Genomic DNA, 72,089 nt, shown 5'->3' with positions numbered 1-72,089 from the left:
CGCTCGCACTATCCCTCTTTCACTCCATTTTTTCTTACTTTCTCTCCCTCCTTTCTGTGTTTCTTCCACTCTCTCTCTCTCCACTCTCTCTATCTTTGCATTTCACTCTCTCCCTGGCTTTTCCTCTGTGTATTTATTTTACTTTCTCATTCATGCCTCAACCTCAACTCTTTCCCTATCCCTATCTATCGGTCTGTCTGTCTTTCTGTGTCTGTTGTGTCTATCTCCCCCTCCACGCACTTTGTCTCCATCTCTACTCTCTCTTTCACTCCCGTTCTGAATATCTCTCTATCTCCCCCTATTGACTTTCTCTCTCACTGTCTTCCTGTCCCCCTCTCTGCTCTCTCTCTCTCTCTCCCTTTGTCTCTCCCTCCATGTGTCTCTCTCTCCCCCTCTCTTTTTGATTCTGTTGAATATTACAGAGTTGTTTCCTCACTTCGCACCGTCTCTCTTTGACTCGGTCTCTCCCCCTTTGACAGTGATTCTGTTACACTCTCTCTGACTCTCTTTGTATGTGTCTGCGCCTCTCCCTGTCACTCTCGCTGTCTGTGACTTTCTCTCTGTTTATTTCTGTGCCTCGATAACTCCTCTCCCTTTCCGGATCTCTCTCTGTCTCTCTCTCTCTTGCTTTCTGTATCTCTCTTTCTCAAACTCACTCTCTGTCTCCATCTCTCTTTCTCTGTCTCTGTCTCTCTCCCTGTCTCTTCACCTTGTCTTTCTATCTGCCCTGAACAATCCTCTGACCCCTCTCTGCTTTGTGTATCGCTCTCCGTCTCTCTTTCTCTCGCTATCTATCTCCCTCTGTGTGTGTGTGTGTGTGTGTGTGTGTGTGTGTGTTTCTCTCTCTCTTTCTTTCACTCTCTCTTTTTATTTCTGTTGATCATTACAGATTTTTTCCTCCCTCACTGTCTCTCTCTCTCTCTGCCCCTCTGTATTTGTTTCTGTCTCTCTCTTTCTCTCTTTCTGTCCCACTCCTTGTCTCTCTCCCTGCGTCTCACTCCCTCTGTCTCTCTCTCTGTCAGGCTCCCTCTCTCTCTGTCTCGCTCTGTTTCTCTAGATCTCCCTCTCTCTCTCTCACTCTCTTGTTTTCCCTTTCCCGCTATCTCCCTCTCCGGCCTCTCTCTATCTGTCTCTCTATATTTCGCTCTCTGTCTATCACTCTCTCTCTCACGGTTTCTCTCGGTCCCTTTTTCTCTGACTCTCTCCCTCTCCCTCTTTGTATCTGTTTTTCTCTCTCTCTGTCTGTCTGTCTCTCGCTCTCTGCCTCCACATCTCTCGGTCTCCCTCTGTCTCTTTCTCTCTCTCTGACGCCGTTTGTGTGCGTATCTTTCTCTCCCCCTCTTTCTTACTCACCCTCTCTCTCCCAGATAAGTGCCAGGCAATGACCATCTCCAACAAGAGAGAGTCTAACCACCACCCCTTGACATTCAACGGCATCACCATCGCCGAATCCCCCACCATCAACATCCTGGGGGTCACCATTGACCAGAAACTTAACTGGACCAGCCATATAAATACTGTGGCGACGAGAGAAGGTCAGAGGCTGGGTATTCTGCGGCGAGTGACTCACCTCCTGACTCCCCAAAGCCTTTCCCCCATCGACAAGGCACAAGTCAGGAGTGTGATGGAATACTCTCCACTTGCCTGGATGAGTGCAGCTCCAACAACACTCAAGAAGCTCGACACCATCCAGGATAAAGCAGCCCGCTTGATTGGCACCCCATCCACCACCCAAAACATTCACTCCCTTCACCACCGGCGCACAGTGGCTGCAGAGTGCACCATCCACAGGATCCACTGCAGCAACTCGCCAAGGCTTCTTCGACAGCACCTCCCAAACCCGCGACCACTACCACCTAGAAGGACAAGGGCAGCAGGCGCATGGGAACAACACCACCTGCACGTTCCCCTCCAAGTCACACACCATCCCGACTTGGAAATATATCGCCGTTCCTTCATTGTCGCTGGGTCAAAATCCTGGAACTCCCTTCCTAACAGCACTGTGGGAGAACCGTCACCACACGGACTGCAGCGGTTCAAGAAGGCGGCTCACCACCACCTTCTCAAGGGCAATTAGGGATGGGCAATAAATGCCGGCCTTGCCAGCGACGCCCACATCCCGTGAACGAATAAAAAATAAAAAAAAACTCTCTCCCTCCTGTCTCTCTCTCTTTCTCTCTGTCTCCCCATCTCTCTGTCTCTCTCTATCTGACTCCTTGTATGTGTGTGTGTGGGTCTTTCTCTCTCTGTCCCTTTCTCACCCTCTATCTCCCTCTCTCTCCCCCTGCAATCTGTCTCTCTCACTGTCTCTCTATCTCTCGCTCACTGTGTTTCATTCACTCTCTCTGTCTTTCTCTCCCTTTCACTCTCTCTTTCTCCCTCTCCCCATCTCTCGAAATATCTCCCTAACTGTTCCTCTCTCCGTTAGTCTCTCTCTCTCTCTATCTGCCTCTCTCTCTCCCTCTCACCCTCACTCTCCCTCTCTCCCCCCTCGATCTCTCTGTCACTCCTGGTCAGCAGGGTCCCCTGCTGGAAGGTGCAGTAGGTGCTGACACGCAGCGTTCATTCTCTCACAGGAGATAAGGCCCTTGGGGTGACGTGCCAATGAGGCACCCTGTCATTGTGGAGCCCGTCCCTCAAGGACAGTCAGTACCTGTGGGGGTGGGAGGAGGGAGAAAGGAAAGTTCAAAATCCTGTGAATCACTAATGTTACCAGAGTTCGTGTTAAATATGGAGGGTTAAAGTTAGCTGGATTTCACCAACAGACCTCTGGGGGGAGCGGGAATGTTTTAGACAAAGGTGACATCCTCTGGTAGCAGAAAGTATTCCACCTCAGCGTTCGTTGAATCTTCCGTCACAGGAGAGGGCCACTCGGCACTTCCTGCTGGTGCTGGCTCTTTGAAAGTGCAATCCAATTAGTCCGACTCCACTTTTCTTTCCCCATAGCACGGCAAATTTTAGCCCTTCAAGTATTTATCTAATTCCAGTTGAAAAGTCACAATTGAATCTGTTTCCTCCACCTTTTCATGCAGTGTTTTCCAGATCAGAACAACTCGCCAATAAACGAGAATTCTCCTCATCTCCCCACTCTGGTTCTTTGGTTAATTATCTTAAATCTGTCTCCTCTGGTTACCGACCTTCTTGCCACTTGAAGTCCCCTATCCCTGGATCTATTCTCGACAATCGCTCCTTATGCCTTTCTGCTCCAAGGAGAACAATTCTCGATTCTCCAGTCCACCCACGTAACTGAACTCCCTCATCCCTGGACCTGTACCAGTAAATCTCCTCTGCATCCTCTCGAAGGCCTTCCTAATTTGCAGTGCCCAAGCATTGGACACAATGCTCCAGCCGAGGCCTAACCCAGCGATTTATAAAGGTGTTGCCTAACATTGTTTTACAACCATATCCAGTTCACTGTGGAGGATCCAACAAAAAGCCAAAGTCCTGGATTCAGAATGTGAGCAGCAAGAAAGTCTCCTTTTCAGTATGCCCTGTCCGTGAATCCAATATTGACAGTGTTTGAAATGTAGAGACAACTTCTGTTAGGAACGTTCAGCGGAAGACCAGCTCTCTCTGCTGGATGAGGACAGACCGAAGCCTGGGATCACCTCTCTTCGTTTCGAAGGATTATAGGAACAGGATTAGGCCTTTTACCCCCTCCAGCCTTTTCCGTCATTAAATGAAATCATGGCTGACCTGTGACCTAATTCCATATACTCGCCTTAGCCCCAAATCACTTAATAACTTTGGTTAACAAAAATCGATCAATCTCAGATTTAAAATCAACAATTGAACAAACATCAACTGCCGTTTGCTAAAGAGAGTTCCATACTTATACCACTCTTTGCGTGTAGAAGTGTTTCCTTAACTTCACTCTTGAATGTCCTGGCTCTAATTTTTAGGCTCTGTCCCCAAGTCCCAGATTCCCAACCAGCGGAAATAGTTCCTCTCTATCTATCCTATCAGTTACCCTTAACATCTTGAAAACTTCGATCAAATCACGCCGTAATTTTCGAAATTCCAAGGAATTCAACCCTAGTTTGTATAATCTCTACTCGTAATTTAACCCTTCGAGTCCAGTTATCATTCTAGTAATTCTACGCTGCACTCCCTCCGAGGCCATTATATCCTTCCTAAGGTGAGGTGTCCAGCACTGAAGACAGATCTCCAGCTGTAGTCTAATCAGGGCTTTGTATAGCTGCAGCATAACTTGTACCCCCTGTATTCTAGTCCTCTAGAATCAAGGCTGGCATTCCATTAGCCTTTCTGATTACTTTCCAGACCTTCCCATGACATTTTAATGATCTATGTACATGGACCCTTAAGTCTCTTTGGACCTCCACTCGTTCGAGCTTTCCACCATATAGAAAGTACTTTGATCTATCCTTTTAAGTCCAAAATGGATGAACTCACAGTAACTTATATTGCGATCCATTTGCCACAGTTTTGCCCATTTACTTAATTTATTAATATTTCTCTGTAATTCTATGCTTCTATCTACACTTTTAAAATGCTGCCTATCATTATGTCATCGACAAATTTGCCTATGTGGCTCCCTACCCCGACATCTAAGTCGTTAATAAACACAGTGAATATTTGTGGTCCGACCTCAGATCCCTGTGGGACACCACCATTCATATCCTGCCAATGTGAGTACCTGGCCATTATCCCAAGTATATGAAGTGGAGAGAATCGGGAGATATTCCCGTGAGAGACTGTTGAACAAGTTCGGAGGAAAGATCACACGCAGTCTTCAGGCAACAGAAGGAAAGAACTTGCGTTTATCTCGCGCCATTCAGGGCCTCGGGAAGTCCCAAAGCGCTTCACAGCCAATGAATATAGTCACTGTTCTAATGTAGGAAACGTGGCAGCCAATTTGCGCACAGCAAGGTCAAATAAACAGCAATAGGAGAATGATCAGGTAATCTGTTTTTAGTGATGTTAGTTGAGGGATAAATGTTGGCCAGGACGCCGCGAAGAACTCCCATGCTCTTCTTCCAACAGTGGCCGTGGGATCATTTACATCCACCTGTGAGGGCAGAAGGGGCCTCAGTTTAACGTCTCATCCGAAAGACGGCACCGACGACAGTGCAGCACCCCCTCGGCATTGGCGACCTAGATTGTTGGCTTAAGCATCTGGAGTGGAGAACGAATCCACGACCCACTGACTCAGAGGCGATGGAGCGACCAACTGAGCTCGGTGAAAGAGCAGGATATAATTGGAGGGAGTGAAGAATAAATGTCCATTTTAAAAACATCCATTATCTCCTTACTCCCATTGAACTGGTCAGTGTCCCGCTACCTTGAACGTGGGCATAGAAAGAATAAGAAACACTGGAACAAGTGATTTCAAATGAGATGATAGATATCGATTGCCACAAGCTGGTTTAAATTATCAATATCGTGTATAAAAATGGCTGCTTTCGATCACAAGAATGTCACTTTAAATAAGTAAAAACTGCTTCAATAAATACATGGTTTTAAATGATTCATCCACTGCTTGAAGTTATATTTGTTCTCTGAAATTTTAGATAAGCGATTTTAATTTATAGACATTTTGCACTAAATTACACATAGATAAGTCAGGTAAATGCGTGGCTGGAGCAATGGTGCTGGAGGGATGGCGTCAGGTTCCTGGGACATTGAGATCAGTTCTGGGGCAGGAGAGATCTGAACAAGCTGGACGGTTTGCGCCTCGATAGAGCTAGAAAAGGTTTCCTTGCGTGGAGTTTAACTGGTGCTGTCGGGGAGGGTTTTAAATAATTTGGCAGTGGGTGGGCACCAGAACGAAACATTGGCGAGGAGAAACAAGATGCACAGAGGAATGGGAGAGACAAATATCAGTAGAGTAAAGAGTAGTACAGAAATAGGAGGAATCAAGCAGTGAGCCAAAGTGATGAGGCAGTCTACGATGTGTTTGGAGTGAGTGTGTGTAATTACTGGTAGCGTGGAAAATAAGGTTGGTGAACTCCATGCACATGTTGCCTCATGGACTATGATACAGTGGTAATCGCAGAAACCTGGCTCAAGGACGAGTAGGATTAAGTACTTAATATTCTGGGCTACACGCTATTCTGGAAATATAGGGAAGGAAAGAAAGGATGGAGTCAGTGGCAGTTTTGATCAAATAAAGTATTTTAGCACTGGAAAGGGATGATGTAGTGCGGGTTCAAAGAAAGAATCTGTTTGTTTCGAATTAAGGGACAAAAGAGGAGCTATTTCACTCATGGGTATATATTGCAGGCTAACAAATAGCGGGAAGGAGGTAGAGGAGCAAATGGGCAGGCTAATAACTTAAAGATGGAAGAACTATAGAGTAGTGATAATGCAGTTCTTGAATTATCCCAAATATAGTCTGAGACAGTAACAGTTTAAAGGGCAAACAGGGGAGGAATTCCTGAAATGTATACAATTTCTTGATCAGTTTGTTTCCAGCCTAATGAGGAAGGAAGCAGTCGTGGACCTAGTTCTGCGGAATGAAGTAGGCAGGTGGAGCATGTATCATTGGGGGAGCATCTGGGGAACAATGATCACAATATTATTATGTTTACAATCGTTATTGAATAGGATATGGATCAACCAAGCATAAAAATACTTAACTGGAGGATGGCTAATTTCATTCAGTTAAAAAGAGACCTTGCCTTATAGAATTTTATAATGGTTTCAGCAGAGGACGGGTCATTTGGCCAATCTAACCTGTACCTGCTCTAATAAGCGGAGTCCAGTTAGTTCCATTCCCCCGCTCTTTCCCTGTAGCCCTAAATATTTTCCATTTAAGTATTTATCCAATTCCTTTTTGAAAATCCTTGGTGAATTGGAATCATGAATTGGGAGGCAAAGCAGCAATTGAACAATGGGAGGCCTTCAGCGATTAGATAGTTCAGGTACAGTGTTGACACATTCCCACGGGGAAAGGAAGGGCATCGAAAGCGAGAGCTCTCTGGAAGAATAAAGATGTGGTGATTAAAATGAAACAGATAAAGGAGGTTTATGACACGTGTACGGTTCATAACACAGTGGAGAACCAAACTAAATATGAAAAGTAGAATAAGTGGAGCAAAGAAAGAATGTGATAATAGATTATTGGCGATATTAAAAATGAATACAAACGTATTTTATGAACTTATTAATAGTGAAAGGATAGGCAATGGAAGGGTGGGGCCGATTAGAGAAAAAAATGAGGTTTTCCTGTGTGGGCAGAAGGTATGTCTGAGGTAATAAATGAATTCTTCGCATCGGTCTTCACTGGATAAGAGGATGCTGCCAATGTAGCAGTGAAGCAGGAGGTAGGAATGATATTGCACAGCCTAAAAATAGATGAAGAGGAGGTAATTAAAAGGATGGCAGTACTCAAAGTAGAACAGTCACCCGGTCCAGATGGAATGCATCCCAATTTACTGATGGAAGTCAGGGTAGAAATTGCGGAGCCTCTGGCGACAATATTCAAATCCTCCTTAGATATGGGGGCGGTGCCAGAGGAATGGAGAATTGGAAACGTTACACGCCTGTTCAAAAAATTGAATACAATAACCCTGGAAAGCATTAATTGGCATTGGAAAAGTAAGCACTGATTTGTTAAAGGTGTTCAAAGTGATGAAAGTTTTTGATAGAATAAATAAGCGGAAATTGTTTGCAGTGACAGAAGGATTTGAAACCAGAGGATACAGATTTAAATTAATTGACAAAAGAAACAGAGGCGACATGAGGAAACTTTATTAAAGCAGAGAGTTGTTATGGCATGGAATGCTTTGGCTGAACGATTGGTGGGAGCAGATTCAATCGAATATTTCTCAAGGAAATTGGAAAATAATTGATGGGGAAAAATACAGTGCTACGGGGAAAGACCAGCGGAATGGGACTAATTGGATAGCACTTTCAAAGAGCCGGCACAGGTAGGATGGGCTGAATGGCCTCCTTCTGTGCTGTGACATAAAATGATACTACTTTGATACGCAGCGAGTTGTCATGATCTGGAATGCGCTGCCTGAAAGGGTGGTGGAAACAGATTCAATAATAACTTTCAAAAGATAATTGGATAAATACTTAAAAGGAAAAAAAAATCAGGGCTATGGGGAAAGAGCAGGGAATGGGACGAATTGGAAAGCTCTTTCATAGAGCCGGCACAGGCACGATGGGCCGAATGGCCTCCTCCTGTCATTTAAATACTATAATAATATGACACGATGAAGGTGCCAGTGTTCAATGCGTTAATTACGCGAGGGTTAGAGGATATCCCGGGACTGTAGATGCCGGTGACCAGTGTGTTAATGGGGCTTGAGGTCGAGGAGTTCCCGAGACTGCAGGTACCGGTGACCAATGTGAAGATCTGAAGGCTTTCGAAGAGCAGAGTCAGTCCTGTGTCATAGAGTGTCTGATCCTCTCTCCATCAGGCCGCGGTGCTGCAAAGACTGTGTCTCCAGCAATCAATGAAACATTTATAACCTGATGCTATCTATGAACTCAATTTACAGCGTTTGTGAATGTTTGCATCTCATGCAGTTATAAGTTGTAAAATAATATGAGGCTACTAATTGCACCAAATGTTTGATCATATTGGAGAAAGTACAAGGAAATAAAATAAACAAGGAAATAAAATAAATGAAGTGCCGGTGACCAGTGTGTTGATGGAGCGTGAGGTAGAGGAGAGCCCAGGATTGTAAGTGCCGGTGACCAGTGTGTTAATCGGGCGGGAGGTAGAGGAGGGCCCAGGATTGTAAGTGCCGGTGACCAGTGTGTTAATGGGGCGGGAGGTAAAGGGGATACCGGGACTGTTGGTGCAGGTGACCAAAGTGTTAATGGGGCGGGAGGTAAAGGCGATCCCGGGACTGTTGGTGCAGGTGACCAGTGTGTTAATGGGGCGTCAGGTGGGGGAGATCCCAGGACTGTAGGTGCCGGTGACCAGTGTGTCAATGGGGCGGGAGCAAGAGTAGGTCCAAGGTTTGTCGGCGCCGGATGGTTCCTGGGAATGTAAATGTTTACAGGGTGCCCCTGAGAATGTGTTTACCAGATGGTACCTGGAAACTTAAGTGTTTACCGGAATGTGCATGAGAATTTGAGTGTTTACGGGTGGTCCCTGGGAAATGTCATTTTTTTTTTACCGAATGGTCCCTAGGAATGTAAATATTTACCAGACGGTGACTAGGAATGTAAGTGTTTACCGGACGGTCCCTCGGAATATAAGTGTTGACCGGGTGGTCCATGGGAATGGCAGTGTTTACGGGATGGCCGCTGGGAATGTAAGTGCTGACCGGATGGTGGCTGGGAATCCAAGTTTTTACTGGATGGTCCCTTGGATGTTAAGTGTTTACTGGCTGGCCCCTCGTAATGTAAGTGTTTACCGATGGCCCCTTGGAATGTTCGTGTTTACCGGAAGGTTTTGTGAATCCTAAATCTTTACACTATGCCTTTTGGAAATGTAAGTGATGCACGGATGGTCCCTGGAAATGTAAATGTTTGCAGGATGGTCCCCGGGAAGGTAATTGATTATGGGATGGTCCCTTAGAATGTAAGAGTTCGCCGGCTGGTCCCTGGAAATTTAAATGTTTAACGGATCGTCCTTGGGAATGAAAGTGTTTCTGGGATGGTCCCGTGGAATTTAGGTGTTTGCCGGCTTGTCCCTCGGATCATAACTGTTTATTCCATGGTCCCTGGAAATGTAATTATTTACCGTATGGTCTCTGGGAAGGAATGTGTTTACCGTATGGTCTCTGGGAATGGATGTGTTTACCGAATGGCCTCTAGGAAGGGATGTGTTTACCGTATGGTCTCTGGGAATGGATCTGTTTACCGTATGGCCTCTGGGAAGGAATGTGTTTACCGTATGGTCTCTGGGAAGGAATGTGTTTACCGTATGGTCTCTGGGAATGGATGTGTTTACCATATGGTCTCTGGGAATGGATGTGTTTACCGTATGGTCTCTGGGAATGGATGTGTTTACCGTATGGCCTCTGGGAAGGAATGTGTTTACCGTATGGTCTCTGGGAATGGATGTGTTTACCGAACGGCCTCTGGGAAGGGATGTGTTTACCGAATGATCTCTGGGAAGGAATGTGTTTACCGAATGGTCTCTGGGAATTTAAGTGTTAACCGGATGATCAACGGGAATGCAATTGTTTACTGGATGGTCGCTCGTAATCTAAATGTTTACAGGATGGTCCTTGGGAATGTAAGTGTTTAGAGGATGGTCCTTTGGAATATAACTGTTTGATGGATGGTCCGCGGAAATGTAAGTGTTTACTGGATGATCCCCGGGAATGTAAGGTTTTTTACCGGATGGTTTCTGGTCCCTTGAAGTGTTTACCGGGTGGTCCCTGGGATTTGAAGTGTTTACCAGATGCTCCCTGAGAATGTTAATGACTACCAGATGGTCCCTGAGAATTTAAGTGAATACCAGATGCTCCCTGGGAATATTAGTGATTATCGTATGATCACTGGGAATGTTAGCGATTACTTTCTGATCACTGAGAATGTAAGTGTTTACTGGATAGTCACTGGGAATGTAAGTTTATTGGATGGTCCCTCGGAATATAAGAGTTTATCGGATGATCTCCGGGAATTGACGTGTTTACCGGAAAATCCCTGGGAATATAAGTGTTTATCGCATGCTCACTGTGAATGCAAGTGTGTACCGGATGGTGCGTGGGACGGTTCGTGATTACCGGATGGTCACTGGGAATGTAAGCCTTTACTGGATGATCCCTAGGCTTTTAAGTGTTTAATGGATGGCCCCTTGGAATGTTACAGTTAATCGGATAGTCCCTGGAAACTGACGTGTTTACCGGAAAATCCCTGGGAATAAAAATGTTTTATCACATGCTCGCTGCAAATGCAGGTGTTTATCGGGTGGTCTGCGGGAATTGAAATATTTGCTGGTTGGTCGCTGGGAATGTACGTGTTTAACGGATTCTCCCTGGGAATTTAAGTGTTTAACGGATTCTCCCTGGGAATGTAAGTATTTAACGGATTCTCCCTGGGAATGTAAGTGTTTAACGGATTCTCCCTGGGAATGTAAGTGTTTACCGGATGATCACTGGGAATGTAAGTATTTATCAGAGGGCCGCTGGGAATGTAGGTGTTTACTGGATGGTCCCCTGGAATGTAAGTGTTGACTGGATTGTCCCTGGGAATGCAATTATTTACTGCATGATCTCTGAGAATGTAAGTGTTTCCTAGACGATCCCTGTGAATATAAGTGTTCACTAGACGAACTCTGGGAATGTAAGTGTTTACTAGACGACCACTGGGAATGTAAGTGTTTCCTGGACGATCCCTGGGAATATAAGTGTTTACTAGACGACCACTGGGAATGTAACTGTTTACTAGACGAACTATGGGAATGTAAGTGTTTACGAGACGACCACTGGGAATGTAAGTGTTTACTGGACGAACTATGGGAATGTAAGTGTTTACGAGACGACCACTGGGAATGTAAGTGTTTACTAGACGAACTATGGGAATGTAAGTGTTTACGAGACGACCACTGGGAATGTAAGTGTTTACTCGACGAACTATGGGAATGTAAGTGTTTGCTAGACGACCACTGGGAATGTAAGTGTTTACTAGACGAACTATGGGAATGTAAGTGTTTACGAGACGACCACTGGGAATGTAAGTGTTTACTAGACGAACTATGGGAATGTAAGTGTTTACGAGACGACCACTGGGAATGTAAGTGTTTACTAGACGAACTCTGGGAATGTAAGTGTTTACCAGACGACCTCTGGGAATGTAAGTGTTTACTGGACGAACTCTGGGAGTGTACTCGTACTCTTTCCTCCGACAAGTCACCTTAGATTGTGCGCAGACAGATTTTTTTAATGGCCTGGTTAAAATTTGAGACTCCCTCTCTCCAGATCATTGGCCACTCTGGGATGCAACCGGGGTAGAGTGGATTGGACACAATATTAAATAGAGTTGAGTTCTATTCAAATAATCCTGCGTCTCGTCCCGTTATTTAATGAATTTAACAATTATAGTGAAGGGATAATTCACCACATTTTTCAACTGGTCTCTGAATTTAGTCTGGGTCACTGCATAAATAAAAGTGTTTGTGCTACAACTAAGAAGTTGCAGCATAAATCCTGCTTCTTGTACAAATCTAGGAAGAGCTGCAACATCACCAAGAAAATACCACATCCGGTTCCATACAGATTGCATCATCAGCATTGCCCATAACAGGATGAAATTCCCCGAGATAACAAACAGTAAAATAATGGATTTCCTTCGGCTCACCATCTCTGGGTCACTCGTACTCTCCCCCGTGTCGTGGCCCCGGAGTCTCCTGCGGGCTTTGTTTGCCACTAAAATGATTTTGACGATTAAAGCATTGAGCAGCAGAATCAGAACAAACGGGACAAACGGGGTGAGAATATAATGAAGGAGTTCGATTGCTGTCCACAATTGTGAATCAGTAACTTCGGGCGTAACGTAGCAAAACCACGGGTCATTATCAAGTTTATATTTACCCGTATACATAAAGTACCAAGTGATGTCCTTTAAACAGGTCAGCACAGTCACTGTTCCTAGAACCACAGCCGCGGTTTTCTCGGTACAATATTTAGTTTTCAGCTTTTGGCAACAAATGGCCACAAATCGATCAAAGGTGAAAGTGACTGTGAACCAGACAGAACAGTCTGTAGCTGCATAAAGCAGGACGGCGTGGATATTACACAGGGGGATGTACAATAGAAAAATAAATTGTTCGGAATAAACAATCGGAATCTGCCTGAATATCAGATCGATGATAACGATCAGTAGATCCGCCGCTGCCATGGACACCAGGTAGCGAGTGACACATTTGGAGAGACCGCACTTTCCCCGAGACAGGATCACAATCGTCACTAAGTTAACTGTAAGGAAGGGAAATTAACAGGGAAATTATACATCAGGCTGTGAACAAAAAAGCATTTTGAAGGAGTTCAGAGTGAAATCTGCAACTCATTACTAACATTCAATAATAGAATCTAATTCCATTACCTTTGGAGCTGACGAGAGGGTTTATTGTAAACATAATCGGTGAACACAATAAATAAATGGGAATAAATACATGATGAAAGTAACAGGTGTAAGATCAATGAGAGATTAAATGACAGCTGCCTACAGCCCAGCAGATAAAAACACCACCCGAGGTCACAGGGACTGAAACACCAGAAACTCTCAGGAATCCTTCGTGTCCCGGGAGCAGTCAACATTTGGAGCGGTGCGATTCGCTTCTGTGCCCTGTATTAGGGAAGGGGAAAATGCCACTTGGATTCCTGCTCCTGGTTAGAATATTAATGCGGTTTCATTATATTGAGAACTGAAATGAATGCAACAGTAAACTGCAGAAAATGCAACCTTGACATGCAATCATTACAAGTAATTGTATTTAAAATGCACTCATGTAAATTTTAAGATAATAAATACAAGTGCACTGCAGTTGTAAAGATAACTAGGCGTAAAAAGTGTTTTAAAGATTGAGTTTTCGACATTTTTGTTGAAATACACAAATTGCAGCTCAGTGAAAGGAAGATTTTCCAAATAACATCACAATAACATGAGTAAGAATGGGCTGTGACTTCAAATAGTGTGATATCATTGACCATGTAATGTTCCATTAATTGCATTGATTAGTGTCGAAATGAGACGAATTATCCAATAGGCAATGTGGTCAGTGATTGATTTTGTAAAGTGTCCGAATATAATTGGGAGAGGTTTGTCCTGGTACTTTTTTCACCATTGTTTGGAAATCGTGAAAAGAAAAATAGACGAGGAAATGTCAACTTTTTTGCTTATCCTCAGTACTTCAGTTCCCATCAGCTGAGATCGCTTATCCAAAAGTACAGAAGAAGACAATAGAGGGTCACTCTGGGACTCACTGAGAGATTCACTCAACTGTGCCGGACGTGCGTAGGTTTCAACTGTAATTTCAAAACAAAGATGAGAAATAAAAATATAGCAATGTAACTGAATGAACATTTTGTGAGGATGTAAATTATACTTGTAATCATATTCTAACCGGCAGAAACCTTGACACTAATAAAGAACTGGAGATGTTAGGAAATGAGACACTGACTGTTCAAAATCATCAACGCATTTGGAAGAGTCAAAAAGGACAAACTGTTTCCTTATCGGTAACCAGAGGACACAGATTTAAGGTGATCGGTAGAACAACCAGAGGCGACATGAGGAAACTTTTTTTTTCACCCAGCGAGTTATAATGATCTGTGATTCACTGCTTGAAAGGATGGCTGAAGGCAATTCAACAGTAACTTTCAAAAGTGTATTCGACAAACAATTGAAGGGAAAAAATACAGCGCTATGGGTAAGAGCAGGGGAATGGTACTATTTGGATAACTCTTTTGAAGAGCCAGCACAGGCACGATGGACCGAATGTCCTCCTCCGGTGATGTGCCTATTATGATACTGTGACTGGAATTGAACCATGAGCGGATATTTATCAGACATTTAAATGCGTGTTTGTGATGTGCCAGGATTTGCTCCTGTGACTCTGTGCAAGTAACCATAGAGAGCAGAAGGTGGAAAGTGTTCTAAACCATGAGCACATTCGTCTGATCTGTTAGAAACGTTCAGTGTAGATAGCAGACTGAAAGTTGTTCAAAAAATAGACTCGTCCAATATCATTGCTGAAGTTTGATACAGAATATTTGAATCTTGGTAACACGGTATCACGTGCAGAATCAATAGCCGACAGAAGCGTGGATAGATTGGGAAATGACAAGAAGAGAAACACAGTTAAGCATAATTTTCAGAATTCACAACTGGATATAGAGATTTACCCGCCACACCAATAGCAGCAAAGATATGCCAGTATATTTATAAATCAATATGTTAACAAAGACACAAAAAATTAAAACACAGAATGGCATTAAAAACTGAATATCCCAAGGCAAACAGTAAGAATAATATTACAGTTAAACATGTTTTATTGAATTAATAACTGGACGGAGAAACTTACGAGGAACACCAGCAGCAGCGAGGAGGGGATAGTAAATCTTCTGCATATCCTGAAATACTTTTAGTATCCGAATTTGATGGAAAATGTATTGAAGATCGATCCGCCAATCCATGATTTTAATTCTGTGAGAGTGGCTGATGGCTTCTTTGCTGAAAGCTATGAACTGACTGTATAAGTTGACACGGTGAAGAGAGCTCTTTATTTAAAGCAGGGAGAAATCCCCAAGTCACATAATTAAGCGTCATTGCAACTGGCATTAATCACAGTCATTTAACAAACAGACTTGTTGTCAGCATAACACTTTTCTACATTAGAACATAGCTTAACAGATAATCCACATTTTTAAATTGAAGGTAAGCGAATGCGAAATATTTCAACTGCCCATAAAATACGGAGGAGAAAACAGATAGAGCGGAGTTCCTCCTCCTGTATTGAGCTAAAGCGGAGGAACAAATACGAGATCGTGACAGAGAAAAGCAAGGAATGACAGCAGATAAAAGGCTGGATCGCAGAACGTGGTTCTCTGTTTTATTCCATCCCAAGCCATCAGGGTACAAATTTCACGATAAATAACTTTTCCGAAACTAGCAGAATCTCACCAAGCACGGATCCCGGCGATGGAACGATGAGCTGCTCCCGACTCAGGCCTTAAACTAGACCAAGTGAACAACAACTTGTTTCTAAAGAGTGACCTTACCCAACCAATCATATTATGGTGTTTACAGAGGGGATGGAAAAATAAAAGGAGCAAAGGATTGACACCACGGAATCAAAGGAAAACGTATAAAATATTAACAAATTAGATAAATACCCTGGAAACATCTGAACACTCCATGAAACCCATTCGAAACTTTTGCAGTCTCGCAGAATAAAACTGTAAACTTTAACAGTCTCATAGAAACACCCTGTAAATATGTATAAACTCACACAACTATCACAGAGAGATAAACACAATCAGAGAAACAACCTGTCAATATTTGTACAATCACACAACTATCATATAGACAGGGACGCACGCAGAGAAACAACCTGACACTATTTATAGATTCACACAACTATCAAATAGACAAGAACACACTCAGATAAACAACCTGTCAATATATTTATAGATTCACACAACTATCATATAGACATGGACAAACACAGAGAAACAACCTGTCAGTATTTATAGATTCACACAACTATCATATAGACATGGACAAACACAGAGAAACAACCTGTCACTATTTATAGATTCACACAACTATCATATAGACAGGGACAAACTCAGATAAACAACCTGTAAATATGTATAAATTCATGCAGCTAACATTTAAGTGTGAAGTGATGCATTTTGAAAGGGAGAATAAGGCGAGGCAATATAAATTAAGTGGGTGCAGGACTGGAGCGACCAGGGTGTGAACATATAGAAATATTTGTAGGTTGCAAGACAAGTTGAGAAGGCTGTTAAAAAGCAATGTGGGTTCCTCGGCTTTATAAATAGAGGCACAGAATACTAAAGCAAGGAAGGTGTGTTAAACCTTTGCAAATCACTGGTTCGGCCTCTGCTGTGGTATTCTCTCCAGTTCTGAGCATTACACTTTCAGAAGGATGTCAAGGCCTTGGAGATGATGCAGGAAATATTTACTAGAATGGTGCTAGGGATGAGTGGCGTCAGTTTTGTGGAATGATTAGAGAAGCTGGGATTGTTCTCCTTCGAATAGGGAAGGTTCAGGAGAGAATTAATAGAGGTGTTCAAAATTAAGAGAGAGTTTGATAATGAATAAAAAAGAGGAACTGTTTCCACTGGCAGGGTGGTCGATATCCAGAACACACAGATTGAAGATAATTGGCAAAAGAACCGGAGGAGAGATGAGGAGCAATTTCTCTACGATCGAGTTATTATGAACTGGAATGCACTGTCTAAAAGGGCGGTGGAACCAGTTTCAATAGTAACTGCCAAAAGGGAATTGGATATCTACTTGAAAAGGGGAGTTGCCTTGGGATTACTCAACATTGCCTCCAGACCCCATGAAGTGTCATGGCTTCAGCTCAAACCTCCTGCGGATTGTTACCATTATCGCCCTCCCTCAGCTGACGAATCAGTACTCCTTCACATTGGACATCACTTGTTGTAATCGCTGAGGGTAGAAAAATCACAGAATGTAGTCTGGGTGGGGGGATTTCAATATCCATCACCAAGATTGGCTCCGCAGTATCACCAGTGACAGGGTTGGCCATGTCCTGAAGCACATAGCTGCCAGACCGGGCTTTTTGCAGGTCGGGCGAGAACAGACAATCGTGAATGGTGGTGGGCAATTAAGCCACTTCCCCACAACTCTGCAAATATTTCCTTTTCAAGTATATATCCAATTACCATTTCAAAGTTACTATTGAATCTTCGTCCACTGCCCTTTCAGGCAGTTCATTCCAGGTCATTACAACTCGCTGCATAAAAACAATTCTCCGAACCTACCGTCTGGTTGTTTTGTAAATGATCTTAAATCTGTTTGCTGTGGTTACCGACCCTCCTGCCAGTGGAAACAGGTTCTCCTCTTTGACCATTTACTCCTTCAAAATCTCTCGCAATTTTGAACAGCTTTATTAAATCTCTCTTTAATCTTCTCTGCTTTAGAAAATACAATCCCAGCTTCTCCAGTCTCTCCACATAACTGAAGTCCCTCATCCCTATTATCAATCTGGTAAATTCGCACTATGCCAGTGCCAAACAATGGACATCTCCAACAAGGGATACTCGAAACCACCTCCACTTGACCATCAATGGAATCACCATTATCGAATCCACCACCATCAACATCCTAGTGATCACTATCGACCAGAAAATCAATTGGACCAATCACATAATGCCCTGGCTATTGGAGCAGGTCTGAGGCTGGTTATTCTGTAGCAGGTGGCTCACCTCCTCACTCCCCAAAGATTCACCACCTCCTACAATGCACAAGTCAATAGTGTGATGGAATAATCTCTGTGGACAGGGGTAGGCCAGGCGGTGAAAACCCAAATAATTCTAATAACTTTATAGCACATTTCTCATTATTAAAGTCACTTGCACATATTAAAACTAGTAATCTGCAAATGAGCAAGTTCTCAGACGTCATATTGAGGACAATATTAGAACCTGTGAACAAACATTAATGGACTCACAATCTGTAAGGGCAGACTTGTTATGTTCCAGGCACCGGGACAGATAGTCAGAAGACTGAGTGAATGGTAAAGACTAAGAGGGAACGTTTCAGAAAAGATGAGATAGTGAGAAACAAACCGTGAGAAGAACAATGGACAATGAAAATATAACATCGCACAGACTCACTAAAGAGGATTACATAATTTACAAGATGACTTAATGGGTTAACAAATCAGTAATTGCAGCAATGGAAGACAACAACAACAACAATGGCAACAACAACGACGACAACAACACGCATTTATCATCGCCTTTAAATTAGTATAACGTCCCAAGGCGCTTCACAGGAACACGATGAAACAAAATTTGACACCGAGACGCATAAGGAGATATTACGTCAGGTGATCAAATGCATAATCAAAGGGGAACGATTTTAGGATCGTCTTAAAGGGAAGAGAGAGGTAGAGAGGCCGAGAGCTTAGGTCCGAGGCAGCTGAATGCAGGGCAACAAGGCCATAGAAAGTGCAGACAAAGCAATGGGGTTAATTTCTGGAAGAGTAGAATTCAAAAGCAGAGAGATGATGTTAAATTTCGATCGAACCTTGGTTAAAAACTACTTCGAGTGTTGTGTACAGTTCTAGTCCCTATATTACAAAAAGCCTAGAGATGCACGGCAAACGTTCAAACACAATTTACAATGAAGATATCAGAACTGAGAAGTTATAACTATCAGGAAAGACTGAACAGGCTGTGCTGCTTCTTTCTGCAAAAGAGAAGTCTGAGAGGTGAACTTATATAGGTTTTAAATTATGAAGGGGTTCTATAGGGTAGACACAGAGAAGATGTTTCCCCTTGTGGGGGAGACCAAAACTGGGTTGCATAAATTCAGCAATAAATCCAATAGGGAATTCAGGAGAATCATCTTTACCCAGCGTGTGGTTAGAATGTAGAGCTTGTTAGCAGAAGGAATTGTTCAGGCGAATAGCAGGGATGGATTTCGGGGAAAGTTAGATGAGTACAAGAAGGAGAAAGGAATATAAAGATATGATGATGGAGTGAAGTGAATTAAGATGGGAGGAGGCTCGTGTGGAGCATAAACACCCTCATTTACCTGTTGGACGGAATGGCCTGTTCCTGCTCTGTACATTCTCTGTAATTCTATGTTATTCCCTCCTTCTGCTTGGGTTCGTTTTTTGAGGGCATGGGGATATTGAAAATGAAGATTCAACTTCTGTTGGTGAACTTCAGTGGGAGATCATCTCTGGCCACGAGATGGACAAATGCCGGACAGAATGAAGACTCTGAGTTGGAAATGGAGGGGTGCAAAATACATTCAGAATATGTCGGGAAAGGAAACTCCCAGTGTGTAGAATGACCACAGCACGACTCGAAACTGCAATCTTCTGATAACATCACGACGTGAACTGACATCAGACGCCTTAGTCATTAGGTCACGCGGCTAATGAATTGTTAGTAATATTTATTGGAGAGAATTCTGAGCAGTTTCAGGGCCAGTGGTCTCCAGGGTGAAAGGATGAAAGAAAAATAACAGGTTTCGAATAACTGAAAAGATGCGCTACGAGCAGAGGTAGAATCTGCCCGGGGAAAGCCCAATGGACTTTAAGTCAAACGACCTGAAATTACGGGTCATCGCAGCTGAAATCACAACACTTTAAAACAGATACAGAATGATCCGGGACTGACAGCACACCCCTTTTAAACAGACACAGAATGATCCGGGACGGACTGTACACCCCTTTTAAACAGACACAGAATGATCCGGGACTGACAGCACACCACTTTTAATCAGATATAGAATGATCCGGGACTGACAGTACACCCCTTTTAAACCGACATCGAATGATCCGGGACTGATAGCACACCCCTTTTAAACAGACATCGAATGATCCGGGACTGACAGCACATCACTTTTAAACAGACACAGAATGATCCGGGACTGACAGTACACCCCGTTTAAACCGACATCGAATGATCCGGGACTGACAGCACACCACTTTTAATCAGAGATAGAATGATCCGGGACTGACAGCACACCCCTTTTAAACAGACATCGAATGATCCGGGACTGACAGCACACCCCTTTTAAACAGGGACAGAATGATCCGGGACTGACAGCACACCCTTTTAAGCACATACACAAACAGAACTCTATCTCTCTCTCTTTCACTGACTAGCTCTCTTTCACTCGATGTCCCTGTCTCTCTTTCTGTCTTTCCCTCACGTTGTCTTTCTGTCTCACCGTCTACTGGTCTTTTTCAATCTGCCTCAGCTTTCTCTCTCTCTGTCTCTGCTTGTTGATCTTTGTATTTCTCTCTCCATCTCTCTGTCTTTCCATCTCTCATTCTCCCTTCCTCTCTCTCTCTCTGCTCCCTCTCCCTTCCTATTCCCACCTCTCTCTCTCTCCCTCTCTGACTGTTAATTTCTATCTCTCAGTCTGTCTGTCTTTGTCTTTGTTTCTCTCTCATCCTGTTTCTCTTCCTTTGTCCGCTCTGTCTGTAGGAATAAACGGGTCTTTTCCGAGTGGCAGGCAGTGAATTGTGGGGTACCGCAGGGTTCAATGCTTGGTCCCCAACTATTCACAATAAATAGCAATGATTTGGATGAAGAAACTAAATGTATATTTCCAAGTTTGCAGACGACAGAAAGCTGGATGGAATGTGAGCTGTGAGGAGAATGCAAATCGGCTCCAATGTGATTTAGACACTTGGCTGAGTGGGCAAGGACATGGCAGATGCAGTATAACGCGGATTAATGTGACGTTATCCACATTGGTTGTAAAAACAGAAAAGCAGATTATTACCTTAATGGTGATAGATTGGTAAAAGGGGAGGTGCAATGAGACCTGTGTATCCTTGTACACGATTCGCTGAAAGCCAGCATTCAGGTGCAGCGAGCAGTTAGGAAGTCAAATAGTATGTCGGCCTTCATTGCAAGAGGATTTTAATACAAGACCAGTGATGTCTTACTGCAGTTATACATGGACTTGGTGAGACCACATCTGGAGTATTGTGTGCAGTTTTGGTCTCCTTACCTGAGGAAGGATGTCCTTACCATGGAGGAAGTGCAACGAAGGTTTACCAGACTGATTCCTGGAATGGCAGGATTGACGCGTGAGAGATTGGGTCGAATAAGCCTATATTCACTCGAGTTTAGAAGAATGAGAGGTGATCTCATCGAAACATATAAAATTCTAACATTACCAGACAGACAAGATGCAGGGAGAATGATCCCGATGGCTGGGGAGTCCAGAACCAGGGGTCACAGTCTCAGGATATGGAGTATGCCATTTCGAACCGAGATGAGGAGAAATTTCTTCACTCAGTCGGTGGTGAACCTGTGGAATTCTCTACCACAGGAGGTAGTGGAGGCCAATTCATTAAATATATTCAAGAAGGAGACAGATATATTTCTTAATGCTAAAGGGATCAAGGGATATGTGGAAAACGCGGGAACATGGCACTGAATTAATTGATCAGCCATGATCATTTTGAATGGCGGCGCAAGCCCGAAGGGCCGAATGGCCTACCCTTGATCCTATTTTCTATGTTTCTATGTTACTCGCTCATTATGTCTCTTTGTCTCAATTTTTCTTTCCCACACACTCTTCCTCTGTCTCTCTATACCGTTCCCTATGTGGTTCTCTCTGTCTCTCTCTCTCTCTGTGTCTCTCCTCTTGTCTTTCTCTCTCACACTGACTCCCCCTCTTCCCACTCTCTACTCTGTCTCTCGCCCCCTTTCTCGTTATCTGTCGCTATCTATTTCACTCTCTCTCTATCTCTCGCTCGCTGTCTCTCTATCTGCCTTTCTCTCACTCTCTCTCTCTTTGTTTTTGTTCATCATTGCAGATTTGTTTCCTCTCTCTCTGTCCCTTACTGCCTCTCTCTGTCTCTCTCTATCTCTCTGCCTCACCCTTTCTCAATATCTTTGTACAACTCCTTATCTCTCTCTGTGTCTCTCACCCCGTCTCTCTCTATGTCCTCTAACTCTGTATCTCTCTATGTCTCTGTCCCTCTTTAAGACTCTGTCTCTCTCTCTCTCTCTCTCTCCATCTCTCTGTCTCCCCATCTTTCTCACTCTCATTCTCACCATCTGTCTCTGTCACTCTCTGCGTGTGTGCCCTTCTCTCTCTCTCTCTGTCTTTCCTCTCTCGTTCTCTCCCTCTACGCCCTCTCTCTCACTGTCTGTCTATCTGTCACTCTATCTGTATCTCTCCCTCTCCCTCTCTGTTTCTGTCTCCCAATCTATCTCTATCTCTGACTCTCTGCCTCTATCTCTGTCTCTCTGACACCGTGTGTGCGTGTGTGTTTGTCTTTCCCTTTCTGTGTCTTCCTCACTCTCAATCTGCCTCTCTCACCCCCTCTCTGTCTCTCGTTATCTCTCTCTCTCTCTTTCTCTCTCTGTCTCTATCCCCCTCTCTGTCTCTCTGTCGGGTTTTCTCTTTCCGTCTCTCTCTTTCTCTCCCTCTCTATCTCTCTCTCCGTCTCTCTCTCTCTTTCGCTCTGTCTCTGTCTCTCTCCCTCCATCTGTCTTTCTCTCTTCCCTCTCTCGCCCCTGGATCACTCCTGGTCAGCAATGCCCCCTGGTGGAAGGTGCGGTAGGTGCTAACACCGAGTCTCCTTTCTGACACACAAGATAAGGACCTTGGGGTGAATGGCCAAGAAGGCGTCCTATCTTTGTGGAGGCCGTCCCTCAGCGACAGTCAGTCCCTGCAGCGGGTGGGTGAAGGGAGACAGGAAAGTTCAATATCAAGTGAATCACTGATGTTACCAAAGTTATTATTAAATGTGGACGGTCAAACTTGCCTGCATTTCACCGAACAGTGAGATCTGGGGGTGTATGTGCACAGATCGTTGAAGATGGCAGGGCAGGTTGAGAAATCGGTTAAGAAAGCAAACAGGATCCTGCGCTTTATAAATAGAAGCATAGAGTTCAAAAGCAAGGAGGAGACGATGAAACTTTATAAAACACTGGTTCGGCCACAACTGGAGGATTGTCTTCAGTTCTGGGCATCGCACTTTAGGAAAGGTGTGACGGCCTTAGAGAGGGTACAGAAGAGATTTGCGAGAGTGATTCCAGGGAAGAGGCATTCGGATGCGTGCATAGACTGGAGAAACTGGAGTTGTTCTCCTTAGAGCAGAGAATGTTGAGAGGAGATTTGATAGAGGTGTTCAAAATCATGAAGAGTCTGAACAGAGTAGATAGAGGTTAACTTCCCACTGGCGCGGTGCGGGGGGCGGGGGGGGGGGGGGGGGCGGCCATGAACCAGGGGACATAGATTGAAGGTGATTGTCAAAAAAAATAAAGGCGACATGAGAAAAACTTTTTTACACAGTGAGTGGACTCGACGGGCCGACTAGTTTCCTTCCGCGCTGTAACCATTCTATGAATCTATGATTCCAACAGTCATCTGGGGTGAGCGGGAATGTTTTAGGCAAAGGTGCCATCTTCTGGTAGCAGGGAGTTTTACACCTCACCGTTCGTTGAATCTTTCAGCACAGGTGGAGGCCATTCAGCCCATCATGGCGATGTCGGCTCTCCAATTCGTCCCACTCCCCTGCTCTTTCACAACAGTCCTGCAAGTTTTTGCCCTTCCAGGATTTATCCAATTCCCTTTTTCAAAGTCACAATTGAATCTGCTTCCTCCACCCTTTCGTGCAGTGCATTCCAGATCATAACAGCTCGCTGCGTAAACGGAATTTCTCCTCACCTCCCCTCTCTGGTTCTTTGGCCAATTATCTTTAATCTGTTTCCTCTGGTCACCGACCTTCCTGCCAGTGTAAACAATTTCTTCTTCATAACTCCATTAAAACCCCTCGTAAAAATCAACTCCAGCCCAAAGAACAGTTTCGTGCGTGTGAAGGACTAAATGTCAGAAGTGGGATTCGAACCCACGCCTCGAGGAGAGACTGCGACCTGAACGCAGCGCCTTAGACCGCTCGGCCATCCTGACTCCGAAAGAACAGTGTTGCTGATACTGATTTTCCCGCAGTGGGCCAATGACATTTTCACTCTGTTTCTCGGTGAATCTTGGTGGGAGACCGAGTGACCAGGGTCCAAGCTTCTCGGATTTTCATGTGCCTGATCTCGGTGTATGGGGAGGTTTGGTCGCGCCGTGATATATTTTTTTCTTGGGGAGGGGCAGTAACGCGCGGACTGAGACTGGATTCGGTGCTTTCCGTCGGCAGCGGGTGATTACATCAGCGAGGCCGGACAGGCGGTCTGAATATTGCACCATCGCGGCCTCACTCACTCCGGAAGCTGGGGAACAGCGAGAAACTGATGGGTTTGTTGCTGCATTCGAAATGCGGCTTGGAACTGTTGTTATTAACGGAGGCAGCGCTGCGCGATCCTTCATTGATCGCTCAGAAATCCACAGAAACCTGTTGGAATGTGAATAAAATTAAGGGAGCGACATTCATTGTGGAAAAAAGGAAAGAGTCTGGTGTCGCTCACTGCAGAAATATCCATGTCACAGTGAGTCAGCTCTCCTGGAACCAGTGAATCCTCCCTTCGGACCTTGTCTGTCATGAAGAATTCTGATTTCCGTGAACCCAATCTCGGTTCTTTGTAGCAAAATACTGCGGTTGCTGCAAATCTAAAATTAAAGTGAAAATTCGTCAAGACTTTTGACGAAAGGTCTTCGACCTGAAACGTTAACTCAGTTTCTTCCTCCAAAGATGCCACCTCACTTCCTGAGCTTTTCCTTATAAAGGAAGCCTCAAAACAAGGCGAGGAAGAGTGCAGAGTTAATCAATAAGTATTTAATTAATCGGTTAGTGTTCTACTGTCAGATAAACAGTGAAACTTGGAAGGGTAGTAAACAGTGAGGAGGAAAGTGATAAACTTCAAGAGGATATAGACAGGCTGGTGGAATAGGCGGACACGTGGTAGATGCAATTTAACGCAAACAAATGCGAAGTCATGCTTTTCGGTATGAAGAACGAGGAGAGGCAATATAAATTACAGGGCACAATTCTAAAAGCGGCACAGGAACAGAGAGATCTGAGGGTTTATGTGCACAAATCATTGAAGGTGGCAGGGAGGATAAGGAAGCGGTTCAAACAGCACACGGATTTCTGGGCTAGACGGAGTAGATAGAGAGAAACTGTCCCCATTAGCAGAAGCGTCAAGAACCAGAGGACATAGATTTAAGGTGATTGGCAAAAGAGCCAAAGGTGAAATGAGAAAAAACGTTTTTCACCGGCCAGTGGTGAGGACCTGGAATGCGCTGCCCGAGGGAATGGTGGAGGCAGATTCAATCATGGTCATCAAAAGGGAACTGGAATGTACTTGAAAGGAAAAAATTGCAGGGCTACGGGAATAGGGCGGCGGAGCGGTTTTAATCTGGAAATGAGAGAATCTGACCACTGCACCCAGGAGTCAAGAGTCTCAGGCAGGTCCTTTACAAAGATGGAACAATTGTTGGTTCTTTCGGCTGGAGGTCATTTTTCAGTCTTGTTACTATGTTCCTTCCAGAAAACCTACCCGACCTGCATCCGAATGATCACCACCAGGGAACCGACTGCAATTTTACTGCTTTCAAGCCGACCAACGCTGCTTTTCCGAATTGTTCCTTTGATATTCAGGTCACTTTCGCCCCAGACAAGCTGGCTTTTACTGTCAGAACAAGAAATACGTTTTCAGAGAATGAAAGCACCAAGTGCCAGTTGGCATGAACATGGAATGGACAGTGAGGGGAAATTCTATCACAAGCTGCTGGTGTAACTGTTTCCATTTCCCAAACCCACCAACCTGATCAACGCAACTCATTGGAAAGGTGCAAGGCAACGCTGGCCTCTCAGGCCTTATTTGTATCAAGTGACACTCACATATTCTGCCAGTTTCACCTGCCACCTCCTTCCGCTTCTGTCTATTATTTTAATCCATCTTCGTCTGCACCTCCAGATGCCGGGGAATTATATGTTCGAAGCAAATACAGCGACGGAAAATATAACGCTTATTGGTCATTGAGAGACGATGGATTTTGCAAATGCCAGGATAAATTGACACACAGATCTCATCTCACTGCCACTTTCATCTACTGAATATCTGAAAGCTCGAGAGATATTCTCACTGCTCCAGGACAATTATCCCGAGTCGCCCTGTCCCTCCAATCCTGTATACGGTACTTAGCTTTTAAACTGTGCATCACCCCTGTGCTCGCTCACCTACATTGGCTCGCGGTCCGTCAATGCTCGATTTTAAAATTGTCATCCTTGTGTTCAGGTCCCTCCGTGGCCTCGCCTCTCCCTATCGCTGTAACCACCCTGAGCCCTACAACCCTCCGAGATCACTGCGTTCCTCAAATTATGGCCTCCTGTGGACCCCTGATTTTAATCGCTCCACCATTGGCGGCCTTGCCTTCAACTGCCTGGGCCCATATCTCTGGAATACCCGACTTAAACACCTCCGCCTTTCTCTCCTCTTTTATGACGCTCCTTCAAACCTACCTTTTTTGACTAATTTTTAGTTCACCTGTCCGAATATCTCCTTTTGTGGATCTGTGTCAATTTTTACCTGATTACTCTCCTGTGAAGCTCCTTGGGACATTTTATTATGTTAAAGGCGCTATATAAATATAAGCTGTTATTAATTGTAAGGTCTCCCACCATTTAAAGAAGTAAGGATACGTCATTAAGCTTGGTAACTCCGAAGCCTCTATTGCTGCACCCGATTCACCATTTCCATCACCAGCCCAGATGCACCCTCTCGAGAGGATGTATATAGTGAGACTGAAGGTATCTCACAGGGTGAAGCACCGAGCACCAGTGAGCAGGAGGAGCTGGAATTAATTATGATAATTACTATTACACAAAATTTGAACAGCCCAAACCTTAAACAGTGACCCAATATAAAACTAATCGCCAGTCCCCGAGTCGATGTACTCGGGTCGTGATTTGCACACGGTTCTGACTCACTTGGTACCAGACGCGCTCCCGTCAACAGTAAAGAGTTGGAGCCGGATCCAGAAGAAATAAATCAGGACCGACCTCCGCGGAGCACCCAGAGTGTGGGAGGCCGATAACAGCAGCAGACAGAGCAGTTTCTAAACCGACCGCTGATGCCGGAGTGAAGCGAGTCCCATTCCGAACCGTGTCTGCCAACCGCCTGCCGGGCCTCCACACACGGAAGAGGACCGATTCAGGACGAACTCTCACGCACAGATTTCAGTCAGGAAGGCTGCCTTCAGTAATCCTGTGATTACGGTGGTCGAGCGGCCTAAAGCGCAGTGTTTAGGTCACGATTACTTCTGTAGAGGGCCGTTCAAAACACACTCGAGACTTTGTCACTTTTATTCACTTACGGAGTTCTTTCTGTGCATTCGGCTGGAGGTCCTTTTTCCTGCCCTGTGAGATTTGCCCCTTCCAGAAAATCAACCCGACCTCCATCCACGGCAGGTTTTGACATCCATCGATTTATCGTAAAACCGAGCCTTAATCAAAAATATACAATACAAGAACACGCGGCGGGCCATTCAGTGTAAGCGGAGAGAAGAGACAAGTTTAATTTAGGCTCTACTGATTTAAACATTAAATAAACAAACGGTTTGTAAATAGCAAACGAAGTGGCAGAACTGGGAAAAGTGACCTTGCTAAGTGACCCTCCTACCTTCAAAATCGACTCAATAACTACTTCTTCGCCAATTTCATCACGAACCTCCCCTTCCTTTCGTCAGTCTGAGGCTGTGATGGACTCGGGGAACAAACAGGTCCCCTCGGCCATTTGGCGCTTTGCTCCCCGCGCAAGCACAGTCTTTCAAACAAACCCGGATTTTCAACCTTTATAAAACATTGGTTCGGTCACATTCCAATCCTGGGCACCACGTTTTTTGAACGATGCGAAGGCCTTCGAAAGGGTGCAGAAACGATTTACTGGAATGGTTCCAGAGATGAGGGACTTCAGTTTCGTGGATCGACTGGAGAAGCTGGGGTTGTTCTCCTTCGAGCAGAGAAGGTTGAAAGGAGATGGTAAGTGTTCAAAATCATGAAGGGTTTAGATGAAATAAATAAAGATAAATTGTTCCCATTAGCGGAAGGGTCGAGAACCAGAGGGAACAGGTTTAAGGTGATTGGCAAAAGAACCAAAGGCGACAGGAGGAAAAGCTTTTTTACACAGCGAGTAGTTATGATCTGGAATGTCCTGTCTGAAAGGGCGGTGGAAGCAAATTCAATCGTGGCTTTCAAAAAGGAATTGGATAAATACTTGAAGGGTAAAAAATAGCCGGGTTACGAGGAAAGAGCAGGGGAATGGGACTAAAGGGATTGCTCTTACAAAGAGCAGGCACAGGCACGATGGGCCGAATGGCCTCCTTCTGTGCTGTAACCATTCTGTAAGTCTATGATTTATATCTATAATCGACAACAGTTTGCATTTATAGACCGCAATTAAAACAGCACAACTTCCCAAGTCGCATCACAGGAACATTATCAAACACAGTTTGACACTGAGCCACATAAGGAGGCATTAGGACAGTTAACTAAAAGCTTGGTCAAAGAGGTAGATTTTAAGGAACGTCTTGAAGGAGCAGACAGAGGTAGAGAGGCGGAGAGGTTCAGGGAGGGAATTCCAGAGGTTACGGCCCAGGCAAATGAAGGCACGGCCGCCAATGGTGGAGCGATGAAAATCGGGGATGCACAAGGGGCAAGAATTGGAGCAGTGCAGAGTTCTCGGGCGGGGGCGGGAGGGGGTGGGTGATATAGGGCTGGAGGAGGATACAGAGATAGGGAGCGACGAGGCCCTGGAAGGATTTTAACACGAAGATGGAAATTTTTAATTCGAGGTGTTGCCGCACCATTATTCAATGTGTTTCATACTTCTCCACATTAAACGGCATCTGCCACCTGTCAATCCATTTCAGTCCAAACCATCACTGTCTTCTTGAACTCATTTAAATTTTCGTTACTGGTTGTCAAAACTCCTAATTTTGTTTCATCAGCAAATGTTCGGATTGTGCTCCCGATTCCCAAATCCAAATAGTCTACATATACGGAGTGGAGATGTGGGCCCAGCACCGTCCCCTCGGATAATCATTTCCACCGCTCCTCCATTGGAACATAGTTACATGTGAACATAGGAACATAGGGACATAGGAACATAGGAACATGAGTAGACCATTCAACCCCTCGAGTCTGTTTCGATCAATTAGATCATGACTGATCTGAATCTTAACTCCATCGACCCGCATTGGTTCCATAACTCATAACACCCGTGCCTAACAAAAGTCTATAAATCTCAGTTTTGGAGTTTTCAATGGATCCCCAGCCTCAACAGCATTTGGGGTCGAGAGTTCCACATTTACACTGCCCTTTGTGTGAAGACGTTCTATCTGACTTCACCCCTGAACGGCCCGGCTCTAATTTTAATATTATTCCCGTTGTTCTGGACTCCCCCACCAGAGGAAACAATTCCTCTCTATCATCTGAAACACTTTTATCAGATCTTCTATTAGAATTAGAATCTTCTATTCTCAAGGGAACGATAGCCATTTAAACAAATCCTCGGAACGACCCTTTTTTGGTCCAAAATGGATGACCTCACACTTAATTGCTTTGAAGTCCACCTGCCACAGTTTTGCCCACTCACTTGATCTACAAATGTTTCTTTGTAATTTTCTGCTACCGTGTACCGTGCTACCGTGTACTCTTGAGAGATTGGGATGGGGGTTATGAGGTCGGGAATGTGTTCAGGTGGCTGGAAGGAGCCGACGGGCGATCCTGTGTGTCTCCCTCTCCCCCTCTGACTTTGCTTCGCTCTTTCCGCTGACTCTTTGTCGAGGTGGGACTGCCCTCGCCTGGTCCATTCCTATCTCTCCAGTTGTAGTCAGAGAATCAACTGTAATGGCTTCTCTTCCCGCTCTCACACCTTTACCTCTGAAATCCCCCAATGATCTCCACTTGGCCCCGCCTATTTCTCCTCTACATGCTGCCCCTCGCCGACATCATCCGAAAACAAAACGTCAGGTTCCAGACGGCCTGTGGCGATCCGGCGCTCGTGGGGATGTCGCTTTTTGATTCTTCGATGTCGGCTGTTCCTATCATTGTGATGTAGACTTCACCCAGCGCTGGATTGTTCACACACTAATATTAAACGTTAGCTCCGATCAGACCGTCGTGAGACAGGTTAGTTTCACATCACTAATGATGTGTTGTTGCAATAGTAATCCTGCTCAGTCCGGGAAGAACCAGTTCAGGCTGCTGACGAGACCCAGCTCCACATCCCCACCACCTCTCCCGACCCCTCCACTGCCTCTGATATGTCAGGCCGCTTCTCCGTCATCCAGTATTAGATGAAAAGAAATTTCCTCCGATTAAACGTTGGGAATACCGAAGCCATTGTCTTCGGTCCCTGCCACTAACTCGATTCCCGAGACAGTGACTCCATCCCTCTCCCTGGCCAATGTGTGAGGCTGAACCACATCGTTCACAACCTTAGCGCCTTATTTGATTCTGAGATGAACTTCTGACCCCATGTCCTCTCCATCACCAAGACCGCCTACTTCCACTTCTGTAACATCGCCCGTCTCCACCCTTTGCCTCAGCTCATCTGCTGCTGAAACCCTCATCCATGCCTTTGTTACCTCGAGACTCAACTACTTCAATGCTCTCCCGGCCGGCCTCCAACCTTGAACCCTCTGCAAACTTGAGCTTATCCAAAACTCTGCTGCACAAATTCTCACTCGAATCAAGTCCCGTTCTCACATCAACCCGATGTGCTCCCTGACCTACAACGCTTCGAAATCTCTGCGCCCCTCCAATTCTGGCCACTTGCCTTCCCACGCTTTTCATCGCCCCACCATTGGCGGCCATGCCTTCAGCTGCCTGACCTCTGAAATGCCCTCGCTAAATCTCTCTGCCTCTCACCCGTCCGTTCCCCATTTAAGACGCTCCTTAAAACCTACCTCTTTACCGATGCTTTTGGTCACTTGTCCTCATATTTCCTCAGGCGGCTCGGACTCAAATTTTGTTTGATAATCGGTCCTGTGAAACGCCGTGGGATGTTTCACTACGTTAAAGGCGTTGTATAAATGCGAGTTATTGTTGTTAATATTCACCAATATCTCTGTCATGGTGTTAATATTCCTGAGATCAGTGGGAGTCTTTTACAGGTCACATGGTGTCTCTGGCGGTGGCTATTGAAGTACAGAGTGTCTCAGTGAGAGTGTTAATATTAAGCTCTGTAATCTATCGGTGTGTTAATATTCATGAATCATTAGCAGTATGTTATTGTTTACTGGAATTCTCTGGCAATGTTGTGGTTGGTACAGGGTGTCTGTTCATCAACTGTAATATTTACAGGATGCTTATGTTATTTTATTAACTCATCCTGGGGGTCTCTGGGAGTGATTCTTTGCTGACAGGAAGTGACTGGCAATGTATTAGTATGGAAAGATGTCAGTATTTCAGGGCTTGCTGCGTGTATCTGTGAGACTTTTCAATGTTTACAGAGTGTTTCCTTGAATCTGTTAATGTTTACAATGTTTCTGACAGTCTGTTAATGTTTACAGTGTATTTTTGTGAGTCTGTTAAAGTTTACAGTGTTTCTATGATTCTATTAATAATTACAGTGTCTTTCTGTGCGTATGTTATTATTTACAACCTGTTTCTGTGAATCGGTTAATGTTTACAGGGTGTTTCTGTGAGACTGTTCATGTTGACAGGTGGTTTCTGTGAATGTTAATGTTTACAGGGTGTTCCTGTGAGAAGGTTAATACCTAAAGAGCCATTCTGTGCGACTGTTGATGATTACAGCGTATTTACTTGAGTCTGTTAATGTTTATCGGGTGTTTCTTGACTGTGTAAATGTTCACTTGTTGTCCAATTAAGTTTGCAAATATTCAAAGGAGTCTTCCGTCATGTTACTGAACGTTTAATTGACAATTTATTTCAATAATTTAAAGCATCTTCCAACGATTGGCCAGTCCCACAATGTCTCGACAGGAAGCAGTAGTGAAATTCCCGGCCCCATTCAAGAAGCACTGCAGGGAGCTCAGAGGTTGTGATCGTCCCCAAACCTCCATTCAAATTGGGAACCGATGATCGCATTTTGGACTGGTTCAGTGTCATAGCCGATTGACCCCAATATCTCTATAGCACAGACCCCGGGGGCGGAGCGGGTCGGACAGAATATGAAAGAGGATTGAGTTCTGATGCTGGGAATTCTTCCGTTCTTCTCATCATTTCATGGTTTTAAGAATTAGAGAAAAGGGATATTTCAACATATTCTTCAACTGCTCTCTGAATTTAGTCTGCGTCACAGCATAAATACAAGTGTTTGTGCAGCAACTCAGGAGCTGGAGCATGAATCCCAGTTCCATGAGAAAGATAGGCGGAATTCCAGTCCGACCTGTGAAACCGAACACCCGAATCCATATAGAATACAACGTAAACATCGCCCATAACACAATGAAATTCCCCGAGATGACGAACAGTAAAATAATGGAATTCCTTCGACTCGTAATTTCTGGGTCACTGGGACTCTCTTCACTGCTGTGGTCCCGGAGTCTCCTGCGGGTTCTGTTGGCCACTACAATGTGTTTCACGATTAAAACATTGAGCAGCAGAATCAGAAGAAATGGGACCCCCGGGGTTAGAATATAATGAAGAATTTCGATTGGTCCCCATACCCTCCAATCGTTAACACTGCCCTCGACAGCACAAAACCAGGGGACGTTGCCAAGAGTATACCAACGCGATAACATAAAGTACCAGGTGATGTCCTTTAAACAGCTCAGCACAGTCACTGTTCCCAGAACCACAGCCGCCGTTTTCTCGGTGCAATATTTAGTTTTCAGTTTCTGGCAACAAATGGCCACAAATCGATCAAAGGTGAAAGTGACGGTGAACCAGACAGAACAGTCTGTGGCTGCATAAAGCAGGACGGCGTGGATATTACACACCGGGATGTTATAGAGTAAAAGTAATTGTTCGTAATAAGTAATGGGAATCTGCCTCAAAATCAGATCGATGATAACGACCAATAGATCCGCCGCTGCCATGGCCACCAGGTAGCGAGTGACACATTTGGAGAGGCCGCACTTTCCTCGGGACAGGATCACAATCGTCACTAAGTTAACTGTAAGGAAGGGAAATAAACAGGTAAATTATATTTCTGGCTGGGAGCTAAAGCAGCAGTTTGATGGAGTTCGGGGTGAAATTTGCTTCTTTATTACTGCATCCAGTGATGGTCCTGATTATTATACTTGTGATACGGCTTTCCACTGGTGACCGAGTTTAAATATAATAATAGTGATTGGACTGGGGAATAGAGAAACAAACAGAGATTTCTGCTCGAATCAGGAGTGGATTGAGAAGTAAATAAAAGAACGGGATTAAATTACACATGAAAGACAATAGGTTTGCAATGACTCAAGTGTAAATATTAATACAATCTGTGGTTCCAAAGTAAATATTGTCATAATCTGTGGACCCACTTGTTAACATCGTACCGTCCCTTTAACTCTTGTAGATATGGCCACAGATTATAAGCGGCCCTATAAACATTCAGGAAATCCATTAAACCAACTTTCAACATTCCTACAGTCTCTGGATCCCGTGTTAATGTGGTATAGTCCCTGAAGCCCTCTGAACAATTGGTACATTCACTGAATCCCCATTAATGTTGATCTTTTCATTCATTCTCCAGACCGTGTCAGTCTAGAAAAGGGTCGGTGGACAGTGTCAATATTTCAAACAGTAAAAGAATCATAGATAAGACAAGGAGGAAACTCGGTCCACCGTACCCTAGCCGGCTCTTTTAAAGAGTTACCAGTTAATCCCACTCCCCTGCCCTTTCCCGACAGCACTGAAAATGTTTCCTTTTCAAGTATGTATCCAATTACCTTTTGGACGCTACTGTTAAATATTCTTCCACCACCTTTCAGACAATACATTCCAGATCATAACAACTCGCTGCATGAAAAAAAATTCTCCCCATCTCCCCCTGCTTCCTTTGCCATTTTTCTTAAATCGGTTCCTTTGGTTACCGACCCTCCTGCCAGTGGATACAGTTTCTACTTGTTTACTCTATCAAAACCCCTCATTATTTTGAACACCTTTATTAAATCTCCGCATGGTTTTTCTGCTCTAATTGAACAATCCCAGCTTCTCTAGTCTCTCCGCATAATGAAACCCTTTATCCCTGCTGCCATTTTAGCCAATGGCCTCTGCACTCTTTCTTTGACGAACTTTCTAAAGTATGGTTCCCAGAATTGGGCACAATACTCCAGCTGAGGCCGAACGAAACAGTACCAGAGCGTGTACATATTCAGGCAGACGCCAGAATGCGTCAGTGTTTACATGGGTGGGTGAGCCAATATTTACAGGGTTACCAGGGTGCGTGCCCATTCAGGCAAAGCCCGAGTGCGTTGGTAAGTACAGGTTCTATAACAATAAGTCAATGCGAATCTAGAACAAAGGACAAGGAGTGGGCCATTGAGCCGCTCGAGTCTGTTCACCATCCAATAAGATCATGGCTGCTCCACATCTCAACTCCTTTTACCGCCCGTTTGATCCATATAATTTGTTAATAAACACAAAACTATCGATTTCAGTCTCGAAAATGTGAATTGATCCAATACACACATCCATTTGGCGAAGAGTGTTCAAGGTTTCCACTACCCGTTGGGTCAAAAAGTGCCTCCTGATTTCGCTCCTAAATGGAATAATTTGCCCTCTACTTTTGGATTCGACCAGAATGGAAAATGTTTTCGGTATCTACCCGATTCAATCCATTTGTGACTTTAAAAACGTCGATTAGATAACTTCTCAGATTTTAAACTAACGGGAATACAAAAAAAGTTTATGCATCCCACAAGTACTGACAAGCACAAAGGAACATCCAGCAAAGAGTGAGAATCACATGAGAATAACGTATAATTACTGACACACAAATAGAAAGATCCAGCAAATACTGACACAAATTTAGAAACAACCTGTAAATATTGACACTCAACCAGTAACATCCTGTACATACTGACACTCGACCAGGAACATCCTGGAAATACTGACACTGACCTAGGAACATCCTGGAAATACTGACACTCAACCAGGAACATCCTGGAAATACTGACACTCAACCAGGAACATCCTGTAAATACTGACACTCAACCAGGAACATCCTGGAAATACTGACACTGACCTAGGAACATCCTATAAATACTGATACTCAACCAGGAACATCCTGTAAATACTGACACTCACCTCGGAACATTCCATAAATACTGTTACTTAACCAGGAACATCCTGTAAATACTGACACTCACTGAGGAAAATTGTGAAAATAATGATACTCAGCTAGGAATATCCTATAAATAATGACACTCACTCAGGAACATCCTGTAAATACTGACACTCACAAAGGAACATCCTCTAAATACTGACACTCAAACAGGAACATTCTTGAAATACTGACACTAAGCGAGGAACATCCTGTAAATGCTAACACTCACCTGGGAACAACCTGTAAATACTGACACTCACCTCGTAACAGGCTGCAAATACTTACACTCACCCAGAACATCCTGAAAAAACTGGAACTCACCCAAGAACATCCTCTAAAGACTGACATTCACCTAGTAACAATCTATAAATACTGACACTCACCTCGTAACATCCTACAAATACTAACATCATGTAAATGCTGACACTGACCAAAGAACATCGTCTCAATACTGACACTCACCTCGGAACAATCTATCATTACTGACACTCACCGAGTAACATCGTGTAAATACTGACACTCACCTCGGAACAATCTATCATTACTGACACTCACCGAGTAACATCGTGTAAATACTGACATTCACCGAGGAACATCCTGTAAATAGGGACACTCAAACAGGAACATTCTGTAAATATTTACACTCACCTAGGATCAGCCTGAAAATTATTACACTCATCCAGGAAAATCCTGACAAAAACTGAAACTCACCAAGGAAGATGCTCTAAATACTGACATTCACCGAGGAAGAATCTAACAAGACTGACGCTCACCGAGTAACATCCTGTAAATACTGACACTCAGCTAGGAACATCCTGCAAATAATGACACTCACCCAGGAACATCGCCAAAATACTGACACTCACCCAGGAACATTCTTTAAGCACTGACACTCACCCGGGACCCTGCTGTAAATACAGACAGTCAACGAGGCACATTCTGTAAATAATGTGAGTCACCTCGGAATATACTGTATACACTGACATTCAACCAGGAGCCTTCTGTAACTACTGACACTCACCTAGGAAGATCCTGGAAATACTGACACTCACCCAGGGCCATGCTGCGAATACAAACATTCAACCAGGAACATTCTGTCAATAGTGACACACACTCAGGGACATCATGTAAATAATGACACTCACCCAGGAAAATCCTGTAAATAATGACAATCAAACAGGAACATCCTGTAGATACTAACATTCACTCAGCAACATCCTGTAAATACTGAAAATCACTGAGGAACATTCTATCAATCCTGACACTCATTCAAGAATAACCTGCAAATACTGACACTCACTCAGGAACATCCTGTAAATACTGACACTCAATCTGGAACATCGTGTAAATACTGAAACTCACTCAGGAACATCCTATCAATATTGACATTCATTCAAGAATAAACTGTAAATACTGAAACTCACTCAAGAACATCCTGTAAATACTGACACTCACACAGGAACATCCTGTAAATACTGACACTCACTCAGGAACATCCTGTAAATACTGACACTCACACAAGAACATCCTGTAAATACTGACACTCACACATGAACATCCTGTAAATACTGACACTCAATCTGGAACATCGTGTAAATTCTGAAACTCACTCAGGAACATCCTATCAATATTGACATTCATTCAAGAATAACCTGTTACTACTGAAACTCACTCAAGAACATCCTGTAAATATTGACACTCACCCAGGAACGAACTGTAAATACTGACACTCACTCAGGATCGTTCCGTACATAATGACACTCACTCGGGAACATCGTGTAAAGAAGGAATCTCGCCGGTGAGCATCATGTAAATACTGTCACTAATTCAGCAACAGCCTGTAAATACTGACACTCATTTAGGATCATCCTGTAAATACTGACACTCAAGCGGGATCTTCCTGTAAATACTCATGCACTCAGGAACATCCTGAAAATACTGACACTCACTCAGGAATATCCTGTAAATGGTGACATTCACTCAGCAACATCCTATCAATTCTGACACTCACACAAGAACATTCTGTAAATACTGACACTCGCCCAGGAACATCCTATTAATACTGACATTCGCCCAGGAACATTCTCTAAATACTTACACTCACCTGGTAGATCGTGTAAATAAAACATCACGCAGGAACATCCTGTAAATATTGACACTCCAACACGATCATTCTTAAAATCCTGACACTAACCGGGGAACATCCTGAATGTACTGACACTCACCCAGGAAAATCCTGCAAATACTGACACTCACCCAGGATCATCCTGTAGATAATGACACTCAAACAGGGACATTCTTAAAATACTGACTCTAACCGGGGAACATCCTGGATGTACTGACACTCACCCAGGAAAATCCTGTAAATACTGACACTCAACTAGGAACAGCTTGCAAATACTTACGCTCACTAAGGAACATCCTCAAAAAATTGACACTCACTGAGGAACATCCTGTAAATACTGACACTCACCGAGGAACATCCTCCAAATACTGATACTCACCGATGAACAATCTATAAATACTGACACTCACCGAGGAACATCCTCTAAATACTGACACTCACCGAGGAACAATCTATAAATACTGACACTCACCGAGGAACATCCTCTCAATACTGACACTCACCGAGGAACATCCTCTAAATACTGACACTCACCGAGGAACATCCTCTAAATACTGACACTCACCGAGGAACATCCTGTAAATACCAACAATCAAACAGGAACATCCTGTAAATACTGACACTCACTCAGGAGCATCCTATGAAGACTGACACTCATGCACGAACTTCCTGTAAACACTGGACTCACAGAGGATTATCCCGTCAATACTGACATTCACTCAGAAACATCATGTAAATACTGACACTCACTCAAGAGCATCCTGTAAATAAGGAAACTCACTCAGGAACGGCCATTAATACTGACAGTCACTCAGGAACTTTCAATAAATACTGACACACAGGAGCATCCTATAAATACTGACAATCACGCACGAACTTCCTCGAAATACTGGACTCACAGAGGAATATCCCGTCAACACTAGCATTCACTCAGAAACATCCTGTAAATACAGATACTCACCAGGTACATCCAGCAAATACTGACACTCACCCAGGAACATCGTGTGAATACTGACAATCACTAAGGAACATCCTGTAAATACAGACTCTCACTCAGGATCAACCTGTAAATATGGGCACTCATTCAGGAATATACTGTAAATACTGACACTCAATCCGAAAAATCCTGTAAATGCTGACACTGACTCAGGATGATCCAATAAATAATGACTCTGACTCAGGATCATCCGGTAAATACTGACACTCACTCAGAAAAATCCTGTCAATGCTGAGACTCACAGAGGAACTTCCAGTAAATATTGACACACAATCAGGAAGAGCCTGTAAATAATGGCAATGACACAGGAATAATCAGTAAATACTGACACTCACTCAGGAGCAACCAACAAATAATGACATTCACTCAGAAACTTCCTGTAAATATTGACACTCATTCAGTAACATCCGTTAAATACTGACACAAATTCAGGAACATCCTCTAACTACTAACAGTCATTCAGGAACAACCTCTAAATGCTGACACTCTACAAGGACTTCCCGTTAATAATGACACTCTCTCAGGAAAACCCTGTTATTACTGACACTCACCCAGGAACAACCTGTAAATAAGAACATAAGAACATAAGAAATTGGAGCAGGAGTAGGCCAATCGGCCCCTCGAGCCTGCTCCGCCATTCAATAAGATCATGGCTGATCTGATCCCAACCACAAATCTAAAGAACACAAGAAGTCGGAGCAGGACCCGGCCACATAGCCCCTGGGCCCTCTCCGCCACCCACAGGGCATTGACCGATCCGAACTCAGCTTCATGTCCAATTTCCTGCCCGCTCCCCATAACCCCTAATTCCCTTTACTTCTAGGAAACTGTCTATTTCTGTTTTAAATTTATCTAATGATGTAGCTTCCACAGCTTCCTGGGGCAGCAAATTCCACAGACCTACCACCCTCTGAGTGAAGAAGTTTCTCCTCATCTCAGTTTTGAAAGAGCAGCCCCTTATTCTAAGATTATGCCCCCTAGTTCTAGTTTCACCCATCTTTGGGAACATCCTTACTGCATCCACCCGATCAAGACCCTTCACAATCTTATATGTTTCAATAAGATCGCCTCTCATTCTTCTGAACTCCAATGAGTAGAGTCCCAATCTACTCAACCTCTCCTCATATGTCCGCCCCCTCATCCCCGGGATTAACCGAGTGAACCTTCTTTGTACTGCCTCGAGAGCAAGTATGTATTTTCTTAAGTATGGAGACCAAAACTGTATGCAGTATTCCAGGTGCGGTCTCACCAATACCTTATATAACTGCAGCAATACTTCCTTGTTTTTATATTCTATCCCCCTAGCAATAAAAGCCAACATTCCGTTGGCTTTCTTGATCACCTGCTGCACCTGCATACCAACTTTTTGATTTTCTTGCACGAGGACCCCCAGATCCCTTTGTACTGCAGTACTTTCCAGTCTGACCCGATTTAACCTCCATCACAAAGACCCTGTGATTCCCTCAGACGCCTCCATTCCTTCCTCGGCCCATTGCCACCGATGCTTCATCAATGTCTCTCTCTCTCCAGGCTCCATTCCTCCAATGCACTCCTGGCGGGCCACACAAACTCCACCTTCCAACCACCACCAAGTCCTGCTTGACCTCACTAACCCTCACTGGTTCACAGTTCCATACCACTCAATTTTAAAATTCGCTTACATCTCTCCATTACCCAACCTGCCCCACCTCCACATCGACAGCAAACCGACCCTTGACCTCCTCATTCAAATTAAGGATAGAATTGCATAGTGGTAATATTAGTGGACAACTTTTGCAGAATCATTAGTTTCCCGCCATAACAGCTGGGGAATTTAATTTCAATTAGTTAAATAAAATCTAGAATTATAAAAAATAGTATCAGTAATGGTGGATCTGAAACTACCATGAAACTATTCTTAATCACCCTCTGAAATGGCCTAGCAAGCCACTCAGTTGTACAATCTCGCTGCACAAAGTCATCATAAGCAAAAAACCGGACAAACCACCCGGCATGGAGCCACGAGGCACCGGACACGAAAAAGGCAAACCAAACCCAGTCACCCCTGCAAAGTCCTCCTCACTAATATGTGGGGACCTGTGCGAAAATTGGGAAGAGCTATCACGCAGACTAGTCAAGCAACAGCCTGACATAGCCATGCTCACAGAATCATACCTTTCAGCCAAAGTCCCAGACTCTTCCATCACCATCCCTGGGTATGTCCTGTCCCACCGGCAAGACAGACAGGCCAGGGGTGGTGGTACAGTGATATACAGTCAGGAGGGAGTGGCCCTAGGAGTCCGTAACCTTGACTCCGGACCCCATGAAATCTTATGGCATCAGGTCAAAAATGGGCAAGGAAACCTCCTGCTGATTACCACCTATCGCACTCCCTCAGCTCATGAATCAGTCCCCCTCCACGTTGAGCACCACCTGAAGGCAGCAGTGAGTATGGCAAGGTCACAAAAATTACGCTGGATGGGGTACTTGAATGTCCAGGAGTGGCTCGGCAGCCCCACGACTGACCGAGTTGGCCGAGCCCTGAAGGACTTAACTGCCAGACTGGGCCTGCGGCAGGTGGTGAGTGAACCAACACGAGGGTGAAACCGACTTGACCTCGTCCTCACCAATCTACCGGACGTGGATGCATCTGTCTATGACAGTATTGGTAGGCATGACCACCGCACAGTCGTTGTGGAGACGAAGTCCCGTCTTCACACTGAGGACACCTTCCGAAGTGTTGTGTGGCACTACCACCGTGCTAACTGGGATAGATTCAGAACAGATCTAGCAGCTCAAAACTGGGCATCCATGTGGCGCTGTGGGCCATCAGCAGCAGCAGAATTGTATTCCAGCACAATCTGTGACCTCATGGCACGGCATATCCCTTACTGAACCATTACCAACAAGCCAGGTGATCAACCCTGGTACAATGAGGAGTGTAGAAGAGCATGCCAGGAGCAGCACCAGGCGTACCTAAAAACGAGCTGCCAACCTGGTGAAACTACAACACATGACTATAGGCATGCGAAGCAGCGGAAGCAACATGCTATGGACAGATCGAAGCTATTCCACAACCTACGGATCAGATCAAAGCTCTGCAGTCCTGTCACATCCAGTCGTGAATGGTGGTGGACAATTAAACAACTAACGGGAGGAGGAGACGTTGTCAACATCCCCATCCTCAATGGTGGCAGATTCCGCACGTGAGTACAAAAGACAAGGCTGAAGGGTTGGGGTTTGGTTCTTCAGCCAGAAGTGCCGAGTGGATGATCCATCTCGGCCTCCTCCCGATATCCCCGCCATCACAGAAGCCATTCTTCAGGCAATTCGATTCACTCCACGTGATATCAAGAAACGGCTGAGAGAACTGGTTGCAGCAAAGGCTATGGGCCCCGACAAAATCCCAGCTGCAGTGCTGAAGACTTGTGCTCAAGAATGAGCCGCGCCTCTGGTAAAACTCTTCCAGTACAGCTACAATACTGTCATCTACCCGACAATGTGGAATATTGACCAGGTGTGTCCTGTCCACAAAAGACAGGACAAATCCAATCCAGCCAATTAGCGTCCCATCAGACTGCACTCAATCATCAGCACAGTGATGGAACGTGTCGTCGACCGTGCTGTCAAGCGGCACTTATTCACAAATAACCTGCACACCGATGCTCAGTTTGGGTTCCGCCAACCATTCGGCTCCAGACCGTAGCTTTAGTCCAAACATGGATAAAAGAGCTGAATTCCAGAGGTGAGGTGAGAGTGACTGCCCTTGACATTAAGGTAGCATTTGACCGAATGGGGCACCAAGGATCCCGAGTAAAATTGAAGTCAATGGCAATCAGGGGAAAAACTCTCTATTGGCTGGGGTCATAACTTGCACAAAGGAAGATGTTAGTCGTTGTTGGATGCCGGTCGGCTCAGCACCAGGACATTGCTGCAGGTGTCCCTCAGGGCAGTGCCCGAGGCCCAACCATCTTCAGCTGCTTCATCAATGACCTTCCTTCCATCATAAGGTCAGAAATTGCAAACGACGCCCACATCCCATGATGAATAAAAAAAATGGAGTTTCAGAATGCGTTTGTTAAAGTACCACATGATAGACTTGTCAGCAAAATTAAAGCCCATGGCATTAAAGGGAAAGTGGCAGTGTGGATACAAAATTTTCTGAGGGAGAGAAAAAGCAGAGAGCAGTGGTGGACGGTTGTTTAACAGACTCGACGGAAGTATACAGTGGTGCTCCCCGGGGGTCAGTACTGGGGCCACTGCTCTTTTTGATATATATTAACGACTTGGTCTCGGGCATAGAGGGTATAATATCAAAGATTGCACGTAAACCTAAACTCAGAATTGTCGTAAGCAATATGGAGAGCAGTAACAGACTTCAGGAGGACAAAGACAGACTGGTGAAATAAGCAGGCACATGGCAGATGAAATTTAACGCAGAGAAGTGTGGAATGATGCATTTTGTTCGGAAGAATGAGGAGAGCCAATATAAACTAACTGGTACAATTTTAAAAGTAGTGAAAGAACAGAGAGACCTGCGGGTGTGCATACACATATGTTTGAAGGTGGCAGGATAAGTTCAGAAGCGTGTTAAAAAAGCATATGGGATCCCGGGCTTTATTAATAGAGGGAAGGAAGTTATGCCAAACCAATATAAAATACTGGTTAGGCCTCAGCAGGAGTATTGTGTCCAAATCTTGGGCACCACACTTTAGGAAGGATGTCAAGGCCTTGGAGACGGTGCAGAAGAGATTTACTACAATGGTTCCAGGGATGAAGGAGAGACTGGAGAAGCTGGAATTGTTCTCCTTGGAACAAAGAACATTAAGAGGCAATTTAGAGAGGTGTGAAAAATCATGAACGGTTTTGACAGAGTAAAAATGGATAAACTATTGTTAGCGGACGACGGGTCGGTTACCAAAGGGCACAAACTTAACGAGATCGTCAACAAAGCCAGAGGCAACATGAGGAAACTTCCTGTTACGCAGCGAGTTGTAATGTTCTGTAAAGCAATGCATGAAATGGTGGTGGAAGCTGATTCAAAGGTAATTTCCAAAAAGCGAATTGAATAAATAATTGAAGGGAAAAAATTACGCGGCTATCGGGAAGGAGCCGGGCAATACAACTAATTGGATAGCTCTTTCAAAGAGCTGGCACATTCACGATGGGGCGAATAGCCTCATTCTGTGCTGTATCTACTATAATACTATGATACCTCAGGACGTCCCAATACACTTTACTGTCAATGAAGTACATTTTGAAGCGTAGTCACTGTGGCAATGTATGAAACACGGCAGCCAATGTTGACACAGCAAGCTCCCACAAACAGCAATGAGATAACTTACCAGAAAATCGGTTTTAGTAATGTTGTTTGAGGGATAAATATTGACAATTCACCGGGGACCCTTGCTCTTTTTCGACTAGTGCCGTGGGATCTTTCACATCTACCAGAGAGAGCAGATGGAGCCGCGGATTAACACATCGTATGAAAGTCGGCACCTCCAACAGTAAAACGCTGCCTCATTACTGACCCTCTGACAGAGTTAGGGAGGGGCGAGTCCCTGGTGGATTAATGTGAAAGAAAAAAATAAAATTGAACAGCATGCTCAGGCGACTGGAATCCAATGCAGGTCAGTAAAGGCTTGCGTAATTGGTGAGCGACTCACCAATCAAAAAGCCAGGGGTGGTGATGGAATCCGTGGCAAGAATGTGGAGATTGTGGGGCCAAAGGTCATGAAGTCCCAATTTTCAACTGGAGGAAGTTGTGGCTCATCTAACACAGAACGTCGGTCTGACAACAAAAAGACATTGGAAGGGGCAAGAGAGGCGGTGATTTTTCAGCGTCCAACTGAAAGCTGGTCCTTGTCTGTGGCCGATGTCACCAAAGGGCAGCATGAAATGAGGAAGAGGATGGAGCCAAGAATTGAAACTTTAGAAACATCAGAGATAACGGTGATAGGGTGGAAAGAGAAGCTTCTCCTGGCTGCCATCTGATACGTGAGTGGAACCAAGTGAGGGTGTTTTTTATTCGTTCATGGGATGTGGGCGTCGCTGGCAAGGCAGCATTTATTGCCCATCCCTAATTGCTATTTAGAAGGTGGTGGTGAGCTGCCTTCTTGAACCGCTGCACTCTGTGAGGTGAACGTTCTCCCACAGTGCTGTTAGGTAGGGAGTTCCAGGATTTTGACCCAGCGACGATGAAGGAACGGCGATATATATTCAATTCGGGATGGTGTGCGACTTTGAGAGGAACGTGCAGTTGGTGTTGTTCCCATGTGTCTGCTGCCCTTGACGTTCTAAGTGGTGGTGGTCACGGGGTTGGGAGGTGCTGTCGACGAAGTCTTGGCGAGTTGCTGCAGTGCATCCTGTGGATGGTACAGACTGCAGCAACGTTGCGCTGGTGGTGAAGGGAGTGAATGTTTATGGTGTTGGGTGTGGTGCCAATCAAGCGTGCTGCTTTGTAGAGGATGGTGTCGAGCTTCTTGAGTGTTGTTGGAGCTGCACTCATCCAGGCAAGTGCGGAATATTCCATCACACTCCTGACTTGAACCTTTTAGATGGTGGAAAGGCTTTGGGAAGTCAGGAGCTGAGTCACTCGCTGCAGAATACCCAGCCTCTGACCTGCTCTTGTATCCGCATTGTTTATGTGGCTGATCCAGTTTAGTTTAATGTCGTTGAATATCAAGGGGATGTGGTTACACTCTCTTTTGTTGTTGATGGTCATTGCCTGGAACTTGTCTGGCGCGAATGTTACTTGCCACTTATTAGCCCAAGCCTGGAAAATGTCCAGGTCTTGCCGCATGGGGGCATGGATTTCTTCATTATCTGAGGGGTTGCGAATGGAACTGAACAATGTGCAATCATCAGTGAACATCCCCATTTCTGACCTTATGAGGGAGGGAAGGTCATTGATGAAGCAACTGAAGATGGTTGTGCCTGGGTCACTGGCCTGAGGAACTACTGCAGCAATGTCCTGGGGCTGAAATGATTGGCCTCCAACAACCACGAACATCTTCCTTTATTCTAGGTATGACACCAGCCACTGGAGAGTTTACCCCCTGATTCACATTGACTTCAATTTTACTCATGCTTGTTTGCGCCACACTCGGTCAAATGCTGCCTTGAGAAACACAACAGCAACAGCATTACTCTCACCAACCCTCTCAGTTATTTTAGAAAGAGCTCAATCAAGTTAGCAAAACACAATTTTCCTTTTACAAATCCGTGCTGACTTTCATTTATTCGCCCAGACTTTTCCAAGTGCCAATTAGTTTTCTCCCGGATTATTGCCTCCAAAATGTCCCCACCACCGACGTTCAGTTGTCTGGCCGGTAAGTTTGGATTGATCCCTCTCCCATTTTTGAACAAGGTTGCAACATTTGCAATCCTCCCGTCCTCCGGCACTATCCTCCATAATCTAAGGAGGATTTGGGAAATTGTAGCCAGAGCCTGCGGATTTTCCATTCTAACTTCCCTCAGTCACCAAGGATGCATCCCATCCTGACCGGGTAAATTTCTACTTTGATTCCTGCCAATCTTTTAAGTACTTCGTCTTTGTCTATTTTCATCCTATCCAAAATCGCTGCTCCCTCCTCCTTTAAATCTACAATGGCAGCTTCCTCTTCTCTAGTGAAGACCGATGTGAAGTATTTATTTAGTACCTGAGCCACGCCCTCTGCCTTCATAAAAGGATCTAATTTTCTGTCCCTATTCCGACCCGCGCTTCCTTTGACAACCCTTTCACTATTTATATGTTCGTTAAAGATTTTGAGTTCCCATTTATGTTAGCATTAATCTATTCTCACATTCAAGCTTATGCCCATCTTTCCCCCTTTTTAGACCACCTCTGTACTTTTTCTATTCAGCCTGGTTCGGTACAATGTTGTGAAGCTAAAATTTGTCATAAGCCTCCGTTTTCTTTTTCATTTTAATCTCTATATCTTTAGTCATCCAGGGAGCTCTGTCTTTGGATGTTATTCCATTATCCCTCGTCGGGATGTGTCTATTCTATACCCGAACCAACTCCTCCTTGAAAGCTTTCCATTGCTCAATTAAAGTTTTGCCTACCAATTTAGATTCCAATCCACCTGGGCTAGATCCCCGTTACACTAACTGAAATTGGACCTCCTCCAATTAAGCATTTTCACATTTGATTGTTCCTTTTCCTTTCCCATAAATATTCTAAACTTAATAGCATTATGATCGCTGTTCCCGAACTGCTCTTCTGCTGAAACATGCTCCACTTATCCCACTTCATTCCCCAGAGCTAGCTCCAGAAATGTTTCCATCCTCTTTGGGCTGGTAACACACTGTTCCAGAAAGTTCGCTGGAACACACTTCAGGAATTCCTTCTCCTCTTTGCCCTTGTCTTGAAAGGCGATCAATAAATGCAAGTTCTATCCTTCTTTCACACCTGACAGCAAACTCAACTATTGCTTCAAGCTTTTCCCATCCTTCCTAAAATCTCCTTCTTTATCCGGGGATCCATTTGATATCTAATTATGTCTCACTGAATCCCATAAGTTAATTATCTGTGTTAAAGGCGCTATATAAATGCAAGTAGTGATTGTTATATTTTACCATCCTCCACTCTCTTCATCCCTCCACTGTTGGCCATTCTTTCAGACATCTAAATTCTACGCTCGATAATCAACCTTCTTATCTCCTTTTCTCCAATTACATCTCGTCCTTTGACACACGCCTTAAACCAAATCGCTTTTCCTCACTCCTCTTAATCCCCTTGGGAATTTTTATCATACTAAAGGCGGTCTATGAATGCACGTTGTTGTTGATTTTCATTGCAATGGGTTCACTAGTTGTCCATTGTAAGAGCAGAAGTGATTTCTGCGCTAATATTCTTGGACCAGAAAGTGGTTAATATCATCGACGGACTTGTTGCGATAAATTAACATTGGAAACTACTCGTGCGCATCTTTTCTTTCGAACAGCATAACTTGGTTTATGTAGAGAGATCCCGTTGAAATAGGTCTGCACAACAATGAGGCAACTTTCAGGGAATCCTCTTTTTAAGATGGGAGCAGCAACAGTGACTCGGATGGTACTTTATTCGATATTTGTCTTTATTCTGTTTGGTTCGAGACAGTTTTACTGCTCTCTGGGGATGATGGCCATGATGAATCTGTAATTAGTTTGTCCCTATGGTTAAAGCAGGTATTTCCAGAATATTGTGTCCAATTTTGTTGCCCAATTATAGATGCAAAATTAAAGCCATCGAGGACACAATGTAGAATCATTCGAATGAGTCCAGGGAAGGGAAAGCGACTATCAAAGACTTGAATAACCAGGATTATCTCCACAGGAACTGAGAAAAGGAGACTCCAATTTAATATTCTGAAGGTGGCTGATAGAGTTATAGAGATTTACCCTATCCTCTGGTTGTTAGGATCAGTGAGAATTTCAGCTCATCGTGAATGTGTTTAAATGTAATTTCTTCAATCAGCGGTGTTTGGAGCATGGAATGTTTTACTACGGGGAATGGAACAAACAGAAAAGAGACCATTGCACCTTTAACCATTGCATAATGTAAGAGCTAATGGAATAAATATTTTAATTGACAACAGTTAAAGGCTTTTGGAAGGAAGTTTGCCATGGCATACGTTTTGAATTGCTTTAACCCAGGGATGTAAAAATAGCATCCCTGATAATCTGAACTTGATATTCGTGTTTCTACATTGTCCAATATCGAAGACTATGAAAGCATAAACAGGGATGGAACAATATATAAATTTTACATAGATTCTAAATAGAATTGACAATACAGAAACAGACCATTTCCTCCCACACCACCTCATCTAACTCTATCAGAATTTAATAGTTACTCCCAGAGAGTAGTTATGATCTGGAATGCGCTGCCTGAATGGTTGGTGGAAGGAGATTCATTCGTGGCTTCCAAAAACGAATTGGATGAGGGAAAAAATTGCAAGAGCTTGGGAATCAGACTAATTGGCTTGCTCTTACAAAGAGCCGGCACGGGCTCGATGGGCTGAATGGCTTCCTTCCGTGTTATAACCATTCTATGATTCTTTGATTCTATACATTTATTTAGATTACCCTGAAATGTGTCAATGCTATTCGCCTCAACCACCCCATACGGAGGCCGGTTCCACATTCTAACAACTCTCTGTGTAAAAAAGTTTCTCTTGATTTCCTTATTCCATTGATTAGTGACAATTTTATATTGTTGAAACCAACTTTTGGATTCCGCACAATTGTAAACGTCTTCTCTACTTTCACCATATCAAAACCGTTCATAACTGTAAAGACCTTTATTAGGTCACCCTCTCTTTTCTAGGGTATAAAACTCCCAGTCTGTTGAGTTTTTCATGATGGTTATAAACTCTCGGTTCTGGTATAGTTCTTGTCAGTCTTTTTTGCACCTTCTCCAGAGCCTCTATATCCTTTTTATGGTATGGAGACCAGAACTGTGCACAGACTTGAAAGATTAACTCTGTTCCTCCCTCGACAGAAGCTGCCCGACCATTTGAGTGTTGCAGCGTTTTCTGTTTTTATTACAGTATTCTAAGTCTGGCCTAACCAAAATTCTATAGAAATTTAATATAACATCTCATTTTTTCAATTTTATTACTCTCGAATTGAACCCCTTTAATTTGTTTGGATTTTATGGCCCTGTTAACCTTCGTTGCAACTTTTAATGATTTTTCAATCTGTACCACTCGATCTCTTTGCTCCTCTGTCCCATTTACACTCTTGTTTTCCAGAGTATGTGGCCTCCTTATTCCTAATACCAAAATGTACCACTTCACACTTATCTCTATTGAAATTCAGTTACCATTTTCACGCCCATTCTGTACTTTTATTAACTACTTCTTGTATTGTGTCGCATTCTTCCTCAATATTATCTATACCCCTCAATTTGGTGTTATCCGCAAATTTTGAAATTGTACTTCCAATTCCCGGGTCCAGTAGTTCGCCCTGACGATATGAACTGGATATTCGTGTTTCTGCAAGTTCCAATATAAAACTATACGATTGGGCAACCCAGGAATGTAACAACGATATCCTTTGAAATCTGAAGTGGATATTCGTGATACTGAAGTGCCAAATATCTAAAAATTAAATAGTGTAACCCATGGATGTAACAATACATAGATTTTACGTAGAATATAGATCACTGAAACAGGCCATTCAGCCCAACTGGATTATGCCGTGCTTAAGCTCGACAAAGTTTCCCCCCACCCCTCCTCATCTAAAGCGATCAGAAGAACGTTATATTGCTTTCTCCCTCATGTACTAATCTAGCTTCCCCTTAAATGCACCAATACTATTGGCCTCAAGTGCCACATTCTAACCACTCTCTATGCAAAGAATTGTCTCTTGAATTTCTTATTGCATTTATTATTGACTATCTTGTATGTTTGACCACTCGCTTTAGACTCACCGAAAAGTGCAAACATCTTCTCCACCTCTATCCTATCAAACCTTTTCACGATTTTGAAGCCCTCTATTAAGTCACCCTCCGCCTTCTCTTTTCGAGAGAAACAATGCCTGTTCAGTCTTTTCTCAGTTCTGGTATCATACCTGTCAATTTTACTTGCAACTTCTCCAGTATGTCTATATCCTTTTTATAATCGTGTGACCAGAAATTTGTACAGTATTCTAAATCAAAAGCAAAATATTGCGGACCCTGGAAACCTGAGATGAAAATAGAAAATTTTGGAATAATTAGCAAGTCAGGCAGCAACTGTGAAGAAGAAACAAAGTTAACGTTTCAGGTCGAAAACCTTTCGTCAGAACTGGAAGAAGTTAAAGGTTTAACAGTTTTTAATCAAGTACAGAACAAGGAAATAGGGTGAGGAAGGGGATGGCAGGAAGGAATAAACGGGAAAGTTTGTGAAAGGGTGGAGGGCAGGAGTAACGACAAATGGGATGATGTTTTAAGGCAAGGAGGGTGGTAGTTGGACAAGTAAAGAAACAAAATATGGGCCTTGAGCAGCTGTAAATGGCAACTGCAGGACCATTACCAACACCTGCTGTCAGACAAAATGGGAGCAGTGGTTCTGATTTCTTGAAGTCAGTGTCGAATCCGGAATGTTGTAAAGTGCCGAATCAAAAGATGAGGTGCTGCTCCTCGAGCAAAGGGTGAGCTTCATTGACTCGATGTAGCAGGCCGAGGACACGCAGGTTGGAGTGGGAGAGGGGCGGGTATTTAAAATGATAAGCGACCGGAAGGTCATGGTCACTCTTGAGGACTGAGCGGAGGTGGTCAGCAAAGCGATCAACCAATCTGCGTTTGGTCTCCCCAATGTAGAGGAGACTGCATCGTAAGTTATATATAGTTTTTGTTGTAATAAATAAATACAAGTCGTTGTTGTCTATAAAGATTTTCTCAATCGTTTACTCTTCGGATTGATCTGCTTTATAAACTGGGCTTTGTTTCTGTGTAAAGTAATGTTGCTGAGATATTGTCGCGATGACTCAGTTAGGGATCTTTCTAAAGCTTTTGTTTGTTTTAAAACTTCTTTGCTTTGACTCTTTTAAATGTCATGAATTTGTTTTAACTCGTTGGCTGATTGAAAAAGCCACAAATTGTAAGCTGACCACAAACTACAGGCCTTTTTTTGTCAACTGAAAATTAAAACAAAAGAAAAGTGCAAACTTAAATTTCTTCCACCTTTGCAAACTGCAACAAAAGTAGTGAAGTCGCAAGAAACGACAGTTTTTTTTGTCCCCTGCTCCAGGAACAGAAGTGAAAACGAACACAGGGGAAGTGTGGGCTCTGCAGCAAACATTGACCGGGACAGGGAGACTGACCGGCACGTTTTAGGGGGAGTAAGTGAGCTGGTGAGTGGCAAAGCAGCAGACAAAATCCTGCAAACATGTATTAGACACAGAGAGAGAAGCAACATGTGCTCTTTAGCCTGTCCTGGGTGTCTTTCTGTCTCACTCTCTCCCAACTTCTCCCTTTTTTATATTCTCTGCTTTTAACTGGAGATTTTATCCGTCAGTGATATTTGCTGAGAGATTTCCTGTTTAACGGAATGAGTGAGGGAGGGAGTGTGAGGGAGTGTGCGTAATCTCTGGGCTCTAGCTGTGCCGTTGAAATATCTTGCTTTGTTTTTAGTCAAGTCATTTTCTCTCTCTCTCCAGATGAACTTTTTGGTGGAAATACTGCAATATGAAAGAAATGGCGAGATAATTTTTGGGAGGAGGAGGAATCCTTGGCCAAGAAGCTATCTCTCCAGAAGAGACTGACCAAGGCCTTGACCACAGGCTGCACCCAATGGGGCTCACGTGTGTTCAGTCTACTGTGGTATCACTGTGGGTTCATTGGGTCATTGTGGGATAATTGGGTAAATGTGAGATCACTGCTTCATTGTGGGATCACAGTTTGATCTCTGTCAGTTGCTTTCCTAATTGCCTGCTGTACCTGCATACTAACTTTTTCTTGAATGAGGACAGCCAAGTCCCTCTGAAGATCAACGTTTAATAGATTCTCACCATAGAAACAACATTATGTTATTCTGTCCTGACTGCCAAAGCGAATAACTTCACATTTCTCCACATGATACTCTATCTGCCACCTTCTTGCCCACTCAATAAATCTTTCTATATCCCTTTGCAGACCCTTTGTGTCCTCCTCACAGCTTGCTTTGCCGCCGAGATTTGTATCGTCAGCAAACTTGGATACATTACATTCGGTCCCTTCATCTAATTCATGAATATAGATTGTAAATGGCAGAGGCCAAAGCACCGATCCTTGCGGCACCCCACTAATTAGAGCCTGCCAACCTGAGAATGACCCGTTTATCACCACTCTCTGTTTTCTCTCCGTTAACCAATCTTGAAAAGCAAGGAGGTTATGATGAACCTTAAAAAACACTGGTTCAGCCACGCTGGAGTTTTGTTACCAGTTCTGGGCACCGGATATTCGGAAGGATGTGAAGGACTTAGAGGGGGTGTGGAATGGATTTACTGGAATGATTCCAGGGATGAGGGACTTCAGTTACGTGCAGAGACGGGAGAAGATGGGGCTTCTCTCCCTGCAGCAAGAATTTTGAGACGACATTTGATGGAGGTATGCAAAATCATAAAGGGTATGGAGAGAGGAGATAGACAGAAAATGTTCCAATTGGCGGAGGCGTCATGAAGCAGGTGTCCTAGATTTAAGGTGATTGGTAAAAGAACCAAGGGCGATATGAGAAAAAATGTTTTGCACAGCGTGTGGTTGTGACCTGGAATGAGCTGCCTGAGGTGGAGGCAGATCCAGTCGTTGCTTTCAAAAGGGCACTGGATAAGTACATGAAGGGAAAATAGTTGCAGAGCTACGAGGATAGGGCGGGGCGATGGGAATAGTTGGATTGCACTTGCAGAATGCCGGCACGGACTCGACGGGCCGAATGGCCTTCTTCCGTGCTGGAACGAGTCTATGATTCTATGATTCTAAGAGTGTTGTAGATAAGAACACACTGGCGAGCGCTGGCACCGAATCTGCGGTTAATTCATTCCCTACAGTTTGAAACACTCCGTTTTTCTTATATTGAGAAGAATCTTGTTGCTGTAACTGCAAAAAAAACAAATTGAAATTTCACTTCCTGTTCGGGCTCGAGGGGATGAAAGTTTTGAAATTGTCGAATGTTTTCCGATTGAAGTGAAGTGAACCGTGCAAATCCGATAAACCGGCATGTCGGAATCCCCTAAGACTTACAATCCAGCTCTTCAATCCCTTCGCTAAAACAACTCTGGTTTAAGAATAAAAGTCGTTGACCAGAAGCGGTCCCGCGGTGTTGGTCTGTGTTTAATCTCCACCATGAAAGTTTAGCTCTACCCTAGAATCAGTTTGTCCAACGTCCTCACAGAAAGATTCATTCCCTCCTGTCTACTTGATTGGGGAAAATACAGAATATCAGCGAACAGCTGAATTTTTATTCCGCAATTGATTGATATTATTTGATGGAAATATAAAGTAGCAGGGGGCACTTTAACCTCACGGAGATGATTCGTTGCAATTGTAAACCCGTGGATGGGAATCTCTGGAACTAATTTAACTCGGCAGTCAACACAAAGAGAATGGGAAGCAAAAACCAAGGGATTCTGGAGGCTGCCAATGAGGAGGAGGAAACATTCCTCTCGCTGCTCTCTGGAGCACAACGGGTGGGAAAATGGGAGCAAAGAAACAAACAACTTGAGCTCAAGGCACCGCTGGGATTTGAACCCAGGATCCCCTGTTTACAAGACAGGTGCTTTAACCACTGAGCCACGGTGCCCACATTTGTCCAAATGTTTCCCAACGTTATAGTATTGATACCTTTGTCAAGCGACTTTGTTCAGCCTTCCCCTTCAGTGCGTCTGCGCAATAACCTCTATCTTTTGTTCAAAGGTCTCAACCTGTGAAACCATCGATATCAGTCATGACCCTCTCTTCCTTATCCCCTGTCAGTACATCTTATATCTAGTCCTATTCATCCTTTTTTTATTCCCACACTCTCTCCAGACTATCTGGTCTTACCCTTTGCATTTCTGAACTCTTCCGACGAAATGTTGATGAGTCCTGTGTGTGATACACCCGGCCCTGACCTCCTTCTGTGGGTGACCTCCGACAACTACTGCACAATAATTTAATGTGTGTTTGTTTTACATTAGGAAATGTGTATTAGCGCTAGTCTACCCGGTGTACCTATTCTCACACAAACGAAAATTTTGCTTCAGATCATTTAAATTTTAGAAAGTCTTACCGGATAAGACAAGTTGGCAAACAAAATTTGGTGAAGAGACGTTGATATTGTTTACTTGAAATAATTAGTGTACAACTCGATGATGCTGTACATCGGAATAGAAAGCGAGATTGAATGAACAGGAACCGTCTGAAAGGATGGCTGATCGGCTTTGGGTGGCACGAAGTTTTACATGGCTGCATGGTCAATTGCCAGCGTTTCGTTGAACTTCGGGTCTTATTTTCACTTTGAGGCTTTCACTGATTGATAAATGAGAAGTCCGGAGATCGAATACCTGTTGAGTCTCACTGCGCTTCCATTTTAAGTGAAAAATCACCAATTGGCTTCACAGATTTTTTCACAGCTGCTGACGGCAGGAGCTCCTTTTTCCAAGAAAGATGGCAGTGAAGGATAGAAGGAAGGAAGACGGGAGGGAGCAGAAATAAACACAACTGAAAAGGAACAAAAGACTGAGCCTGAGAGTGAGAAGGCAGGAGAGAAGCTGAGAGGCTGAAGTCTGTGACTTTTCTCAGTGACTTCTTGTTGCTTCATACTTTATTTGCCATCATTGTCCAATCGTAATTGGCTGCGGCGCGATTAATGGCGTCAATACAACGAATTGGCGATCGCCGTTGACGGCAACGGTGGGCTGAATGACGAAAATAACTTTTATCGTTCAATCGAGCCTTTCGGAGGAACGGCGCAAATGTTCCAGAAATTATAGGCAAATCACCCCATCCCGTATCTCACTTGCTGCAACATTCACCTATAGATAATGGCGCACGCCGTTAATTCATCATTGTGGCTCGAGGTCCCAGCAATTGCAGGATTATAATGATATTGAAATAATTCTGGTGCGACAAAAGTTAGACCTTGTTACGCTCCGGGTTCCAACAGCCTTCTCTGTCCCTGCTCCGTCCACTTGTCCCAGTTATTCACACAGAAAATGAGACCGGTCCAGTATTGCAACAACTTGGTGAAAGAGAAAGTCTGTCTACTTCACCCGGCGAGAACAAGCGTCGAACAGGGACCCAAACCAAATGGTAGCCGAGCACAGGCCTGGAGATCTCAGTGATTCAGCCTTCGGTGACATTAACCTCCCGATCTGGTCAATAAACACCAGACAGTTGTTTCTATCTCTCTGCCTGGTGCTGAATCCAGATATAAACGGTGGTCTCTGGGGCAATTGGTGAAAGCAGAGGGAAACCGATAAGGGAGAAAACAATGTCGGCGACCGAGACAAGACCGAGATCCCGAGCCAAACTTGGATTGTATTCCCTTCGGTTTGAAATGTTGATCTGATTGAGGTGTTTAAAATGATAAAACGATTTGGAAGAGTAGATACTGAGAAGCTATTTCCTCTGGTGGTGGGGGAGGGGCGGGGCATACAATTAGAGCTCGGATTTTCACTGGTGAAATCAGGAAGCACTTTAATAGGTTGGACATACAGACAACAACGTAGTTTCTTACCTCATTCGTTCTGCAAAGTCTTACTTGATAATGCAAGTCGCACATTGAAAACGATTTTGGTAAAGAAGGCCTGCTAGCGTCGGCTTGAAGTAGATAGTGTACAACATGGACTTGGATGGACAGGGCAGAATTTCAAATTGTGCAGATGACACGAAACTGGACAATGTGATAAACAATTAAAAGGGTCGTAACAGACTTCAGGACGAAACAGACAGACTGATGAAATGGCCAGACACATGGCAGATGAAATTTAACGCAAAGTACTGCGAATTGATACATTTTGGCCTAAAGAATGAGGAGAGACAATATAAACTAAATGGTACAATTTTAAATCGGGTGCAGGAACATAGAGATCTGGGGATGTATGTAAACAAATCGTTGAAAGTGGCAGGACAGGTAGAGAAGGCTGTTAAATCAGCATATGGGATCCTTGGCTTCATAAATAAAGCCACAGAATACAAAAGAAAGGAAGTTATGCTAAACCTTAATAAAACACTAGTTAGACCTCAGCTGGAGTATTGTGTTCAGTTATGGGCACCACACTCGAGGAAGGATATCAAGGCTTCAGAGAAGGTGCAGGAGAGATTTACAAGAATGGTACCGGGGATGAGGGACTTCAGTTATGGGCAGAGATTGGAGATGCTGAGGTTGTTCTCCTTCGAGCAGAGAATGTTAAGAAGAGATTTGACAGAGGTGTTCAAAATCATGAGCGATTTTAATTGTGCGTGTGAGAAGAAACTGTTTCCAGTGGCAGAAGGGTCGGGAACCAGAAGGCACAGGTTTAAGGTGATTGGCAAAGGAACCCAGATCAGGGCAGTCCTGAGGGATAACTGGTGGGAGGTTTCAGAAGAGACGATTAAATGAGAACCTGTCGGTAAATGTTAAAGATTACCCAGCGCTGCTGAAAGAAGCGCAGGGAATTCTCCCGCTGTCTTGTCCAACATTCCTGACTCAGTAACACCAATAAAAAGAGCTGAACACAAAGAGCGAACTGAAGGGTCCAAGTTTAAGGGAGGAAACCAAAGCCCTCACGGCGTTCCACAGACACCCATCGACCATCGGAACTCACACTTCGATGGGCTCCAATGTCCGATCATTGAGAAACACGTCCCTCCTTCGCTTGGCTCCGTCCTTTGTGGGAATAGGAATTCAAACGTTTCAGCGACTCACGAAGTCTCCCTGGAACAGAATGAACATCATTCCCTGTGTCTCGGGGTTTCAGTGACGGATTCTTGCCTGTCTGTCACAGGTCTGATCAGAACTCGGTTCCTGATCCATACAGTGTATCGTGTTTTAGAGACACCGAGAGAGAACAGGAACAGAGAAGGAAGCAAACTGCGGACTGGGTTCCTATTGCACTCCCAAGGTTATTGTTAACTAAAGACACCGTGGAATGGGATCAACAGACGGATTGTTGAGGATTTAAATGTTCGGGATTTAAAGCCAGGCTTTCTCCCATGTTCCCAAATACCGATCGAATAATCGCGAGATGGTAAAATGCAGGAGATGCAGGAGGGACCGAAGTCCTTCAATCTCTGCAGCAGTTACTGGGAACCGAGCCATGGGTGGGATTCGAGTTCAAAACGGGAGACTGTTAACAATGAGAGAGATCCTGGGCTCAAATCTGGAACGGACTTCCCTCCCGATTTAATTTTTTCTTGATGAATACCGGGTAGAGGACATAAATTTAACAGAAAAATGTACAGACTTGGTGCAAATCTAATAACTGGACTGGTTCAAGATTGTTAAAAAGTTTTGATAAAGTTAACCCTTTAAGTTCCAGCTCCCTTATCATTTGATATTCCCGTTAATCTTTCATTCGCTGTAAACCCCAGAGGCAGCAAGGAAGGACAGAGAGATCTGTCTCCGATCTGTCCTCTCTACTCACCCTTTATCTCATTACAGCAGGTGATAAATTCCAATTGTCCCTCTCCATTTAAACAAAATAGAAACAAACCAGCGACACAGACTTAAAACATCGGTGTTGGATTGATAATAATAGCATTCAAGCCCATTTTGATTGTGGAAAACTCTTTTCGGGCCGCAACGAAAGTTCAATACAATAACGACACGGATGAGATTCGGACCCGTCCGTACAGAGCACAATGGATTATTCGAACATTTCTGAATCCAAACAGTAGAAATAAAGTCACTTTTACACTATGTCCTGCCCGAGCACCCAGACCGACAATGTTGAAAGTGTTGGGTCAACTTCTGCAAGCAAAGGAATTTACGGATTTCCGTTCCATGAGGTCAGCCACCGCAAGGAACGGTCCGGGATAAAACTGCAAGGCGCACGTTCGAAGGAATGCAAAAACAACCGCGGCAGGACTCGAACCTGCAATCTTCTGATAACATCGACGACTAATACCGAAGTCAGACGCCTTGTCCATTAGGCCACACGGTCGCTGTTGCAAAGTTTCAGCTGAAGATCTTAAACCCGGGCCAGGGGTGATTAGGTCAACTTGTATCTTTCTCTTACTTTCACTTTGTTGATGTTGTTCATTTATTGTTTTCTTTCTTGTAGCAAGTTGGCTCTATTGTTTCCGATGAATCAGGAAACTGACAACTGAACTCCCGCTGGATCTCGGAGAAACCTACAATCAGAATAAACAATGTTCAAATCTTTGATCGAAGTGTTTAGCCTCCAAAGCGAATCTCTTTCGCACTTTGCCTGAAAAATAGAGAGAGGGGAAATAAAGTAAAAGACAAATCGGTAAACTAAAAATGTACACGGAGAACAACACCGAGCGGAGAATGTGAACAGAATTTACTATCCAAGCCCGACGGGCCGAGTGGCCTCATCCTGTCCTGCAAAATACGAACAATCCCCAATTCTGCTGGGTGTGATTATTATTTTCTGATTTTCTTTTTTTGGTAAATATAAACGCGGACGGGGTCCCGCACCACGGGGTTAACGGGTCAGATCCAGACCTGGCGCTCAGTGTTAATGTTAATATTGAGCACGGGATTCTATCCGTGTAATAATAAAATCGCGGGTTTCTTGCTATATATTCCACACATCCCCTTGCTGTGTGTTTAATCTGGGCAGGGAATGTTTTGCTGATTTAGTGATATTCAGTTTTCAGGAAATTAGTAAACTCGTCTCGAAACATGAGTTTTCCAGTTTCTATTTCGCTAAATGGAGTTGAGTTGCAGATCAGCGATGAGCTGCTGTGACTCCGCCGCGCAGGTTTAACCGGAATTAGACGTTTCAGTGAAGTGAAGTGAACCGTCTCAATCCGGTTTATTTCTTTATTTATAACATTGTTTATTTTAAGTGACAGATTTATCGAAAATTCTGTGTGAGTTCAGTTGTCAGTTTTCTGATCAGTTGGAATCTGAAGATGATAAAAATAAGGAAAGAAAACACATTACAAAGGTCAGAACTCGAATTGATACAATCACATTTTCTTCACCTTTAACGGCAATTAGTTCTCCCTGCTACCCCGTTCAATATTCATCTCTCCACTAACGTCATTACAATACATTATCCGGTCATTGTCACATCGCTGTGCTCCGGATCTTGCCTTGCGACAATTGGCTGCCTCGTTTCCTACATGTCAGCAGTGACGACACTACCAAAAGTGCTTCATTGTCTGTAAAGCGCTTTGGGACGTCCTGGGGTGTGAAGGGCGCTATCAAAAAACGTTCTTTCTTTCGGTGGCCCCATGTGCCAGGTCCCATATCAGAATCCTGTCGACCAGCATACGCGGGAAACGATGGGCGGTAATTTGAGCAGGAGGTCCAGTTATAATCCAGTGTTTTCACTGCTGTGAACTGGGTTCAATTCCGCGTTAAAAAATAGTTTTTTACAAAACAGCTGGGAAGCCAGTAATATTAACGATGACTAATCAAGGTCTAAAAACAATTATTAAAGCCCTGCGCAGAGTGTGAATTTCAAAGATTCGATGATACCGAGGGTGGAACTCCCGATTCGTGTATAGTTTTCATTTAAAATGTTTATATATTTATTTGAATTGATTTCATACCGAAATCGTAAACAGTCTATTCCGATCCTTGTTTAGCCGAATCAGTATTTACAATCTTATTGCACGAGCTGATTAACCTGGTCCAAAACCAGTCAGAAAAATGCACCTGACGACTTCAAATGTACACCCTGTGATCAGGACAATATTACAGCCGAAGGACACATTGAAACGGTGAACGTCTCAGACTGTAAATCTAACGGACAAGTCAACTAATGTTCTGTTTACGGACCTGGGTGGGCTTAGAACCACAAAGTTTTCAGTTAATAACCGAACGAGTTGATTGATTGCGCCACCAAGACGGTGAAAGATTTGAGATACAAAACCATTAATTGACCGAGAAAATGAAGGGACCGAAGGAACAGCGGTCTGCAATGATTCACCATCTTTTTGAAAATACCAAAATTAACTGACATTTCTTTTGCTCTGCCTTTCGTTTAGTGACTTTGTATTACGTTGTTTCTGTGCAAATGGAATAACATTTTAGATTTGAAGTTTTGCGTTTGTCCGCCATTGATCCCGAGGATCTGGTGTGGCCGGTGAAGAAGTCAATGACTGAACCCCAATGACTAAAACTGACCCCTCTATACACTCAATATCAGTGGTCAGCGGCTGTCCCACAATGACCAACACTGACCCATCTCTACCCTGAATATCAGTATTCAGCGGCTGATGCCCCAATGACCAACACTGACCCCTCCCTGCACTAAATATCAGTGGTCTGCGGCTGATCTCCCAATGACCAACACTGATCACTCTCTACACTGAATAACACTGGTCTGCGGCTGATCTCCCAATGATCAACACTGACCCCTCTCTGCACTGAATATCAGTGGTCAGCGGCTGATCTCCCAATGACCAACACTGATCACTCTCTACACTGAATATCAGTGGTCAGCGGCTGATCACCCAATGATCAACACTGACCCCTCTCTACACTGAATATCAGTGGTCAGCGGCTGATCCCCCAATGACCAACACTGACCCCTCTCAACACTGAATGTCAGTGGTCAGCGGCTGATCCCTGCAGTTTGACCTCTGAACCCGTGTCATGGGATTAGAAAATGATTGTTGATTAGAATTAATGGCTCAGAGGAGCACCGACAACTCCCGATGGTTTTATATAAACTACCTACTGTTCCCTTCAATGATGCAGTCTGTCCCAGGAATAAGAATTGGGGGAAACTCACAAACCTGCGTTTCTTATCAATATCGTTTAAATTGAGTCTTTCTCCTGACTCGACAGCCCGGAAACAATTCAGACAACGTGTCCCAAAGCTGAGTGATTCGAACATTCACACTGACACTTTGATAAGTTTCACAAAAGTATTTTTTTTTTGCCTGTTCAAAACATAATTAAGATATAATTAATTTTCTGTGAACCGATTGGGAGCGTGCTATAACGTTACATAAATACCCGTGCTTTGTTTCTGTCTATTTGTTTGGCTTTTTAATATATTGCCGTTTCATCAGGAGGGACTGTTAGAAATGGGCGGGTGTAAAACAGTTGCGACCCATTAAGAACGCATTTTCACCCAGTGCGTGAACTGACCGTGACAGACTCAATCTTGCAAATTTCTGATAACATCACGATTAACACCGGAGTCATAAGCTTTATCCATTAGACTGCATGACCACTGACCGATCCATTCACAAACTGATTTTAAATCTGGAGCCGAGGTGATTAAAGACTCTGTTTTATCTGCCCCTTGCTTTCATTCTGTTGACATCGTTCATTTATTTTTTTCTCTCTTTTATATAATTGGAGCTTCAGCTTCTGCGTTATCAGAAAACTGGCAACTAAATTCCCGTTTGGTCTCTCATCAAGCTACAATTAAAATAAACAATGTTCAAATCTTGATCGAAATGTTCAGCCCTCAAACTGAACCTCTTTCACCCACTGAGTTCGTAAAGTACAGAGAAAGGAAATAAAAGACAAATTGATCAAATAAAACTCTTCACTTAGAACAACAGAGTGGACAGAATTTACTGTCCAAGCTCAGCGGGCCGATTAGCCGATTCCTGTCCTGTAAAATACGAACGTTCTCTAATTCTGATTTTCATTTTTTGCTAAATATAATCGCGGAGGTGGTCCCGTCACCTCGGGCTGATGGGTTCGATCCAGATCAGGCGCTCAGTGTTAACATCCGTATTCTCGCTGTTTAATAATTAAATCGCGGGGTTCTTGCTATGTACTCGATACATGTCCTGTAATGTGTGTTTAATTTCGACAGGAATTGTTTCGCGGGTTTAGTAATATTCAATTTGCAGGAATTTAATTAAACAGGAAAAAAATGTTTTGGCAATATTGAGAGGGAACGGAATTTGAGGTAACCGTTTGGCATGGGTTTAAAATTAATTGGGAGGTAGGAGACAGAGTGGGGTAAAGTTTTTTTTAATCTGCTTTGCGGGAAGTGACAAGTTGTGTTCCCCAGGGATCTCTTCTGGGGCCTCAACTGTTCACAATATTTACAATGACTTGGATGAAAGCATAGAGGAGCATAGAAAGTAGAGAGATGACGTAAAAAAGGAAATAAGGAAAGCAAAGAGAGGCCATGACAAAATATTTGCGAGTAAGATTAAAGAAAACCCAAAATGCTTTATCAGTACAGTAAGAACAAGAGGATAGTTAAGGAAAAGGTCGGACATATCAGGGATGGTAAGGGTAACTTGTGAAGAGAAGCAGAGGATGTGGGTAGAAATACGGAGAAAAAAATGAATGTTATGTCTTCGTATTCACAAAGGAAAGGGATGATCCAGACGTAGTAGTTCAAGAGGAGGGGTGTGAAATATTGGATAACGTAAACATAACGAGAGAGGAAGTATTAGTGGGACTGGAATGCTTGAAAGTTGATAAGTCATCAGGGCCGGATGGATTGTTTCCTCGGCAATTGAAGGAAGCCAGGGAGGAAGTAGCGGATGCTCTGCGGATCATTTTCCAATCCTCACGAGATACAGGGGAGGTACCGGAGGACTGGAAGTCTGCAAACATAGTACCATTGTTTCGAAAGGGTACGATGGAAAGGCCGATAAATTATAGGCCAGTCAGTCTTACCTCGGTGGTGGGCAAACTATTAGAATCAATACTGAGATATAGGATGAACTCTCATTTGGAAACGCATGGTTTAATCAGGGATGGTCAGCATGGATTTGTTCAGGGAAGTTCAAGCCTTACAAATCTGATTAGAAGTTTAGAACATGGAAACAGGCCCTTCGGCCCAACATGTCCATGTCGCCCAGTTTATACCACTAAGCTAGTCCCAATTGCCTGCACTTGGCCCATATCCCTCTATACCCATCTTACCCATGTAACTGTCCAAATGCTTTTTAAAAGACAAAATTGTACCCGCCTCTACTACTGCCTCTGGCAGCTCGTTCCAGACACTCACCACCCTTTGAGTGAAAAAATTGCCCCTCTGGACCTTTTTGTATCTCTCCCCTCTCACCTTAAATCTATGTCCCCTCGTTATAGACTCCCCTACCTTTGGGAAAAGATTTTGACTATCCACCTTATCTATGCCCCTCATTATTTAATAGACTTGTAGAAGATCACCCCTCAACCTCCTACTCTCCAGGGAAAAAAGTCCCAGTCTATCTAACATCTCCCTATAAGTCAAACCATCAAGTCCCGGCAGCATCCTAGCAAATCTTTTCTGCACTCTTTCCAGTTTAATAATATCCTTTCTATAATAGGGTGACCAGAACTGCAAACAGTATTCCAAGTGCGGCCCAACCAATGTCCCGTACAACCTCAACAAGACATCCCAACTCCTGTATTCAATGTTCTGACCAACGAAACCAAGCAAGCTGAATGCCTTCTTCACCACCCTATCCACCTGTGACTCCACTTTCAAGGAGCTATGAACCTGTACTCCTAGATCTCTTTGTTCTATAACTCTCCCCAACGCCCTACCATTAACGGAGTAGGTGCTGGCCCGATTCGATCTCCCAAAATGCATCACCTCACATTTATCTAAATTAAACTCCATCTGCCATTCATCGGCCCACTGGCCCAATTTATCAAGATCCCGTTGCAATCCTAGATAACCTTCTTCACTGTCCACGATGCCACCAATCTTGGTGTCATCTGCAAACTTACTAACCATGCCTCCTAAATTCTCATCCAAATCATTAATATAAATAACAAATAACAGTGGACCCAGCACCGATCCCTGAGGCACACCGCTGGTCACAGGCCTCCAATTTGAAAAACAACCCTCTGCACCCACCCTCTGTCTTCTGTCGTCAAGCCAATGTTGTATCCAATTGGCTACCTCACCTTGGATCCCGCGAGATTTAACCTTATGCAACAAACAACCATGCGGTCCCTTGTCAAAGGCTTTGCTAAAGTCCATGTAGACCACGTCTACTGCACAGCCCTCATCTATCTTCTTGGTTACCCCTTCAAAAAACTCAATCAAATTCGTGAGACATGATTTTCCTCTCACAAAACCATGCTGACTGTTCCTAATCAGTCCCTGCCTCTCCAAATGCCTGTAGATCCTGTCTCTCAGAATACCCTCTAACAACTTAGCCACTACAGATGTCAGGCTCACCGGTCTGTAGTTCCCAGGCTTTTCCCTGCCGCCTTTCTTAAACAAAGGCACAACATTTGCTACCCGCCAATCTTCAGCCACCTCACCTGAAGTGGTGGATGATTCAAATATCTCTGCTAGGGGACCCGCAATTTCCTCCCTAACCTCCCATAACGTCCTGGGATACATTTCATCAGGTCCCGGAGATTTATCTACCTTGATGCGCATTAAGACTTCCAGCACCTCCCTCTCTGTAATATATATAATCCTCAAGACATCACTATTTATTTCCTCAAGTTCCCTGACATCCATGCCTTTCTCAACAGTAAATACCGATGCGAAATATTCATTAGGATCTCACACATCTCTTGTGGTTACGCACATAGATGACCTTGTTGATCCTTCAGAGGCCCTACTTTCTCCCTCGTTACTCTTTTGCCCTTTATGTATTTGTCGAAGCTCTTTGGATTCACCTTTGCCTTATCTGCCAAAGCAATCTCATGACCCCTTTTTGCCCTCCTGATTCCTCTCTTAACTCTACTCCGGCAATCTCTATACTCTTCAAGGGAACCACTTGATCCAAGCTGCCTATGCATGTCATATGCCTCCTTCTTCTTTCTGACTAGGGCCTCAATCTCCCGAGTCATCCAAGGTTCCCTACTTCTATCAGCCTTGCCCTTTACTTTATAAGGAATGTGCTTACCCTGAACCCTGGTTAACACATTTTTGAAGGACTCCCACTTACCAGACGTCCCTTTGCCTGCCAACAGACTCTCCCAATCAACTTCCGAAAGTTCCTGTCTAATACCATCAAAATTGGCCTTTCCCCAATTTCGAATTTTAACTTTTGGGCCAGACCTATCCTTCTCCATAGCTATATTAAAACTAATGGAATTATAATCACTGGTCCCAAAGTGATCCCTCACTAACACTTCTGTCACATGCCCTTCCTTATTTCCCAAGAGGAGGTCAAGTTTTGCCCCCTCTCTAGTCGGGCCATCCACATACTGAATGAGAAATTCCTCCTGAATACACTCAACAAATGTCTCTCCATCCAAGCCCCTAATGCTATGGCTGTCCCAGTCAATGTTGGGAAAGTTAAAGTCCCCTACTATTACCACCCTATTTTTCTTGCAGCTGTCTGTCATCTCCTTACATATTTGCTCCTCAATTTCCCATTGACTATTTGGGTGATTGAATTCTTTGAGGAAGTGACAAGGAGGATTGATGAGGGAAGTGCAGTGGATGTTGTCTACATGTATTTTAGTAAGGCATTTGACAAGGTCCCACGTGGCAGACTGGTCAGAAAGTTAAACCCCATGGGATACAGGGAAATGAGGCGAATTGGATCCAAAATTGGCTCAGCAACAGGAAACAAAGGGTAAAAGTCGTTGGATGTCTTTGCGATTGGAAATCCGTTTCCAGTGGTGTGCCACAGGGCTCAATGTGGGTCCCTTGCTGTTTGAGGTATATATTAATGATTTGGACTTGAATGTAGGGGGCATGGTTGGCAAATTTGCAGTCGACACAAACATTGACCGTGTAGTTAATAGTGAAGAAGATAGCTGTAGACTCCAAGAAGATATCAATGGGTTGGTGGAGTGGGCAGAAAAGTGGCAAATGGAGTTCAACCCGGAGAAGTGTGAGGTAATCGAGAGGGCAAACAGTAAAATGGATTACGCAGTAAACGGGAATATATTGAGAGGGGCAGTGGAAGTGAAAGACCTTGGAGTGCATGTGCACAGGTCCCTGAAGGTGGCATTTCAGGTAGATAAGGTTGTGAAGAAGGTATACGAAATGCTCTCCGCTATTAGCCGAGGTGTAGAATGCAAAAGCAAGGATATGATGATGGAACTGTATAAAACGCTGGTCAGGCCGCAGCTGGGGTATTGTGCGCAGTTCTGGTCACCGTATTGCAGGAAGGACATAAATGCTCTGGAGAGAGTGCAGAGAAGATTTACAAAAATATTGCCACGGCATGAAAATTGCATCAACGAGGAGAGATTGGATAGGCAGGGGTTGTTTTCCTTGGAGCAGGGGAGGCTGAGGGGTGACTTGATTGAGGTGTACAAAATTATGAGGGGCCCAGATAGAGTCGACAGGAAGTTTCTGTTTCTCCTCGCGGAGAGTTCAAGAACGAGAGGACATAGATTTAAGCTGATTGGCGCAAGGATTAGAGGGGACATGAGGATTTTTTTTTCTTACCCAGAGGATGGTGGGCGTATGGAATTCGCACCCCGAATTGGTGGTAGACGCAGGGACCCTCAACTCTTTAAAAAATACCTGGACCTGCACCTAAAATGCAGTAAGCTGCAGGGCTGCGAACCCGGTGCTGGAAGGTAGGATTAGAATGGGCAGCTGGTTGTTCTTCGGGCCGGCGCGGACACGATGGGCCGAATGGTCCCCGTCTGTGCTGTTTCTTTTTTATGGTTCTATGGTTCTATGGAAAGAATACAGGATTGGGTATCGATATTTTCAGATGAGGAAAAGTGATGAGGTACATTAAGTGGCGTAGACGGGTGCAGCAAATTGCAAAGGGACATTGACATAATGAGTGGGCAACATTATGACAAATGGAGTTCAAGTGGGCAAGTGTGAGGTCACCCACTTTGGACACAATAAATATAAATCAGACTACTTTCTAAAAGAGGAGAAGGTCGGGACTATCGAGGAGCAAAGATATTGAGGAGTCCATTTTCACAAATCATTAAAAGTCGGTCGACAGGTAAAAACAGCAATCAAAAAGTCTAATTGAATGTTAATATTGACCTTTATCTCAAGGGGGTTCGAGTACAAAAGTGATGATTCAGTTGTACTATGCCTTGGTCAGACCCCATCTGGAGTTTTGCGTTCTGCTTTGTATCCCGAACCTCAGAAGGATACAATGGCCTTGGGGTGTGTTCTGCGTAGATTCAGCAGATTGATACAAAGGCTAAACGGGTCAAATTATGAAGAGAAATTACATAAACTAGGCTTATTTTCCCTGGAATATAGAAGGTTGAGGGATGATTTGATTGAGGTTTTTGGATTTTGAAATGAATTGATCGGGTAGATAGAGATACACATTTTTTCGCTGTTGGGGGATTCTAGGACAATGTCACATAACCTTAAAAACAGAGCCAGGCCGTTCAGGAGAGAAGATATGAAACACTTTGTCTTCGAACAAAGGGTGGTAGAACTGTGGAACTCTCTCCCATAAGAAGTAGTAGGTGCGAGCTCAATTAATAATTTAAAATCTGAGCTCGATAGATTTTTGCTAACCAAGGTTAATAAGGGATATGGAGCCAAGGCGGGTGCATGCAACAAATTATACAGATCAGCCATGATCTCATTGAATGGCGGAACAGGCTCGAGGGGCTGAATGGCCTTCTCCGCTTCCACATTCCTATGTTTGATCGGAATAAACTGCTTAAAATTTCCGCATGAAATCAATTCAATAAATAAATAATAAAAATGCACATTTTTGGAAAACTGTGTAAGAATTGTGAATTCAATTCTCAGTAATATTGCATCATAGAAAACAACCACACACTGCAAAAACTATTACTTATTCAGAATTTAATTGCTTACCTTAAAATTGATTCGGTTCTCAAAAAAGATAATCATGTAAGCCCGAATCGAGCCCGGGTCGCGGGCGCAGAATTCCAGCCATTATACCACCACGGACCTGCGGAGATGGTGGGTTAAGGTTTTCCTCAATCAGCAAGCGACTGGGCTCCAACCTGCAATCGTGGCCATGGCGCCACCTGAAGGAAGACTTGCATAAAGTTGCGCCTTTGACCTCCGCAGGACGTCCCAACGCACGTTTCAGTCAATTAAGTGCTTTTTGGAGTTTAGTCACTGTTGAAATGTGGGAATTGCGACAGCCAATATGCGCACAGCACGATCCAAAAAAAAGCAGCGAGCTGATAATGACCAGATAATCCGTTTTAGTGATGTTGGTGTGGGGATAAATATTGGACAGGACACTGGGGAGAATTAATGGTCCTTAAAACTGGAAGCAAGGTGATTGTTTTAATTCGAGTTTTGGTGTCATTTTGTCGCTTTCCTTATTTTTTCCCTTCATCAGCTTCCAAGTTATTGGAAAACTGACAACTGAAATCTCAATTAGTTTCAATCTGTCACTCAAAATAAACACTGTTAGAAATGAAGGGATAAAGTGGATTCAGAAGGCTCACTTCACATCATTAACCGTATAAATCGGGTCAAACCAGTGCCGTAGGTTCCCATTCGATTGAGAATCCAGCTCTTTAACCGCGTTGCTAAAATAGTTCAGGTTTAAGGATTATAGACATCAACCAGTGTTTAATCTCAACCCTGAATGATTAGCTCCAAAATAGAATCAGTTTGTCATCTGGAGAGAAGTTTCAGCAGCTACCGAGCGGGAAGCAGATGTTGAGGCAGAAAATTCAACTTACCCCGGGAGGCGGGTTCAATTATCAGTAGGTTTCCAGCCCAAAGAGGAAGAAAACAGGGGTGGATTATCATATTCATGATATCACTTTGTATTGGTTATCATTTTCAATTCAACAGTTAAATGTAATGTTATTACTTTGTGTATTCCTTACCATATCCAATTCAACAATAACTTGATTTCCATTCTATTGATTATCATTTCCAATGAACAATAACTTGATTCGCCGTCTATTGATTATCATATCCAACTTATCAATAACTTGAATCGCTGTCTATTGATTATCATTTCCAATTTAACAATAACTTGATTCCCCTTCTTTGATTATCATATCCAATTTAACATTAACTTGATTCCGCCGTTTTCATATCGAACTTTACGATTAACTGTAACTGCCTCTCTCTGTGTATTTGTTATCATACCCTAATTAGCATTGAACTGTAAATGTATTCCGCTTTGAATTGTTCATCATATCCAATTTAACAATTAACTATTACTTTTTTGGCTGTGCATTATCTATTATTGCCTAATTATCTATTAACTGGTTGATGAAGTGTTCTTTTTCAGAAAGTACTGCGCAACTCAATTAATTTCTTTATCTTTGAAAACCAGTTGTCTCAGAGGAATATAGGAATAGGAGTAGGCCATTCAGCCTCTCGAGCCTGTTCCGTCAATCAATGAGATGATGGCTCATGTATATCCTAACTCCATCCACGCGCCTTGGACCTATATCCCTCAAAGCTCTTGGCTAAGAATAAACTATGGATCTCAGATTTAAAAATTATTAATCGAATTAGCATCGACTGCTTTCTGTCGGAGAGAATTCCACACTTCTACCAGCTTTTGCGCTTCAAAACTTCTCTCCTCAATGGCCTGGCACTGATTTCAAAGTTATTTCCCTTTTTCCAAGACTTCCTCAGAAGCAGAAATTATTTTATTTCTCTGTACCCTCTCAATGCCTTTCAAAATCCTAGAAGTCTAAATCAAACATCTTCTATATTTCTGGGATTCCTAGTCCAGTATATGTAATGTCTCATAATTTAAGCCTTTAAGACCTGGTAACATTCTGGTGAATCTGAGCTAACTTCGTTCCAAGGTCAACATATCCTTTCTAAGGTATGCAGTAATCATACAGTACAAGCAATATCATTTAAACCTGTTCTTAAAAGGCAATATTTACTAAGAAACCTGTGACTGGAAACTTGTTACAGTTCTGATCTCAGTATCTTCGGCCTTTGCAGAACCGAACCCTCATTACGCACCGACAGTTTTGTACGTGGTTCTAACTGTGTCCACGTGACAATCCATAATTTCTGCATAACATAATTGCATAAAAGTTAAAAATGCAACTTCATATAAGGAGAACTTATGCGTTTATCCCTTAAAATATCTGTATTTTCCTCACTTAACAAGCTCATTTTCCTGTTGCACTAACAACTATATCTTCCTTACTTTGTTATCGTGTCTGTTGTTTCGCTATTTATCCATATAATTGCCATTCTAGCATGTGAAACCATAAATTATAAGTCTGCCTTTGTTTGTGCATCATTCGGATAATGTTTACCCAGGCGTTTTCATTTGCAGCACAAACTGTTTACCCACTCTTTTATCAAATCCTTCAGTATTGAACGGCGGTCTTTAATTAAACCTATTCATACTTCATCCTGAAACTGACCATTGCTGTAGGGTCAGTCAGGCCCAATGGACCGGTCCGACTTTAATTTGACTGAGAATTTCCCACTGAACAGGTCAGGGCAAAAGCTGAGCATTTTTACAATATGAAATTACGTCAATAGAAGGACAACATTAACAGACTGCAGGACAGTCTTACTAAACTTCGGTACCGCAGGGATCAGTTTTTGGCCCGAGCTATTCACGGGTTGGCAGGCAGTGAATATAGGGGTACCGCAGGGATCAGTGCTTGGACCCGAGATATTCACGGGTTGGCAGGCAGTGACTAGTGGGGAACCTCAGGGATCAGTGCTTGGACTCCAGCTATTCACGGGTGGCAGGCAGCGGCTCGTTGGGTAACGCAGAGTTCAGTGCTTAGCCCCCAGCTATTCACAATATGTATCAATGATTTGGAGGAGGGAACCAAATGTAGCATTTCCAAGTTTGCTAACGACAGAAAAATAGGTGAGATCGTGAATTGTGAGGAGGATGCAAAGAGGCTTCACGGCGGTTTAGACAAGTTGAGTGAGTGGCAAATACATGGCAGAGCAGTATAATGTGGATAAATGTGAAGTTTTCCACTTCGGAAGGAAAAACAGAAAGGCAGAGTATTGTGTAAATGGTGATAGATTGGGAAACGTTGATGTGCAAAGGCACCTGGGTGTCCTTGTACATCAGTCACTCACTAAATCAAACATGCAGTTGCAGCAAGCAGTTAGGAATACAAATGGTATGTTGGCGTTCATTGCAAGAGGATTTGAGTACAGGAGCAAGGATCTCTTGCTGCAGTTATACAGGGCCTTGGTGAGACTACACCTGGAGTATTGTTCACAGTTAACCAAAGAAAGTATATACTTGCCATAGAGGGAGTGCAGCGAAGGTTCACCAGACTGATTCCTGGGATAGCAGTTCTGTCGTATCAAGAGAGATTGGTTCGACTCGGCCTGTATTCACTTGAGTTTAGAAGAATGTGAGGGGATCTCATTGAAACGTATAAAATTCTGACAGGGCTAGACAGACTGGATGCAGGGAGGATGTTTCCCTGTCTGGGGGTTCCAGAACGAGGGGTCTCAGTCTTAACATACGGGGGTGGTCATTTAGGACTGAGATAAGGAGAAATTTCTTCACTCAGAGCGTGGTGAAACTGTGGAATTCTCGACCACAGGAGGCTGTGGAGGCCAAGTCGCTGAATATATTTAAGATGGAGCCAAATAGATTTCTAGACACAAAATGCATCAAGGAGTATCGGGAGAGAGCGGGAATATGGTATTTCGATAGAGGATCAGCCATGATCATATTAAATGCGGAGCAGGTCGAAGGGCCGAATGGCCTATTCCTGCTCCTATGTTCTATGTTTCTATGTTTAAACATTTGCTTACACCAGTCTATGTAAAAATTAAAATCTCCCATTATAACAACATTGCTTTCGTTACATGTTTCCCATATCTCCTTATTGATACATCCCCCATTAAATTACGACGACACAATGATCTGTAGACAATTCCTATCACAGTCTTTAATGGTTTGCTGTTGTGTCGTTCAACTCACAGTCCATTCAATGCCTGATCTATTTAATTTTTTGAGGAGTTCACAAATAAGTTAGGCATGGGAGTGTATTAAGGTGTTTTGTAAATGGACTTCCAGAAGGCATTCGTTAAAGCTCTGCACAAAAATTATACGCAGAAATGAAAGAATATGGAATTGGAAGTGACATTTTGATCTGGGTTGGGAATTGTTTGTGATGTCGGAAATATATTGTGGAGATAAAGTGTTTGTTTTCTGATATTCTAAATGTGACAAGTGGTGTTCTCTGGGGATCTCTTCCGGGGAGTCAACTTTTTGACATATTTATTGATGACTTGGATGAAAGAATAGAGGGTTGTATATTTCAGTTTGGAG

At 43.7% G+C, this 72,089-nt stretch overlaps 3 non-coding genes across 3 annotated transcripts; all 3 read right to left on the bottom strand.

Moving 5' to 3' along the window:
* Positions 1-23,968: 23,968 nt before the first annotated feature.
* Positions 23,969-24,051, bottom strand: trnal-cag (transfer RNA leucine (anticodon CAG)). The gene has a single exon. It is a non-coding gene; the product is annotated as a tRNA-Leu (tRNA).
* A 29,540-nt stretch (positions 24,052-53,591) lies between these two features.
* Positions 53,592-53,664, bottom strand: trnat-ugu (transfer RNA threonine (anticodon UGU)). Its single transcript has one exon. It is a non-coding gene; the product is annotated as a tRNA-Thr (tRNA).
* Positions 53,665-57,898: 4,234 nt separating this feature from the next.
* On the bottom strand, positions 57,899-57,988 carry trnar-ucg (transfer RNA arginine (anticodon UCG)). Its single transcript is given in 2 exon segments — positions 57,899-57,934; positions 57,952-57,988. It is a non-coding gene; the product is annotated as a tRNA-Arg (tRNA).
* Positions 57,989-72,089: the final 14,101 nt, after the last annotated feature.

Source organism: Heptranchias perlo, unplaced genomic scaffold, assembly GCF_035084215.1.
Source record: "Heptranchias perlo isolate sHepPer1 unplaced genomic scaffold, sHepPer1.hap1 HAP1_SCAFFOLD_44, whole genome shotgun sequence".
NCBI classification, from domain to species: Eukaryota; Metazoa; Chordata; class Chondrichthyes; order Hexanchiformes; family Hexanchidae; genus Heptranchias; species Heptranchias perlo.
Note: the sequence above shows the minus strand (reverse complement) of the source record. Positions and strands in the feature narration are given on the sequence as shown.